Raw genomic sequence first — 72,089 nt, forward strand, 5'->3', positions numbered from 1 at the left:
CACGTGAATGTGCACAGAGTAAAAAAATGTATACTCAACAATGTGTGGCTTCTTCTTTCACCGCTCCATTTTTTTTGCTTAAGTTGTTGTTTACAGTGACAATGGGGGTTATTTACTAAAGGCAAATCCACTTTGCACTTTCAGTGCAATTTCAGTGCACTTGTAGTGCAAAGTGGATTTTTCTTTAGTTAATAACAGCCACAGTGCTTTATAATTTGCATCAATCAGGCGATTTTCGTAACACCAAAAAATAAATTAATGGTGCGGAAAATGATGAATATTTTTAGAATTAATGCATTACATACATTAACAACAAAAACGAGATGTGTGTGTAGCCGACCCACAATATAATAGTAAGCTGAAGAAGAGATTGTCACCTCATGTACCAAAGAAATTATGTTTGCACCATTGCAAAAAATGGGCTAAAAAAAGCACATTGGATAACCTAGGAGACAGCTAAAAGAAACACAAGCAGCAAATCAAAGGAAATTTTAAAATATACATTTGTTTACAAAAGGTTTGTTAAACATTTTCTGGCATATCAATGGCCCCCCTACCTGCAAAGTACTCCATATGTTTTTGATGGGCCCCGTGGCTGCTTTGGGGCGGCAAGCCAGGATGGCCAGCTTCAAGCGCCACCAGGGTTTGGTCTTGAAATCCGGCCTCAGGCCCAACTGAGGCCACATAGTTCATAGAATGTCTCCTTAGAAATATGTGGAGAATGCAGCATGAAAGGATTATATGGTTAAGTATATATTCTGCCATGTTTATTGGTGTAAGGAATAGATGTAATCGGCCGGCCATTATCCCAAAAGCATTCTCCACCACTCTTCTGGCTCTGGCCAGCCGGTAATTAAAAACCCTCTGGTCCGGGGTGAGAGTTCTCATCAGGAATGGCCGCATCAGGTGATCACCCAGCCCAAACGCTTCATCAGCGTCAAAGACGAAGGCAGATCAGCCACGTTGTCACCACTCTGGAGCCATCCATAGAACTCGGTCTGGGCGATGAGTTCACCATCCGACATCCGACCATACTTCCCCACGTCCACATAAAGAAAATCATATGTCGCCGACACCACCACCAACATCACAATACTATTAAACCCCATGTAGTCGTAATAGTATGACCCCGAGTTGGGGGGTGGGACTATGTTGACATGTTTCCCATATATTGCCCCTCTGCAGTTGGGAAAGTCCCACTGCTGGGCAAATTGGGAAGCCACAGTCTGCCATTCCTGTGGCATTGAAGGAAACTGTGGAGCGAAAACAAGAAAAAAAAAATAGGACTTTTTCACATCAACATTACAAGCAGATTAGACACAAACAATCTTAGCCAACATAAGTATAACATTTATGTGAAGGAGTATTTAAAGAAAAAAAATCTAAAGTCCACTTATCAGATTCCTCACCCCCTCTGATTGCCCATTGTAAACCTTTTAGGGGGGGGGAGATGTTTTGGACAGGTAACCCTCTCTACTTCATTGAGAGCTGAATGCATAAATAATGTGTGTTTCTTTGGCCAGCCCCTCCTTTACTTACATTATTGGCAGCCCACTGGACAGGAAAGAAGTGCCATAATCCAAAAATATGAATACACACTGTACAAATAGAATCACATTTTTACATTCTGCAATTACCTATCAAGATAATAGGAGAACAAAACTTTAAGCAGTACCATTTGAAAGTATTCAGGCGGGCCCTTTCACTACATGCTTTGGTGAATTCATCCATAAATATGAACACAAAAGAGGTAGGTATAGTGTATATGGGTTTGGCAAAGTCAGTAGATAGCGGATTGGTATCAGTTGGGAGGAGGGAGGGTTCCAAATGATTTTGTGACCCCATAAAAAGCCTCTTGCACTCTGCCTGAATTTAAGTACACAAATAACATTTAAACAAATTTTAGGGGGTGTTTAGGGTAAAACACTACTTTGGAGCTGACAAAATACATTGTTTTTTTTTGCATTAAGCGTTTATTGAAAGAGAATCACAAGATATAGTTACAAAACAACAGTGTATAACGGTCTTAAAGTGGTTGTATAGCCAAATTGGGGACTTTTACCTACAGGAAAGCCTATAATAAGGCTTACCCGTAGGTAAAAAAAAATATCTCCTAGGGGGCGCATGCGCGAGATAGGACGCACAGGCTGAGAGCTCCGTGAAGCGCGGAGACTACAAGCACTTCCCCGGGGCTTCCAGCACAGATTTTTGGCCCGATTTCACTCCGCAACCCCGGCGGAACACTCAGCGCATGCCGGGACCTAAACATCGCCGTAGCACACCGGCTCAGAAATCCCTGATGACCTATCTGCTACGAGCGCGGGAACAGAGCGGGATGGCTCAAGATGGCGCCCATGCGAAGCAGGCACAGACTCCTCCACGGGCTGCGGCGAACTCCCCAGCACACTCCCTGGTGGAAAGTGAGTACTCTTTACACTTGACTAAAGCTGATCTTAATGAGAGCCTTACAATGATGTATGACAAGCTGGCGCAGAAATTTCAGTCGGAGCTGCACAAGTCTACCAATACTCTCTCTGGAGATTGCGGCCCTGGGCTCCCGAACGGATTTGCTGGAGACTAAGCACGACGAACTTTCTTTGGCCTGCTCAGACCTTCGTAAAGACCACGAAGTCCTATCAGAAACGGTTTCCCAGCTCCAAGCGCACATTGAAGATTTGGACAATAGGAACAGACGCAACAATCTTAGGGTGCGAGGGGTCCCCGAGTCAGTGACGGACCTTTTGTCTACGGTCCAAAAGCTGTTCCACACGTTGCTCCCTGAGGCTCCGCTTACGGCCTTCGCCTGTGACAGGATCCACAGGGCCCTGCGCCCCCCCACCCCCGAGAAACCCCCAAGAGACATAGTTCTGTGCCTAAAGGACTTCCTGGTAAAAGAGGATGTGCTGCGGGCTTCGAGGAATACCCCGAATTTGCGTCTAGAGAATGCACCCATACAAATCTACCCAGATATCTCTCCAACCACGTTGGATAAACGTAGAAGAATGAAAGAGGTCACTACAGTACTACAGTCTGCAAGGATCCGCTACAGATGGGGATTCCCATTTAAGTTGCAAGTCCCGCATAACGGCACGACTTACACTGTGCTTACTCCCGCCGAGGGAAAGGAGCTTCTAGTCAAGCTGGGCCTTTTAGACGCCGCCGCTTTACCACGACTGCCATCAACTCCACGCCACTCCGCCATCTGGGCCACCCCTCCCCCCAGAAGGGACCGCCGAACCTGACAACTTGTCCGACCCTTGGTGGCTCTCTACATGGTCTCTCCCGACATGCTAGACGTCGCAGAAAGTCTCCGGCTTGGAAGTCGCTTCTCTGCTCCGCACACTGGCCTGCCCCCCTGTCTCCATTCCCGCTGAGCCCGGCGGGCTCCCCCAGGACTCTATGCTGCCCAGGATGCTAGAATGTTGGCGGGTATTATCGCCTGGATCCTTCATTGCAAGGATACGCTGCTGGACTCGTGGGATTGGAGGTTTGGACCATTTGGGCCAGGTTATTTTTTTTCTTTGGGTAGAGGGGAGCCTTTCTCCCCCCACCCCCCATGACTGTATAGTGTCGCATTTAGGCACGTTTTTCAGGTTTCTAAAGTACTTTCACTTACTGTTCTTTCTGAGTTTCAGTTTTTGTTTTATTTTTTTCTCTACTGCCTTGATGCCATTTTTCTTTTATTTTTCTACTCATGCTGCTAATTTTGCACTCTTAATGATTGTTAGCGATGGTGTTGCTGCTCTCCGCTCTATTACTGATGCTGTCTTCTCTGGTGTTATATTGTTGATGTTGTATATGGGCGCCCCTCTTAGACTGAGCTCCCCTCATCCTGTAAACTTTTTTCAATGGATGTCTCATGGGTCTTAAAATTATAACTCACAATGTCAAGGGATTTAATTCCCCACAAAAGAGGAGGAAGGCCTTTAGGTCTTACAAGTCCTTAGGGGCGGAGATCCTCCTCTTACAGGAGACTCACTTCTCCACTAATAACCATCCCTCCTATTTTGACAAATCCTACAAACAATGTTTTTACTCGAATTATGAGTCCAGGACCAGAGGGGCGGCCATATTTATAAAAAACACAGTATTGTTCCAGGTTCAACAGTCTTATATCGACCCACTTAGTAGGTTTGTTATAGTTCAGGGCTCTATACAGGGCAAGTCCCTGACCCTGGCCTCTGTGTATGCCCCTAACTCTGCACAGGCTACCTTTTTTAAGAGCTTTTTCCAAGTTCTGGAAAAATTTCACTCCTCTCACCTGTTCATAGGGGGGGATTTCAACCTGGAGGCTCATTCAAAGCTAGATAGGTCGAGTGATAGCCAGGCCAGTAACGCATTTCCCAGATCTCTTCTGACTGCACTAACAGACCAACAGCTCTCTGACGTATGGAGGGCGCATAATATAGGCTCCCGGGAATATACGTTTTTCTCCCACCCCCACGACACCTACTCGCGTTTGGACTACCTATTCTGCACCCCCATTTTGCTTGCGAACTCTACCTCCTGTAACATACATATTTGCCCCTGGTCGGACCATAACATTGTTTCTTGCGATCTTTCCAGTATAGGCCTTCCATATGCTGACCGATCCTGGCGCATTAATGACTCTCTCCTTACGGACCCTGTCGTACATGAGCAATTGGCCGAACGCCTTGCGGAATACTTTAGACTAAACGACATTGAGGACATTGCCCCTACTACCCTCTGGACAGCCCATAAGGCGGTTATGAGGGGACACCTGATAGAGATCTCCACGACCAGAAAAAGACAGAAAGCGCTTGAAGCCCGACAGCTCACCTTAGACCTCCATAAACTTTACCATCAACATAGCCATTCCCCATCCCAGGATGTGTTAATCCAGATTAATGACAAGCGGAGGACCCTGGACACTATTTTGTCAGAACACGCTGAAAAATCCCTTAGATGGGCCAAAGCTCGGTTCCTTTTAAACAACAATGCTGCCTCTACGTCCTTTGCTAGGAAGCTCAAGCAGCACTCCCAGCCCACCCATGTATACAAATTAAGGAACAGGGATGGTAACCTTACCTCCCACCCCAGGGAGGTATTGCAAATTTTCACCTCCTTCTACCAACAGGTGTATGCGGCTCCTGATTCCCCTCCCCGAGTCCCCCCACAGTCCTGGTTAGACCCCCTACGGCTCCCTTGCCTATCCCCTGAACAACTACTGACCCTTAATGCCCCTTGCACGACGGAAGAGGTGGCCTCGGTCATCTCTTCCCTCAAGCCTGCTAAAACCCCTGGTCCCGACGGTTTTTCGGCGACCTACTATAAGAAATTTGCGGATTCCCTACTCCCTAAACTGACCAAGCTCTATAACTTTATCTTAAGGGGGCAGCATTTTCCAGAGGAGATGCTCCTAGCTAGCCTGTCACTCATCCCGAAGCCAGGGAAGGACCTCACCCAACCTCAAAATTTTAGACCTATCTCTGTTATCAACAATGATTAAAAAATTTTTGGGAGAATTTTAGCAGATCGCCTAGCCTCGATCATCACCTCCCTTGTCTCTCCGGAACAAACGGGCTTTATACCCTCGAGACAAATTACGGACAATATCCGTTTGGCCTCCAATATCATCCAAGATGCGGATGCTGGCTCCCGCGGGGTCTGGATGCTGAGTCTGGATATAAATAAGGCCTTTGACAGCGTTCTCTGGTCATACTTGGAGGATGTCTTGACTAAGTTTGGCTTCCAGGGGGAGTTTGTTCATGACTTTCGGGCCCTGTACCATCACCCCCACACGAGCATTAGGATCCCGGGTGCTAGTTCTTCGTATTTCCCCCTGGGCCGGGGCACGAGGCAGGGGTGTCCCCTCTCTCCACTTTTATTTGCCCTGGCCATGGAGCCCCCGACGAGATCTATTTTAGATAACCCTAACATACGGGGATATATAAAAGGGGACCAGGAGTTTAAGGTCAGTATACCATCATGATGTTCTTTTGTTCTTATCCGACCCCCTTATCTCCCTACCCAATCTATTCGCCTCCCTATCCTCTTTTGACAGCGCCTCTGGATTAGGGGTCAATCCGGCTAAATGCTCGGCCATGCCTATTCACCTCCCCTCTCCCCTTTTAGAATCCCTTAAGGACTCCTACAAATTTTCATGGAACCACAACTCTCTCCAATATTTAGGAATTAAGCTTACTCCGACACTCAAGCAGCTGTACTCCCTTAATTACCCACAGGCATTCTCTTCCATTAAATCCCTCCTTAACCAATGGTCCACCTATCATATTTCATTTTTAGGGCGCATCCAAGCGCATCCAAGCGGTAAAAATGTCCATTCTCCCGAAACTTCTATTTTTGTTTCGTTCCCTACCGATATATGTCCCCCGCTCCACCCTACAGGAAGTCCAGGCACACTTACTTTCTTTTATCTGGCAAAAGAAAAAGCCCCGACTGAATCGCTCGCTATTATATAGACCCAGGCACTTGGGTGGTCTGGGGTGTCCGGACCTATGGAAATATTTCTTGGCCTCGCGACTGATACAGACTGCACAATGGCATATGGATCCAGCCCCAATACCGTGGTTGCGCTTCGAGGGTGCCTCAATTGCCCCATATTATCTCCCAGGGATACTATGGTCCAAAACTATATCCCATAAGGAAATCTCCCCTCTGAACGGCATAGTGGGTCAGGCTCTCTACCTTTGGGCCCTTTATGGGCAGAAATTTCAACTTGGTTCCGGGGTCCCCCTCTTGTCTTCGTTTATAGGGGAGCCTGGGTTCCCCCCGGCCTTCCGTTCTGAAACATCCTTTAGTAGATGGACCGCACGAGGCCTTATGCGACTAGACTCCTTACTACTGCACTCCAACTTCTGCTCCTTTGCATATTTGCAACAAACTCATGATCTAGATAGGTCAGCCCACTATCAGTTTCTCCAGATAAGACACTTTTACTCCACTTTGTTCCAGGACCTGAGAGGGGCTGGGAAGACGACGTTTGAGGGACTCTGTGGGGAGGAAGCCAGGGATAGGGGCACCATCTCAGCTCTATACAGACACCTTAATAAGTTCAAAGTGGCCCCTAAGTCCGTGGCAATGTTGGGCTGGGAGGCGGAGGTGGCTCAAGAATTTTCTGTAGAGGACTGGGAGGTTATGGTTGACAATATGCACAAATGTACTCGCTCCGTTTCCATTAAGGAATCGGCCCTTAAGCTTCACACCAGGTGGTATTACTCCCCTGTCCGTCTGCATAGGATGTTTCCTCTGGTATCGGCCTCCTGCTTTAGGGGATGTCAGAGTAGAGGCATGCTCCTTCACACTTTTTGGGAGTGTAAAGCCTTGGAACATATCTGGGCCAAATCCTCAGTATTGGTTGAGAGGATCACTGGCACCTCTATTTCGCTTTCGTACCAGATGTGTGTTCTCTATGCTGATATCCCAGGAGCCCCCCGTCCACAGCAGAGGCTGATCCATACTCTTTTTAGCGCCATTCAGTGGGCAATAGCGCTGAACTGGAAGAGCCCCTTGGTACCATGGTCACAGGTTATTCACCGCATGGAGTCCATTAGACTAATGGAGCGCATTCACCATACTCTCTTAGACTCCATGCCAGTATTTTCTTCCGGGGGGCGTGGCTAAGCGGATGGCGGCGTGACGTGTACGCTAGCTCTCCCCCTCCCGCTCGTGAGATCGATGGCAGCTGATCCGTGATCCGTGACCCCCTGCTCCCGCTATACTGCTACACTGCTATACCGCTGTACCGCTGCACCGCTGTGACTCGATGTGACTCTCCTGAGTCCCGCTGACTTCCGCTGACTCCCGCTGACTCCCGCTGTGTCTGCCGAACAGTACTGCTGATTTCGCCGGGCTGCTGCAATACTGCTGCTGCTGCAATACTTTCTGCAACACTTTCGCTACTGGTTGGGTCCCTGCTGAGACAGTACCACTGGGCATCCGAGGCATCTGCTGTGTCCTGCTGTGGTCTTGCTGTGTTGATATCTGTATTGCACTGGGACACGGTGTGTCGTGACTCATTGGAAAAAAACAACTGGTCTGGTGACGAGGTGGAGGAGCGAGTAAAGGAGACAAGGGAGACGGAAACGGAGGAGGTAATCATGAGAGAGAGTGGAGGTAAAGGTGGACGTAAGTGCTAATTAAATGTAAGAAACTAGCCTTGGGAGTAATAGGACTTGCTGTGCAGCTATTACGCAATCATCAGGTCACCTCTCTGCCTAGATCCATCCGTCCATCCATCCATCCCCTCCTCCCATCCCTCCCTCCCTATTTACCTACTCCTAATGGAAAAGACTTAAAAAAAAAAAAAGAGAGATCCCTGAATCTTGAGATCTTTGAGAAATTAAGTGGACAGTTAGCACTTATAATTCCTCTGTATGAAAGTATACGGCGAGGTGTGCCTTTGGTGCTCATGGTAATGCTAAACTGCTAAACTGCTGGGGAACTGTTGAATCTACATTACTTTATACATTGAATTAAATTGAATTAAGATTGAGTGAAATTTACGGTGAGCTTCTGTTAAGAAACAATTGGAAAGTGAGAGGGGCCCTCTTTTCTTTTTCCTTTTATTGATTTCTAAAAACCTGGAAGTTACCTCTTCATTGGGATGCACTGCACTAGGAAAAGGAGAGAGGAAAAATCTATGCAAAAGGAGTCAGTCCAACAGGAGATTAAAAGTTTTTTCCCACACACAAGAGCAGCTACAGCCCGGGCATCTACATTAGAGACCAGGGAGACAGCTGGTATCGAGATCCCAATGGCAGCACCACGGATGAGCCTCCCATTATCGCCAAACGCAGTGATGGATATAGGTCAGGTGCAGGCCGGGCCTGTATCTGGGCTAGAGGTGGGACCCCGGGAAATATTGGAAGAACCCATAGGAGATATGGATTTAAGATCAGTAATGCAAGCCCTCCCAACCCATCAAGAAATAGAAACCCTGAAAACAATTATGCAGGCTCTCCCAACACGCCAAGAAATGGAGGCCCTGGTGTCTCGGCTTGAGGAGGGACACAGAAAGGAGATGCAATCAATACGGTCAGAGGTACAAGCTTTAACAGCAAAGGTCAATGTGGAAACATCAGCCCTTAGTAGTATAGAGGAGAGGGTCTCTAATTTAGAAAGAGAGCAGATAGCTCAAACATCAAGTGTTCAATTAAAATTTGAAGCAGCAGAGGACCGAAGTAGAAGAAATAATCTCAGATTTAGAGGCATTCCGGAAAGTATTGAGGCTGAACATTTATACAGTGCCGTAAATACTATATGTCATAACCTTGGGGTCAATATAGCCTCTGGAGAAATCGAATTTGACAGACTTCACAGAGCCCCAGGACCACGTGCGACAGATTTGTCCAGACCGAGGGATGTAATTGGGTGTTTACACAGATACGCTCACAGGGAGATGATTAGTCGGAAAGCATGGGATGCAGGCCAGATAGTGTATGAAGGAGCGAAGATTAGCATTCTACCGGACTTATCAAAAGCTACTCTACAGCGGAGAGCTCAACTGCGGCCAATTTTGGAGAAAATAAAGTCTGCAGGATGTACCTATCGTTGGGGATACCCAATTTCTCTAATGGTTAAAAGGGGATCAGTATCTTTTGTGATCTCGTCCCCACAGGACCTACCGGCATTATTTGCCTTTTTGAAAACCGATCACTGTGAAGTGCAAGATTGGCTTCAACCTATAAAGAAAAAACGATTAAAAGAAGGGGTCTTAAAAACTAGCGGTGAAAAAGTTTTGATGGGTAGTAAAGAGGGTACTGCACAGCAAATAGCTGATGCAGGCTCCATACCCTAGATTAAAAGGTTATAAGAGAATAAGGGTCACGTATATATATTGGAGGATTCCCCCCCCTAATTAATGGGCCAGGGTTCAATATGGTCCCTGGATATTTTAATTTAGTTTACTTTACATAGTATATATACAAGATGATACAAATTAACATGTATAGGATTTATATGTTATTTTCCACCACCCCAATTTTTTCTCCCCCCCCCCCTTTTTTTTTTTTCTCTCACAAATAGTAGTTAATAAAATATATTTTGGTGTTATTATATCACATAATTAAAATAAGGAGACTGGATGTTATGGATTTGGGGTTCACACAGAGTTGAATTGCTATAAGATGGAGGGGTAATGAGGTGGGGGGGTGGGGATACACGAGGGTAGAAAGATGGATGAGGGGTTGATGTAAAAGTTGTAATTATTATCACGGTTTTAGGGTTCATATGAACCTGGTTTGTTATTGCTCCGGGGGGTAAAATGGCAGCTAAACGAGGGGAGGGATAAGATGGGGATTTTGGAGGGTGGGTGGAAAGGGGGTGAAATAGAGAATGTAATTATAATATTCACTATAAAGTACACGTTTAAAATATACACTTATTTCTGGGTTGAGGGTGGGTGGAAAGGGGGGGAAATAAAGATTGTAATTATAATATTCACCATAAAAGTACACGTTTAAAATATACACTTATTTTTGGGTTAAAGGAGGGAGGGTGGAAAGGGGGTGGAATAAAGACTGTAATTATAATATTTATTATAAAGCACACGTTTAAAAATATACCCTTTTTTTTTATTTTATTTTTATTTATTTATTTTTTTTTTTATTTTTTTTTTTTTTATGGGGTCTATAGACGGAATTCAATTAAAATACATGGAGAGGGTATGGGAGAGTTATATATACTGTGTAATGTATAATAATGAATAGGAGAGGGAACCGAGGAAGAAAAGTTAGGACTAAATTATTACAGTTGCTGGAATAGATGTGAATATTAAGGGATTTTTTTTTTTTGGAGGGGGAGTAGCGTTATACGCGCCCCGTATTTGTTAGCTACCCGCCCATACCTTACACCTACGGGAAGCTAAGAACCCATAGGTAGGTGTAGGGGAAATTTTGATAGCTATTCCCCGTAGGGGGTCCCCCCCCTTTTTTTTTTTGTCCCCATGGACAAGATGGAGGGATTGCGCATAACATCACTTAATACCAAGGGACTTAATGTCCCCGAGAAACGTAAAATGTTATTAAATGACTTAAAACGCTCTAAAACTGATATTGGCATGGTACAGGAAACACATCTGAAGGAGGGAAAATTTCCTTACCTTCAAAATAGAAACTTTACAAATGTCTATCATGCCATAAATCAAGAGGCTAAAACCAAGGGTGTGGCTATTTTAATATCCAATCGAATACCGTGGTTCCTATTGGATAAATGTCAAGAGCCAGGGGGGAGATATTTGTTCCTTAAGGGACTTATAGGACAGGTTAAAGTAACTCTTGCTACAGTTTATGCCCCAAATACATATCAAGATGGATTTTTGAATAAAGCTCTATCAAAATTAATGGAATTTAAGGAGGGGACTCTCATTATTGGGGGGGACTTTAATGTCCCTCTAGACCCAAAATTAGATACCTCTAATAGGACATCATCCGTTTCTGAAAAAATTAGGAAAAATATTCTTCGTAAATTAAATGAACTTCAATTGGTTGATGTATGGAGGGCCTTCCATGCTGATGAGAGGGATTATACATTCTTTTCAAACCCCCATCAACGGTATTCACGCATCGATTTCTTTTTGCTATCTCAGCGAACATTATCATTAGTACAGGACATACGTATAGGAAATATAACATGGTCTGACCATGCGCCAGTAACGATTAATATCCTCTTGAAGGATGCTCTATATAAAACGGACTGGAACTGGAAAATGAATGAAAGCCTTTTACAACGTCCTGAAATCCAAGAAGAGATAGTTAAAGAAATCGATTCGTATTTTAAAATTAATGATAATGGAGAGACTGAAATGGGGATAGTGTGGGAAGCCCATAAAGTAGTAATTAGAGGAATTCTAATAAAACATGGGTCCCGAATAAAGAGAGCTCGAGAAAAGGAAACAGGCAGATTATTGGAAATGATAAGGAAGATAGAGATACAACATAAGAGGACAATGGAGAAGGATATGGGGACAGAATTAGCACATTTAAGAAGACAGTTATCAGATCTCCTCCGATATAAGGTAAGGGCTATTTTACAACAAGAAAGGGGAGTAATATATGAATCAGGTGATAAATGTGGCAAAGTGCTAGCAAGGAAATTAAAAAAGCAACGACTCCGCTCATATATACCCTATATCAGGACAAAAGGAAATTTTAAATCCCTAGTACCAAAAGATATTGCAGAGGAATTCAGACAATATTATACTTCATTGTATAATCTTCCAGTTCCCCCCCATTCCTCTTCATCACTAGAGGAATATCTTGAATCCTCACACTTAGCGAAACTGTCATCTTCAGCACGAAGAAAACTTGAATTACCAATAACAACAGAAGAAGTAACCTCGGCAATAAAGATGTTGAGGCAAGGAAGGGCTCCTGGTCCAGATGGATTTTCTCTGCAATATTTTAAAAGTTTTCATTTGCAACTTGTCCCTCATATGGTTAAAACATTTAACATACAAGGGAAAATCAGGCCTCCACCTGTAGAAGCATTAAGGGCACATATCGTACTTATTCCAAAAGAAGGAAAGGATCAATCAATATGCAGTAGCTACCGTCCAATATCATTATTAAATACGGATTACAAAATATTTACAAAGATACTCGCAGCTCGCCTAGAACCGTTTATGACGCAGCTGGTTCATATGGACCAAGTGGGGTTCGTCCCCACACGTGAAGCTAGGGATAGCACAATTAAGTTCCTGAATTGAATTCAATATGTAAATCAGAGGAAGTTGCCGAGTATCTTTGTTAATACAGACGCAGAAAAGGCCTTTGATAGGGTCAGTTGGTCCTTTATGTTAGGAGTTTTAAAGCAGATGGGCCTTGGGGATCGAATGTTGGACTGGATAGCAGGAATATATTCAAAGCCACAGGCACTGGTAAAGGTTAATGGGATAAACTCTGAAAATTTCCCAATATCTAATGGGACACGTCAGGGATGCCCCCTGTCGCCTCTTTTATTTGCACTATCATTAGAACCTCTGTTAAATAGAATAAGACGGAACCCCGATATTAAAGGTATCTCTATAGCGGATCAGGAATATAAACTCTCAGCATATGCAGATGATTTATTATTTTCACTTTCTAATCCACAAATATCATTACCCAATTTATTGGGGGAAATTGAGCACTATGGTGTTCTATCTAATTTTAAAATAAATTATGGTAAGTCAGAGGCGATGGGGATATCACTGGGGAATCCCACTCAAAAAAATTTAGAGGATAACTTCAAGTTTAAATGGACAGCCACAGCGCTGAATTATTTAGGGATACAGATCCCACCTAACCTAATAGATGCATACGCATTGAACTTTCCACCCTTATTAAGGGAAATTATTACAAGGTTGAATGAGTGGAATAAATCCTCACATTCCTGGTTTGGAAGAAGTAATATCTTGAAAATGAATATAGTCCCTAAGTTTCTTTATCTGTTTCAGGCACTACCAATCCGGATTCCACTGGCCTTCTTTAGCAAAATTCGGACAATTTTTACAAAGTTTATATGGGCAAGTAAGCACCCTAGGATTAATAGGAAATTACTAACTATGCCTAAAGAAGCGGGTGGAATCGCAGCACCGGACTTATATAAATACTATCAAGCTACCCAGTTGGGTAGAATTGTGGATTGGTGCTGCCATAGAGACAGTAAAAGATGGGTTGCTATGGAACAACAAGTAAGTCCCATCCCCTTAGACAGAGCCTTGTGGTGCGGCACAGCTATACCTCTTATATTAAGAGCTCATCCCTTAGTAGGACCTACGCTCCAGATGGGAATAAAAGTAGTGCGGAATCCCAGAATCTCAACAGTTAAATCTCCTCTATTTCCTATTCTAGGGAACCCACTATTCCCGCCTGGCATGGAACCAGGTATATTTAGAAATTTAAGAGAGAAGGGTTGTTTCCAGGCATTACATTTCTTGAGATCTAAAAAATGGCTATCAATAGAAACGCTAATGCAACCAGGAGGACAATATGAATTACCCCTCTGGCAGGCGCTACAAGTTAAACATTTTTTGGACACCTTAGGACCGGCTAAGGATTTTGATCGGCCACTTACTAAGTTTGAAAAGTACTGCGAGAATAAGGAGTCCCTTTCCCATATTATCTCCAAAATATATGCATTGCCAATTTCTCCTTTGGAGGATAATGACATAGTGAGTTTGGATAAATGGGAAAGAGATCTCGGACAAACTTTCACTCCGACTCAACGTCAGAAAATAATACACCTGACTTTGAAATCATCTAGGTGTGTTAAGATGCAGGAACTAAATTATAAAGTACTAATGCGTTGGTATTATACTCCATCACGAATGCATACCTTTTTTCCAGAGACATCAGATAAATGTTGGAGATGTGGTAAGGAGAGAGGCACTATTGCCCATATTTTTTGGCATTGTCCAATGATTAGACAGTTTTGGGAAGAAGTTCGGAAAATCTCTCAATTGTTTACTGAGTATCATCTCGAGGAAGATCCGGCTTTCTTCCTATTACAATGTACACATATCCCATTAGAGAGATATAAGAATTCAATGTTATGCCATCTGGTGAATGCAGCTAAAAGCTGCATAACCATCTGCTGGAAAGAAAAGGGAGCACCGCGAATCTCGCAATGGTTAAACAAAGTAAGGAAAATTGGGATCATGGAGAATTTGATCCCTATGCCCTCTGAGGAAAGGGAAGCCATAGCGCAAATTTGGGCTCCATGGGACATTTTTTTACAGTCAGAGGAGGGGAAGAGGTTGATTGGAGAAGAAATTGAAGATTAGGTGAGCTGGTTGAGTAATGTAAACTAAACCCGCTGGTGGGTGGGATTGATCCCCTCCCCCTCTTCCCTTTTTTTTTTTTTTTTGTTTTGTTGGACCACTATGAGGAATAGATACTATATACCGTATTGGATATTGTACTGATACTGTCTTGTTTTTGTTTTGTTCATAAAAAGGGCAGGAATGCATTATGTTGTACTTCATTGATTAATGATGTTGTTTCGTATTCTTGCAAAGAAATAAAGAATTATAAAGGAAGTGGAGTGGATGGACGGCCCTCCTCCTTACGTCCAGGCTGGAGGACCCATGACCCGCACGGGTGGTGGGTCTCAGGGCTGTGTTATATGCAGAGAGGGTCCCCTCCCGCATTGGAGGAAGGGCTGGCAGGACGCTGGTTTTGGAGCCTACGGAACACAGCTGACATCATGACCTGTTTGAACTGCTGCACTAGAGCATCGAAGGCATTCTATTATTCTTATTCTCCTTCGGTTTTTTTTTTTCTATCTTTTTGTTGGGTTTTCTTTTTCTTTGTTTCTTTTCATGTTGGTTGTTTTATGACCCTATTTGCTCCCAGAGATGCCTCATGGAGGTCTTTTTGATGATGCCTCTGCACTCCACCTGGCCTGTAGTATTCTTCTTGAAATAACATTTTTCTGCCTGTTGGATGGGTAAACTTGGGTGTTCCTCTGTTAGGTCACCAACTACAGTATATCTATTGACCTTGTATCCATTAATGCTATGTTTGTATCTGGTATTCTCTGTGACAAATTGCCTGTACTCTTATAATAAAATCGTTTGAAAACAAAAAAAAAATATCTCCTAAACCTGTACGGTTTAGGAGATATTCCCCTCGCAATGCGCCGCTGACTGCAGCGGCGCATGCGCACAGGGGATTCCCGGCTGGAAGCCCGGCAGATGCCGGACCCTGCCGGAGAGAAATCTCCCGCGCTCATGCCCGCGCATGCGCGTGGGAGATTTCTCTCCGGCAGAGTCCGGCGTCTGCCGGGCTTCCAGCCGGGAATCCCCTGTGCGCATGTGCCGCTGCAGTCAGCGGCGCATTGCGAGGGGAATATCGATATCGCGGCTCCGGCCACTCACAGCGCCGGAGCCGCGATACCCGGAAAGAAACGCAGAGGGAACATGTCAGCTCTCTCGGTGTGGATCGGGACAGATGTCGGGCCTCGTTCTAAGGTAAGTATTTCATAATGAGCTAGTATGCGGTGCATACTAGCTCATTATGCCTTTTGTTTTGCAGGTGAGGAAAAAAAATAATTCAGCGGGTATACAACCGCTTTAATTCCAGATTTCAATTGTCATATGTAATAGATTACGGGATTCACAAATGGACATATCAACTCGTTGCAAAACATTATTCACCGTCTGTGTGCTCCAAAGTTGCTATAATCCTTTCTAATTGCTGTAACATACAGATACATTTGGAATAAAGCAAAAATATCACCAATTATGAATAACTGATTTTTAACTCAAATTCTTTGAGTTTAGCATTAGTAGAGATTGAGGGATAAGTTATAACAGAGCATAGTAAGAGAGAAGGAAAGAGACCAGAGAGATCTGAAGGGAAGGGGGGGGGGGGGGAGAGATTAGGTCCAGCTCTGCAAACACCCCAGTTTTAGTTTCTTGTAGTCTTCTGAGTAGCGGAACTCGATCCAAGGGGACCAGGTCTTGTGGAACCTGTCCACCCTTTCTGACACCTGAGCTAATGTGTCTTCCATTTCGCATATTTCAGCTACTTTTGCTAGCCAGTCTGTTATAGGGGGAACCCTGGTGGTTTTCCATAGGGCCGGGATCAGTGTCTTAGCAGCGTTTAGTAGGTGTTTTGTTAAGGACTTTTTGTACCTCTTTAGTGTGAAGTTGGAGATGTGGAGTAAGCAACAAGCCAAATTGAGCTCCAGTGAAGTGCCTGTGATTTGGATTATTAGGTCTTTGATTTCATCCCAGTAGGGGATCAGGGAGGGGCATGACCACCAAATATGAATTAGGCTACCGTCCTCACCGCCACATCTCCAACATGTGTTTGGGGTCTGTGGGTTCCAAGTATGGATTTTTTTTTGGGTGATGCTTGGTGCTGATTGAGCATTTATGTGCTAGTATGCAGGCCTTTTCCCACTGTTTGTCAGTTATGTCTGTCTCAAGGGCCGCAGACCAAAGGTTTCTAAATCTGTCCCCAGTCTGTGTCTCCCTTTTTTGTAACCAAGTGTAGGCCAGGGAAGTAGTCTTAGTGATTGGGCTGCCGGGGGTGCAGGTTTGCTCAAGATCCGTCAGCTGTCTTGTGTACTCCCCCTGTTTTCTAGTACTGTTTAAGTAGCTACGGAGTTGGAAGTAGGTCCACAACTGGAGTGTTTGGAGCCCGTTATCTGTCTTGAGTGTACTGTAGTCTTTGAGAGATCCCGCATGGAAGCACTCGCTTGCCAACTCCCGGGAGGAAATCTGGGTTGTCAGCCAGGGGTGTCAATGGGCTAAGTAAGGAGGTGGCTTTGGAAATTGTTGCTACCTCCCTACAAACTTCTATAGTCGCCTTCGTGATGGGGTGGGGAAGTAGTAGTTGTTTGTGTCTGATGCCCGGGTTCCATGGTGAGATGTGAATAGCTTGGGGGTTCAAATCTTTTTCTAGAGTCACCCAGTCTTTAGAGTCTTTGTGGCAGTACCAATCTATTAACCTTGTTAAGTGTGCTGCTTGGTAATATTTTTTAAAGTCGGGAAGCCCCATTCCCCCAGCTTCTTTGGCCCTTGTGAGGAGCTGGAATTTTGATTCTAGGCTTTCTATGTGACCAAGGAAATTGTATAAGGATGGGTTGTAGTTTTTTTTTTAAAAATTTGGGGACAGAGGTCGGTATTGCTTGAAGTAGGTATAGCAACCTTGGCAGGATGACCATCTTCAGGATGGCCGCTCAGCCAAACCAGGAGAAATAGCCTGCATTCCAGAGTCTCAGATCTTTTTCTATCATCTGAAGGGGGGGGGGGAATTTGCTTCAAAATGTTGTGGGAGTTTCGGTGTGAGCCTAATACCAAGGTACCTTAGAGCTGTCTCTTCCCATTTAAAAGGGCAATTTTCTCGAGTACTGGAAAGTGTTTGAGTTGACAGATTGATGTTCATCGCTTCCGATTTGGATAGATTAACCCTTAAGTTAGAAATATAGCCATAGTTCGTGAAATTCTTCAACAGGTTGAGTAAGATTACATGGGGGTCTGTTATAAAAAACAGGAGGTCACCCGCGTATGCCGCTGTTTTATACATTTTATCCTTGATGGGAATACCTTTTATTGAGTTATCTTCTTTAATCGTCCTGATGAAGGGTTCCAGGATCAGTATGAAAAGTGAAGGTGAGAGTGGACACCCCTGCCGTGTGCCGTTCCGGATGATAATTTTATCGGAGAAAGTGCCATTGATCCTGATTCTGGCTGAGGGATTCTGGTAAATCGCTCCAATCCAGGCCATCATGTGGGAATCTAAACCAATGTACTTGCAAGTTGCCATCATGAAATCCCATGCAACCCTGTCGAAGGCCTTCTCCGTGTCCGTGGACTGGAGAAAGCCCTCGACGCCCAGAGATCTGGTGGCATGTGTGAGGAGGAGAGCTTTGATAACATTATCTCTGGCCTCCTGGCCTGGCATAAATCCTACTTGTTCAGGACCAATGACACTCTCTAGGTGTGGTCTAAGTCTATTTGCTAAGATTTTCGTCAGAATTTTTAAATCTAAATTTAAGAGTGAGATGGGCCTATAACTAGCGCAGTCTGTGTGGTACTTGTTGTGTGGTCCTTGCAGACAGTGAATTAAAGGCCTTTCTTTGTGGGTTAGTTAGGGTCTCCGAAAAATGTTTGTAATAAATAGCCGAGTACCCATCAGGACCTGGGCTTTTCCCTGATTTCAGTGGGGAAATCACCTATCGGCCGGTGTTATCTGCTCATCCAGAATGGCAACATTTATGTCCGATAACTTTGGTAGTTTACTGTGTTCTAGGTACTCCTGTATTGCCCTATTCCTATCTTTTTACATATAAACACTGTGGTGGCAAATTGTAAAATTTTGAGTAGAAATTAGAAAATGTGAAGCTATTGCCTCCATTTCAATGTCGAGTTTCCCATCATGGCGTTTAATTCCCAGGATGTGTCTGGAGGTGTTGGGTTCGCGCAATGCCATGGCAAGCAGCCTACCCGATTTATCCCCCGCCTCGTAATATATATTTTTCTTAAAAAAGAGGAAGCGCTTTGTTTTGATGTTTAGGGACTGTTGTAGGGCTTTCCAAGCTTCCAGGAGTGCCGTGGCTGTCTGTTCGAATAGCGTTTGTTTGTGCTTCCTTTCCAGGTGGGAAATTTTGGCAATTAACTTTTGGGTTACCTCCTCTTGCTGTCTTTTTCTCTGGGCATCTAGTTTTATCAATTCACCTCTCATAGTGCATTTATGGGCTTCCCACACTATCATGGGGTCCACCCCTGGGATATCATTCCGGATGAAGAATTCTTTAAGTGTATGTGTGATTTTTGGTAGGACGACACTGTCTGTGAGTAGTGACGCATTAAGCGTCCAAGAAGGAGTCTTGGGAGCATGGGCGATTTGATTTATCGTCAGTGATATGGGAGCATGGTCTGAGATTGTCTGTATGCCTATGTGAGCATTAGTCACCCTAGATAAGTCTCTTTGTGAGATGAATAGATAGTGGATAAGGGAGTATCGGTTGTGGGGTACTGAGTGGAACGTGTAATCTCTGCCTTCTGGTTGTAAAAATCTCCATGTGTCGAATATCTAAATTGAGTGAAGGAGAGTTTTTAAACTTTTCAAGGTTTTGTAGGTTAAGTAGATTTTCCCTGAGGATGTCTCTGTCAGTGGGTTGAGGGGGATATGGAAATCTTCACCCATTATGAGACATCCCCTGGTGAATCCCTGAAGGATTTTTATAACTTACTGACAGAAGGTCACGTGTGAAGTGTTGGGGAAGTATAAATTAGCTAGTGTGATAGGAGCGCCCCCATATGTGCCCCTGAGAAAGAAATATGTGCCCTCTGGGTCAGTTAAGCGGTCAGGCAGCACAAAGGGGGCCTCCTTACTTATCAAGATTGTCACCCCTTTCGATTTGGCAAGATTATTAGTTGCATGGTGTGCTTCCGTGAAGAATGAGTTTGTCAGTTTTGGAATCTGGTTGGTCTTAAAATGCGTTTCCTGTAAGAAGGCAAAGTGGGGCCTACCTTTTTTAAGCTCTCTCAAAAGAATGGTCCTTTTCTCTGGGATATTCAAACCTCGCACGTTGGGCAATATGACCGTCGGGGCTCTTCCCAGTGAGGAGTAAGCCATGGTGAGTTCGCCTGGATATATGTCGTCGAGCTGAACCTATGAGGTATGTGATCGTTGCCTCCTGTGAGACTCCCCTGCCAGGAGGGATACAGAGAGGATGGAACAAGAAGGTAAGTATAAGTAGAATTTAGTGAAAAGAAATTAGAGATCAGAGAATTCAGTGAACACTTTAGTATAAACTTAACACCAAAGTATATAGTGGAGTGGATCTGGGAAGATATTCCCTGCCCAGGTCCACTCTGTGGTAACATGGCTTGACCACAACAGATCTTGGGAAGGGTATGACCATGACACACTGGGTACGGAGTATTCATGTCCCGAGGTACCCTGTGGTTAGTCGTGGGTTAAACAGGAATAAAGCAAGTGTTTGATTTTGTAATATGAGTTGTAACCAAACATATAGAGTAGGAGACCCAGCCTGCAAATATCAAATGGACCCAATCAACATTAACGCTAAGAGAGCGTCAACTGGGGTACAAAACTTTAACTGTTTCTGAATGCATGAGCATAATAAAGATCATGTCACACCATGGTGCAACATTAAAAACCATCAACCTGTGGAATGAGTCATATCGAGACCCCATAAGTCCACATCCCACCTCCCACGGGGGGGAGAGGGGGTTCGAGGGTGAAAAAAGGAAGAAAATAACAGCCAAAAACAAAAACAGAACAGCAAGGCCCTATCGCAGTTCTGAACGTTGGGCATCACCTGCCTACGTGTACTAATCGCTGTGAGAAAAAAAAGTCCATACAGTGAGATTTGGAAGCTTAGTGGCTTCCTTGGCAAAGCTCTCATCAGGATGAGTTGCCTCCCATGTCAAAACAATGGGGTATGCCGGGATCCAGCCAGCATGCTCATGTGAGCCCCTGAGTTCCTACTCTTCGTGTAGTGATAGGCTAGGTTTCCATGTCTTGTCCCAGGATGCTCAGCAAATGGTCCTTGACTAACGGTCCTTGACCGTTGACTAACGGTTAACGGTCCTTGACTAAGCGTCTCTTACGAAGTAAGCAGGAGCGAGCAGTAGAAGGGTGTGTTTATCATGTTTATTTGACCATAGGAAGTATCTTAAGTGAATAGTTCTACTTGTGTAGTCAAGATAGGAGTTATGCCATGACTATTGTCTAGTGTAGGAGTGACTGACCATGGTGGCAAGTGATCAATCCGAGTCACTGATGTAGGACAGGTCAAAAAGGGCGTCATTGCAAGTATGGCTTTATAAACAATAGGTTGACCTGAGGTCTTACCATATAGTTCTAAGTGAAGTAATGTCTTTTACACTGCAGAGGTGCAACAAGTCACAAATAATGAGCAGTGTGGTGACCCCTTGTTAGGTGTGGGTGTGTATTCAGAGGCTATACAACCCTCCTCCCGGGGGAAGCTGGGGCCTTAAGTTACCAAGCAGAAGCTTCTGGCTTGTCATCCTCCAGGACCCTGGAAGTTGCCATTTTTGAGTTAGGAGTGCCGCCATGGGTGCTATTACCTCTACTGTGCTTCGATCTTTTACTGGCCCTCTTGTCAGGAGAGGGGGGGTCGGGGATCTGGGCAGGGGTCCCTCAGGCCGAGGCAGCATAAATTCCTGATACCGTTTGGGGAGCACTACTGTCAGGCTAGGTGCAGATAACAAGTAACAGTTCAGGTGTGCTGATATACAAAGAGTTCAAAGCACATACCATGAGCAGGTCTAAGCAGAGCAGGTCAGCTGGGACTTGTAGTACACCGCTGCAGACGAAGGTAGGTGATTGCTGGACCTTGTAGTTCACTGCTGTAGATGAGGGTAGATGAGTGCTGGACCTTGTAGTTCACTGTTGTAGATGAGGATAGATGATTGCTGGACCTTGTGGTTCACTGCTGCAGATGTGGGTACTAGTAGAATCAGGCAAAGCGTAGTCTAGGCAAGCTGGGTCATACACAGGTAGATCAGAATCCAAACGGTACAGAATCAGAAGCAAGCAAGGAAGGTCAAACAAGCCGGGTCAAACAAGAAAGTCACAGAGCAAATATCAGCTGGATCAAACACAAGTGAACTCTAACACGAGCGCTGACTGAATGCTGATACAGGTGATTTAAACGTGAGCTGGCCAATCACTGTTGTTTCCCAGACACAGGCTGTGTCAGGTGAGTTGTGCTGGGTCCTAAAGGGATTCTAGTACTGACAACTACTGGATCTAGATTTAGGGACTCACAGAAATCCAGTACATCCATGGGGTGCGAAGGATGTGTTGTTTTCCGGCATGTGTGACCACCAGAGCAAAAGGGAATCTCCAAGTATATTTTAAATCCTTCTCTCTCAGTTTCTCCAGAAGAGGGTGCAGAGCCCTCCTGTTCTTCAGAGTTATCTGAGAGAGGTCTTGGAACAGCATGATAGTCTCTCCATTGAATACTATACTGTTATTCCTCCTGGCTTTTGACATTATAGCTTCTTTAAGTTGGAAACTCTGTAGACAGCAAATAATGTCTCTTGGTGGGGCTGCGTCAGGTCCTCTTGCCCTGAGGGCCCTGTGTGCCCTAACAAAATCAATGGCCATATCCTCCTGCTGTTCTAACAGGCTATTGAACACTTTTTGGAGGGCTGAGACTATTTGGGCTGTGTCCACAGTTTCAGAGATACCCCTCACCCTAATATTGTTCCTCCTTCCCCTGTTGTCCAAATTTTCGAGGTGTCTGTTGACTTCTATCAGGTGTGAGGAATGGGAGTCTGCTATGTGTTCAAGCCTGTGCAGCCTCTTGTCCCTGTGTTTGCCAGTGGTCTCTACTGCCACCAGTTTCTCTGTGAGGACTAGGAGGTTTGATTTGAGGTCAGTTATGGCGGCTGAAAACGTGGATTTTATATCCGCCACGAAGCCTGACATATTTGCATAAGTCAGGGGGAGATTGTTCTGTTTATAGGTCCTACCTCTGTCCTCTGGAGCAGATTGCGAGTCCTCACTGTAGGCATCCTCTTCCTCCTGTGTCTGTGCCATCTTGGATCCCGCTGGATTCCCTCGTGCTGCCGTCTGCCCTTGAAACATATCAGCTATGTTCCTGGCTGATTGACCTGCTGTGTTGCACTGGGAATGGGTCTGCGGAGTATATGCTGTCTGCCTGATCTGTGCAATTTGGGAGCTTCAGACCAAGTCTCTCCTCGGAGCTCCGTTAGAATGCGACCATCTCTGCCATGCGCCAAGCCACGCCCCAAAATACATTGTTAAGTGACTAGGCTAGGTGTGTATGGGCCCAAGATAGCATTCTGGGGAGGTTAGTGCAGGCAAATATGCATGAAGGACAAAAAAGGAGCATTAAAAACGTCCAGCATGCATGAGGACAAGGAGGACATTCACAGCATATTACAATCATGGTAATTAGGGAATGATGAAATAAATACAATATATTAGCAAATATTAAATACATAGAATGTGATGTTAAAGGATAAATCTTACCTTAATATAGTACTTCTGTAGGACCTGAATGATGGCAGAAGAGGTCTCTAGAATAATGATCCCCAGACCCTGGGGGGAGATGCCTGTCGAGAACCTGCAGACTTCTCCCTGTCGCTAAGTACCGTAACGTGGCGAATAGCCTCTGTTCAGGAGTCATGGCTTGCCACATTCAGGTGTCCTGCTTTGTAATATAAGGGGACAGCAAAGCCAACAAACAGGGTCCGTCATCCGGAGATAAATCCTGAAATCATCAGGATTATTCTCCCGTATCTCCCGCAACAAAGGCATGTGTGAGAATTGGTCACGCTAGAGCAACCAATTCTTCGTCCATGAACTCTTCCTCACCCTGTTCGTGGACTGGGCTTTGGTCAAAGTATGAACCCCAACATTAAGCCCCCACACAGTACCGGCAACATGGCTTCAAAATGGTTGGCTGGTCAGAACACATGGAAAATCAGAAATGCCTGAGAAGAAACAAGCGGACAAGAACGCACTGAAAATCAAATACATACTATAAATAGCACGCACTGAAACCCAGATGCAAACTGACTACATGCACTGAAAACTAGATACAAACCCACAAGCACAAACTGAAGAGCAGTAACGATCTGAAAAGCACAAAGCTGAAAATCGCAAATCGTCTCTCACCAAACTTCTACTAACACGAGATTAGCAGAAAGAGCCCAAAGGGTGGTGCACTAGCTATTGATCTTCCTCTTTATAGTGTCGTCGTACTTGTTGTACATGAGCATGTTCCTGACGATTGTAATTTCCGACATTTGTGCGTCCGTGTGTATGCTATGCAAGACAAGCTTGAGCCAACATTCGTCTGGAAAAAAAATCCCAGGATTTAGTTGTCAGGATGTCCGATCGTGTGTACGCAGCATAATGTCCTGTACACACTGTCGGACTTTCTGATGGAAAATGTGCGATCGAATTGTGTTGTCGGAAATTCCGATTGTGTGTGGGCTCCAACTGACTTTTTCTGTCGGAATTTCCGACACACAGTTTTAGACCTGGATCTAAAATTTCACGAAAACTAAATCTGATCATTTAAATTCAGATCGTGTTTAGACAATTCCGATGCACAAAGTGCCTCACATGCTCAGAATAAATTACGAGATGAAAGCTATTGGCTACTGGCCTCCTTATTGTCCCATCATACGTGTTGTACGTCACTTCGTTCTAAACAATTGGATTTTCTGACAACTTTGTGCGACCGTGTGTATGCAAGACAAGTTTAGGCAGGGCCGGCGCTAGCAATAAGCGGGCCAGGCGGCTGCCTAGGGTGCCAGGGTAAGGGGGCAGCAAAATCTGGATCTCCAGCCACTCCATTAAAGACTGGCTGACTGACATTTTTTTAAAAAACATGCTGCCTTATGGCCCCAGGCTAGGGGGCAGTTGCGCCTGTGAAGACATCCCAGACCACTGTCCCCAGCCTGCAGTGCCACACTAGCAGTGAGAGGATGAGGGGAGAGAGCCGGGACAAGGAGCAGCCGACTGGAAGTGCTGCATGACCGATGGAACCTGCATATGGGCTTGCCGCGATATCCGCTCCCCCTCCTCCTGGTCGCTCAGGGATCTGTTGTGGGAGGATAGGCAGGCAGCAGCGCCACTCACATGGAGTAAAGCCATCACCCACTACTGGCTCAGGTATAGAAAAAGCACAGACAGCACGCTCAGTTCTGCAGCCTGCAGTCATAAAAAATTTACTCTGCTGTCAAGTTTATAGTGCATTTCACTGTGTACACAGGGGGAACAGTCTGATATATGTGTGTGTGTGTGTGGGGAGGGGGTGGCGACAGACATGCAGGGGGGTATAGAGGGGGAACAGATGTGCAGGGGGTACAGATATATGTGTGTGGGGGGTGGACAGACGTGTAGGGGGGTACAGAGGGGGATAGATATGTGTGTGTGTGTAGGGGGAACAGATGTGCAGGGGGTACAAAGGGGAACAAATGTACGGGGGGTACAGAGAGTGAACAGGCGTGTAGGGGGGTACAGACGGGGGGCAGATATATGTGCAGGGGGTACAGAGGGGGAACAGATATATGTGCAGGGGGGTACAGAGGGGGAACAGATGTGTGTGTGTGTGTGTGTGTCTGGGGGGAGGGGATGTGCAGGGGGGTACAGATGGGGAACAGATGTGCAGGGGGGTACAGAAGGGGAACAGATATGTGTGTGTGTGTGTGTGTGTTGCGGAAGGGGGGAACAGATGTGTGTGGGGACTGGGGGGGGGGGCAGATGTTCAGGGGGGAACAGATGTGTGTGTGTGTGGGGGGAGTGAGGGGCAGATGTGCAGGGGGAACAGAGGGGGAACAGATGTGTGTGTGTGTCTGGCGGGGGGGGGGGGGGATTTGCAGGGGGGTACAGATGGGGAACAGATGTGCAGGGGGGTACAGAGGGGGAACAGATATGTGTGTGTGGCAGAAGGGCAGGGACAGATGTGCAGGGGGAACAGAGGGGGAACAGATGTGTGCGTGTGTGGGGGGGCAGATGTGCAGGGGGGCAGAGAGGGAACAGATGTGTGTGGGGAGGGGGGCAGATGTGCAGGGGGGAAAAGATGTGTGTGTGTGGGGGGAGCGGGGACAGATGTGCAGGGGGAACAGTGGGGTGGCAGACGTGAAGAGGGTACATAGGGGGAACAGAAGTTGCGGGGGAGTACAGAGGGGGGGAGACAGATGCACAGGGGGTACAGTGGGGGAATAGATATGTGTGTGTGTGTGGGGGGAGGGGGTTACAGAGGGGGAACAGATGTGTGTGGGGGGGTGCAGAGGGGGAATAGATATGAGTGTGTGTGTGTGTGTGTAATCTGGGGACAGATGTGCAGGGGTACAGAGGGGGAAAAGATATGTGTGTGGGGGTGCAGAGGGGGAATAGATATGAGTGTGTGGGGAGGGGGGTACAGAGGTGTGAAGGTGGAAGAATTGTGGTGATCTAAGACCTGAAAATACAGGAATTGGGGTGATCTGAGGTGTGAAGGTTCAAGTTCACCTTTGTAAAAAATAAATAAATGCAGATCTTTTTGCAGGTACAAAAATGTGGATTTATTATTATTTTTAGTAAAAGCCTGTCATTGTATCTGTATGCTCGTACAGACAGGCAGTTACACAGTTAGCCTGTCTGTATACTGCCCTAGCCTGTGGACCATGGCTGGCGCGAGGAAGCGAGCTGGTGCCATCCACTATTCAGGCCAGGTCCTGAGGCACAGGTGCAGGCCTGTGGACCACATCTGAAAAAATAGGTGAAGAAGCGCAGCAAAAATCTCAGTGAGGGGCGGAGTCAATCGGGGGGGGGGGATGGGCGGCAAAATGAGGTTTCGCCTACGAAGTCAAAAATCCTTGCACCAGCCCTGAGTTTAGACCAAAATCCATTGGAAAAAATCAGACGGATTTTGTCGTCGGAATGTCTGACCGTGTGTACAGGGCATTAGAGTGGCAAGGATGTGGAATTCCCTTCCACAGCCGGTGGATTCAGCAAGTCGTATCAATAGTTTCAAAAAACTATTAGATAAGCACCTGAACGACCACAACCTACAGAGATATACAATGTAATACTGACATATAATCACACACATAGGTTGGACTTGATGGACTTGTGCCTTTTTTCAACCTCGCCTATTATGAGTACGCTTCTCACTCCTTTCGTATTGGGGTGGCCACCGAGGTGTTCCAGTGGGGATTGGACGAGAATACTGTTAGTCACATTGACAGATTGGAGTCCAAGCGATTTGGCTCATATGTTAGGCCACACTTACTCTAGAATGTCATATGAGTTTTTTTTTTCCTTTTACTGTGCTACTATTTTGTGTTGCTCGTGCCTGGTTCATGTCGTGGTGCACTGTGATTTTGTTTACTTTTCAGGTGTCCGGAGATGCCTCGTCTGGATCCTGGGACATTCTTTTGTGTTTTGGCGGGCTAGGCGGGCAGAGGTTAGACCCAATAGCAGGCAGTTAAGGCTACCTCGTGAACTGGGTGGTTTTCTTTGGATGGGGGTCCCAGGTATGCTGGGGGCCTGGTAGTTCCAGAGGTAACACATTTTTCCAGGTAAGACTTGGCTCCTGATTTTCTGATTCTTCATGTGGGGGGCAATGATTTGGGCCTCCGCTCCAGCAGGGAGCTTATCAGGAACGTTAAGTTGATTTTCTTTTGAACTTTCTCTTTGAAATGCATTCCCTGACATGCTCATACTATAGGCAGACGTCGTGGCACGTACGTCTTGGTGGATGGCCAGGTCGCTTGAAAAAAATAATAAGGCACATATCAAAGTGAACAAGGAGGTGGGGAAGTTTATTGTCAGGAATGGTGGTTTCGTTATTCAACATTTGGATTTGGAGACTTGGCAGTTCCTTAGGGGTGATGGGGTTCACCTTAATGCAGTTGGTACAGATCTGTGGTTTTTGGGATTGGAGTAGGGATGAGCTTCGAGTTCGAGTCAAACTCATGTTCGACTCGAACATTGCCTGTTCGCCTGTTCAGCGAACAGTGAACAATTTGGGCTGTTCGCTGCAAATTCGAAAAGCCGGAACACCCTATACAAGTCTATGGGAGAAATCTAAAGTGCTAATTTTAAAGGGTAATATGCAGGTTACTGTCCTAAAAAGTGTTTGGGGACCCAGGTCCTGCCCCAGGGGACATGGATCAATGCAAAAAAAAGTTTTAAAAAGGGCAGTTTCTTCAGGAGCAGTGATTTTAATAATGATTAAAGTGAAACAATAAAAGTGTAATATTCCTTTAAATTTCGTAGCTGGGGGGTATCTATAGTATTCCTGTGAAGGGGCGCATGTTTCTGGTGCTTAGAACTGTCCCTGCACAAAGCGTCATTTGTGCAGGAAAAAAAGTCTTTTAAAATCACTTGCGGCTATATTGTCGGCTCCCCGTAATACAGAGAACACTCAATGAGTGTTCTCTGTATTAGCCGCCAATTCATTCATTCATTGATAAAAAAAAAAAAAAAAAGCGTGGGGGTGCCCCTAAATTCAATTACCAGGCCCTTCAGGTCTGACATGGATATTAAGGGGAACCCCGTGTCAAATTTTTAAAAAAAATTACGTGGGGGTCCCCCTAAATATCCATACCAGACCCTTCAGGTCTGATATGGATATTAAGGGGAACCCCGCATCAAATTAAAAAAAAAATTGACGTGGGGTCCCCCTAAAAATCCATAACAGACCCTTTATCCGAGCACGCAACCTGGCAGGCCGCAGGAAAAGAGGGGGGGACGAGAGAGCGGCCCCCCCTCCCTCCTGAACCGTACCAGGCCACATACCCTCAACATTGGGAGGATGCTTTGGGGGTGTGTGACCCCTCAAAGCACCTTGTCCCCATGTTGATGAGGACAAGGGCCTCATCCTCACAACCCTGGCCGGTGGTTGTGAGGGTCTGCGGGCGGGGGGCTTATCAGAATCTGGAAGCCCCCTTTAACAAGGAGACCCCCCAGATCCCGCCCCCCTGTTTGAAATGGTAAGGGGGTACAAAAGTACCCCTACCATTTCACAAAGAAAGTGTAAAAATGGTTAAATAAGACAAACTCACTTTTGAAAAATTCCTTTATTAAAAATAAAAAAAATAAAAAAAGATTCCAGCGGTGCTAATCCACTCTTGCTATCCAGCGACAAATCTCCGGGGTCCAGCGATGGATGATCATATCCAGCGACAGGGGATCTCTCAGTCCAGCGCTGTCCATACATCCGTCTTCTGTCTCCACTGCGGAAACACTGCGGAGATCCCAGTGCTGACGTTTCTTATATTAGTAGGGCTGGGCCACCCGTCACCTGACCCCACCCCCTCTGATGCAGGTGAGGGGAGCCAGGGGTTCCCCAGTGACGTATGGGTGACCCCGCCCCCTCTGATGTAACGGAAACCTACGTTACATCAGAGGGGGCGGGGTCACCCATACGTCACTGGGGAACCCCTGGCTTTCCTCACCAGCGTCAGAGGGGCGGAGTCAGGTGACGGGTGGCCCCGCCCTCCTAATATAAGAAACGTCAGCACTGTGATCTCCGCAGTGTCTCCGCAGTGGAGACAGAAGACGGATGTATGGACAGCGCTGAACTGAGAGATCCCCCGTCGCTGGATATGATCATCCATCGCTGGACCCCGGAGATTCGTCGCTGGATAGCAAGAGTGGATTAGCACTGCTGGAATATTTTTTTATTTTTTTTATTTTTAATAAAGGAATTTTTCAAAAGTGTGTTTGTCTTATTTAACCATTTTTACACTTTCTTTATGAAATGGTAGGGGTACTTTTGTACCCCCTTACCATTCAAACAGGGGGGGGGCGGAATCTGGGGGTCCCCTTGTTAAAGGGGGCTTCCAGATTCTGATAAGCCCCCCGCCCGCAGACCCTCACAACCACCGGCCAGGGTTGTGAGGATGAGGCCCTTGTCCTCATCAACATGGGGACAAGGTGCTTTGAGGGGGTCACACACCCCCAAAGCATCCTCCCAATGTTGAGGGCATGTGGCCTGGTACGGTTCAGGAGGGAGGGGGGCCGCTCTCTCATCCCCCCTCTTTTTCTGCGGCCTGCCAGGTTGCGTGCTCGGATAAAGGGTCTGGTATGGATTTTTATTGGGACCCCAACGTCAACTTTTTTTTAAATTTGATGCGGGGTTCCCCTTAATATCCATATCAGACCTGAAGGGGGACCCCCACGTCAATTTTTTTTTTTTATTTGACACGGGGTTCCCCTTCAGACCTGAAGGGCCTGGTAATTGAATTTAGGGGAACCCCCACGCTTTTTTCTTTTTTTTTATCAATGAATGAATGAATTGTCGGCTAATACAGAGAACACTCATTGAGTGTTCTCTGTATTACGGGGAGCCGACAATATAGCCGCAAGTGATTTTAAAAGACTTTTTTTCCTGCACAAATGACACTTTGTGCAGGGACAGTTCTAAGCACGGGAAACATGCGCCCCTTCATAGGCATACTATAGATACCCCCCAGGTACCACATTTAAAGGAATATTACACTTTTATTGTTTCACTTCAATCATTATTAAAATCAGTGCTCCTGAAAAAACTGCAGTTTTTAAAACTTTTTTTTTTTTTGATCCATGTCCCCTGGGGCAGGACCCAGGTCCCCAAACACTTTTTAGGACAGTAACTTGCATATTACCCTTTAAAATGAGCACTTTAGATTGGGAACGTTCGAGTCCCATAGACTTTAATAGGGTTCTAAAATTCACACGAAGTTTAGGTCTGTTCGCAGGTTCTGGTGCGAACCGAACAGGGGGGTGTTCGGCTCATCCCTAGTTTGGAGGATGGAATACAGCATACTTTTCATGTGTGGAGGGTCGCACAAGGGTAAGGCTTTACACTTCTGTCGCTGAGACGGTTGGGGTCCTTGACGGAGGTCTGTTTATGGTATTTGGGAGAATGGGGCTGTAGAGGTGCTCACACTGTCCTTGTCCTGCAGCTGTAAGTAAAACTGCTTTCAGGCCTTTCGCTGGGCGAGTTTCATTCCTGAACAGGCTGTCCTTTCCCGGTGGAATTTAGGGCAGTGGAGATCCCTCTTTCACCTTCTTTCCTCCAGCTTCAAGCCTAAAGACCACCTTCTCCGGTTTCCCCTCCCAGGCCACACACAGCAGTACTTTAACACTTCATCTTCCACCCGACTCTCCTACTGGCCAGGCTCTGCAATATTTATTCACCCTGTCAAGCCTGCAGCCTGGGGATTAGTGTCAGAAACCATGAATTAGACTGAGACAGAAGTACAACTAAATCACTCTCTGCCTGCACAGAGACTGGCGCAGCAGCAGGGACGGCATGTGACTCTAGTTTCTGAAGCACACGACAGACATCTGGGTGGTGGCTCTCCAGGGACTTGGAAAATATGAGGATATCATCCACATAAAACACCAGACACAACTGCAACAAATCTCGGAGGACATCGTTAATAAATTCCTGGAAAACTGCCGGGGCGTTACAAAGGCCAAAAGGCATTACCAGGTATTCATAATTGGCCTGTTCTGGCACAAGATTGTATGCCCCTCTCAAGTCAAGCTTTGTGAAAACCGTTGCTCCCTTGAGGCAGTCAAATAACTCTGTAATCAATGGAATCGAGTAGGCATTCCAGCACCAGCAGGAGATGAGGATTTGCGGATGAAACCTCAAGAAAGTATGTCAGCAACATACTCCTCCATTGCCTTATTCTCCAAGACCGACAAAGGGTAAGGAGTTATGGCACCAGGTTGAAGGTCAATTGCGCAATCATAAGACCGATGTGGAGACTAACTACCGGCTTGACCTTTATCAAAGACATCGCTAAAATCACGGTACTCCTCCGGCAGGGAGGGGAGTGAAGAGGTGCACAGGACCTTAGATACCTTCAGAAAGCATGTCTCACTGCATTGTGGTGACCAGTAGTGATGGATGAACTTCCGACGGGACGTTTCGTGAACGCGGACCGCAAACGCGGCCGATAGTTCACGAACCGTAACGTTCGTGGCGGGCCCCATTGATTTCAATGGGAGGCAAACTTTGCAAACCTACAGGTCAAATTTGCAGCCACAAAATAATTACTAGCTGTGCAAACATAGTACCACCACATGGCCAATGACATAACACATGTATGAGGTGAATCTGGGATCGACAACTACAAGCATTCTTTTTTTATATGTGAAATTGTTGTGACAATTCAGGACTGTGGAGCGCATGAAGGCAATGGAGGAGAGGGAAGGTCAGGGTAGGCAAAGAAGAGGGTGCAGGAGATGATCACCAGCAGCGTGACATACAGCAATGACACCTGCACCGTGATAGAGTGATCTGACACCAGCACCGTGATAGAGAGCACTGACATCAGCAGCATGACATACAGCAATGACACCTTCACCATGATAGAGTGATCTGACACCAGCACCGTGATAGAGAGCACTGACATCAGCAGCGTGACATAAAGCACTGACACTAGCACCATGATATACAGCACTGACACCAGCACCGTGATATACAGCACTGACATTAGCAGCGTGACATACAGCAATGACACCTGCACCGTGATAGAGTGATCTGACACCAGCACCGTGATAGAGAGCACTGACATCAGCAGTGTGACATAAAGCACTGACACCAGCACCGTGATATACAGCACTGACACCAGCACCGTGATATACAGCTCTGACATCAGCAGCGTGGCATACAGCAATGACACCTGCACCGTGATAGAGTGATCTGACACCAGCACCGTGATAGAGAGCACTGACATCAGCAGCGTGACATAAAGCACTGACACCAGCACCATGATATACAGCACTGACACCAGCACCGTGATGGGGAGCACTGACATCAGCAGCGTGACATACAGCAATGACACCTGCACCGTGATAGAATGATCTGACACCAGCACCGTGATAGAGAGCACTGACATCAGCAGCGTGACATAAAGCACTGACACAGCACCGTGATATACAGCACTGACATCAGCAGCGTGACATACAGCAATGACACCTGCACCGTGATAGAGTGATCTGACACCAGCACCGTGATAGAGAGCACTGACATCAGCAGCGTGACATAAAGCACTCACACCAGCACCGTGATATACAGCACTGACACCAGCACTGTGATATACAGCACTGACACCTTCACCGTAAGCAGCCCCAGGAGGAAGTCAGCATAGCACAGGGATGGTGGGAGCACCTCATAATGAGCATAGCACAGGGATGGTGGGAGCCCCTCATAATATGCACAGCAGAGGTACAGCCCCAGGAGGAAGTCAGCACAGCACAGGGATAGTGGGAGCCCCTCATAATAAGCAGCCCCAGGAGGAAGTCAGCACAGCACAGGGATGGTGGGAGCCCCTCATAATGAGCATAGCACAGGGATGGTGGGAGCCCCTCATAATATGCACAGCAGAGGTACAGCCCCAGGAGGAAGTCAGCACAGGGATGGTGGGAGCCCCTCATAATAAGCAGCCCCAGGAGGATGTCAGCATAGCACAGGGATAGTGGGAGCCCCTCATAATAAGCAGCCCCAGGAGGAAGTCAGCACAGCACAGGGATGGTGGAAGCCCCTCATAATGAGCATAGCACAGGGATGGTGGGAGCCCCTCATAATATGTACAGCAGAGGTACAGCCCCAGGAGGAAGTCAGCACAGCACAGGGATGGTGGGAGCCCCTCATAATAAGCAGCCCCAGTAGAAATATGACACTGCTCAATCTCTTCAAACAGGAGGGTAGGGGCATATAGTACGGTGTGCTTTTTTTGAACAAGGAAGTGAGCCAAATGAATAAAGAAGGTCTCTGTGCTCGATTAAAAAAAAAAATTTATAGACATATACATGGTCTACTGGTCACATGTGTTGAATTTCTCCGAGATCCATGCCTCATTCATTTTTAGAAATGTGAGGTAGTTAACACTGTCGTGAGCTAGGCGAGTACGCTTATCGGTCACGATCCCCCCTGCTGCGCTGAACGACCTTTCGGACAGGACACTGGACGAGGGGCAAGCCAACAGTTCGATTGCAAATTGGGCAAGCTCTGGCCAGAGGTCAAGCCTGCCCACCCAGTAGTCCAGGGGTTCATCACTCCTCAGAGCGTCCACATCGGCCGTTAACCCGATGCAGTCGGACACCTGACGGTCTAGGCGTTCCCTGATACTGGGGCCGGATGACACCTGTCGATGGGTCGGCTGAAAGAATGACCTCATATCAGAAGTCACCAACACATATTCAAACCGACCTCTTCTTGCAGGCGCTGTTGGATTGGTACCCGCAACTCCTTCTCTGGGAGTGGGAATTGCTCCTCTGCCAGCGCATGCAAAAGCAGAATGCAGCATTTCACGAAGCAAGGCCTGGAAGTGCTCCATTCTGACAGCCCTCTGTGACATTTCCGCCATTTTGTGTTTGTACCGGGGGTCTAAGTACGTTGCCACCCAGTACTGGTCCTTGACCCTTATGCTTTTTATACGGGGTCCCTGTTAAAACACTGGAGCATGAAGGCCCCCATTTGCACTAAACTGGAAGCGGTGTGGTGGCCTGGCTCCTGCTCATCATCCAGGATAATGTCGTCCTCTTCATTCTCCTCTCCCCATCCACGCACAACAACAGGGATCCCAGAAAGGTTTAAAGCATGCTCTTCTTGCTCCTCCTCATCTGCCCCAGCACCATCCTCCTCTGACTCCTCTTCAGACTCCTGTTGTTGACTTGTCTCAGATAGAGTAGCCCCCCCTGGGAATTCATCCAGCATTGCGACTTCCTCATCTTCCCGCTCCTGCTCCTCCACAGCTTGAACAATGACACGACACAATGCACGCTCCATAAAGAAGGCATAAGGTACCATGTCACTGATGGCGCCATGGCTACGACTGACCAGTTTGGTGATCTCCTCAAATGGCCGCAGAAGTCTGCATGCGTCGTGCATGAGCAGCCCCTGGCGCGGTGAAAAAAAACCCAGCTCCCCAGAACCTGTTCTGCCGCAGAATTTCATAGGTAGACGTTAACTGCACGTTTCTGCTGGAGCAGCCTATCAAGCATATAGAAGGTTGAGTTCCATCGCGTCGGGCAATCGCAAATAAGACGTCTGACCGGCAGATTGTGTCGCCGCTGAATGTCAGCAAGGCGAGCCATGGCCGTGTAAGATCTTCTGAAATGGGCCGAGATTTTCCTTGCCTGCCGCAAGATGTCCTGGACCCCAGGGTATTTGACAACGAATCGCTGCACGACCAAGTTTAAGACGTGTTCCATACATAGCACGTGCGTCATTTTGCCCTGTTTCAATGCGCTAAGCAGATTGGCACCGTTGTCACACACCACTTTACCAACTGTCAAATTGAGCGGTGTTAGCCACTGATCTGCCTGTGAACGCAAAGCTGAAAGGAGTGCCGGGCCAGTGTGGCTCTTGGCTTCCAGGCACAACAGACGCAGCACGGCATGGCAATATCTCACCTGGCATGTCGAATAGGCTCTGGGGAGCTTGGGCGGCGCAGCGGAAGAGACGCTAGCAGCGGAAAAGGAGGAGTCAACCGAGGAGGAGAGGGAGGAGGATGGAGTAGGAGGAGGAGGAGAAGAAGAGCCAGGTCTGCATGCAATCCCTGGCGGTAAAACCAAATCTACACGGGTGCCACGGGTTACATGCTTGACGGCCGTCAGAAGTTTCACCCAGTGGGCAGTAAAAGTGATATACCTTTCCTGCCCGTGTTTGCTAGACCACGTGTCTGTGGTCAGATGTATCTTAGCACCGACACTGTGTGCCAGAGATACATTCACTTGCCGCTGAACATGGCCATATAGCTCTGGGATGCCCTTCTGTGAGAAATACTTCCTTCCTGAGACCTTCCTTCATTTTTTTTACGCTCGAACATTAGGCCCATGGAAGCCTGCCTTTTTGCAGAAAAACGTGAGCTTGGCGTGATGGAAGATGGGGTGGAGGACAATTGTCAGGAGAAGGAGAAGTAGAAGACGAGGCTGGACGGTGAGAGCCTGGAGTGTGGCTTTGTGTGTTCCGTTGCTCCCACTGGGCTTGGTGATGGCTGCTCATGTGCCTTCTTAAGGCGGTCGTCCCTAGGTGAGTCTTGGGCTTACCGCGACTAATGCGTTGACTGCAAAGATTGCAGATGGCAACGCTATTGTCAGCAGCACACGTTAAAAAAAGCCCACACTGCGGAGCCATGTGCCGGTGTCCTGGGAGCGCCAGATGTGACCGTACATGGTCGATGACTCGCTCCTGATACATTTGCAGTCTGCTTTGTCCCTCCTGTGCAATGTAAGTTATTCCTGCTTCTCCTCCCTATCTGCTGGTCCATATCTTCCTCTGAACTCCCCTCCTCTTCCTCTCTTGTGGGCACCCACGTGACATCAATAGACACGTCATCATCGACGTCACCTTCCCCACCTCTATAAGTAGAGATCTCGGAGTAGGCAGCAACACCGGGGACCAACCTCCTCCTTGGGCTGATCTGGGTACTGTCGTCAGACTGCTGAGTGGCGGTTGTTGCTACCTCCTCTTCCTGATCCAATACCAAGAGTGGCTGCGCATAACAAATGTCTTGATATGGATCGGAAAATAATTCCTGTGACTCAAGCGGAAGGTATGTGGTGGTGGTGGTGTTGTTGGTGGTAGTGTCTTTGGGGGTACACATAGCAGAGAATGAAGAAGAGGGTGCAGATCGAGAGGATGAGGAGGGTGCAGAAGAGTAAGCCTGAGTGAGCCACTCAACCAAGTCTGGGGCGTCCTTTAAATGAATTGAACGCACCTTCTGCAACTTCCCACTTTGGCTCAAGCCTGTTGCTCCTGCCCTACCCCTACCACCCTTGCAGAAGGGCCTGCCTCTTCCTCTGCCTGTCATTTTTTTAATGACCCTGTGACAAAACTCTCAGTCCCTATACTGATAAAGGACTGCTGCAGTATAGGGCAGCAGTCAGCAGTAGTTCACCTCAACCCTATGTATTGTGGACCTATACCAGTCCTTAAGGAATAGCAGACTGTACCTCACTCAACCCTATGTACTGTAGTGCCCTATACCTTACCAGTCCTTATAAGGACCTTTGTGGAACAAGTAGGTTGTGAATGATTAGCAGACTGTACCTCAGTCCCTATACTGATAAAGGACTACTGCAGCAGAAGGGCAGCAGCCAACAGTAGTGCACCTCAACCCTATGTATTGTGGACCTATACCAGTCCTTACGGAATAGCAGACTGTACCTCACTCAACCCTATGTACTGTAGTACCCTATACCTCACCAGTCCTTATAAGGACCTTTGTGGAACAAGTAGGTTGTGAATGATTAGCAGACTGTACCTCAGTCCCTATACTAATAAAGGACTACTGCAGCAGAAGGGCAGCAGTCAAGTATAATATTCTTTATATATTTGGAAGAAAGAATATTATACGTGTACAAGCCTATTACCATACCAGTCCTGAAAAGAACCTTTGTGGACCTAATAGTAACAGCTACTGATTAAACTGACTGTCCCTCACTGCCTCACACACAGCTTCCTGCCTGTCCCTATTTAAACTGACAAAACAGAGGCTGCTGGAACAATAACTTGAATAGCACTTTTGTGGACCTAATAGTAACAGCTAATGATTAAACTGACTGTCCCTGCAGCACACAGCGTCCTGTCCCTCGCTCTTGATAGGATCAGAGTTCTAGCTTAAGTTATGACTTGTAATTATTTGTGCAAAACAACTGTGTTAAGAGATAGGTATTGTGAAAAGTGTAAAGTCACTTAGACTACGCCCGCCTGCTAACCACAAGATGGAGAAAGGCTGTTTTCTCCTTTTATGGTATTTTCTTTTCCTGTTGAAGTGTATGACTCGTCATTTTTGAGAAACCCTCTGCATTGAACTGGATCACCCCCAAATCGCTGGGGTAGCAGAGCAGAACCAGACATACCTCTTATTGAGGTAATACTCGAGGTGGGTGCCTGCACAGAGACTGGCGCAGCAGCAGGGACAGTCTGCGACTCAGGTTGTACCGGAGCAGCCACCGTTGGAGCGACAGGAACGTTTGTAACGCTATGGCAAACTGATCCATGCCGTGATCTTGCTCATGCCTACTGACAGAAACCAGAATGAGACAGAAGTGCAATTAAATCACACTTGTTTATTAATAAAAAATAAAAAGGTAAATAGAAAAAGCGTAGTCAAGCATAGCCAGAGTCCAGTAACCAGATCGGTTAGTCAGCCAGGCCAGAAGTCAGGGATGCAAGTAGAGCAACAGCAAGCAGGATGTCAGCAAGCCAGTCTTTAAACAAACTGCAGGAGATGGTTTCTAGTGATGTGACCAAGGCGAAGGCAGAGGTGAAGTGAGCTGGAAGGCTTTAAGTAGGCAGGTCAGATAAGCATCATCAGGAACAGCTGGTAACTGTGGAGAGAGAAGAGAGCTGGCAATTAGCCGACAGCTGAGCAGCTAGCCCAGAGAAGGAAGGGCTAAGCCAGCCCCGACAATTAGTCAGACTCCCATAAATATTATGATCCTTGCCCCTATGCCCCCACCCACTAGCTTCTAGAAGTTTCCATGCAAAAGAAAAAAATGGCGTGGGGGTCCTCCTCAAAATCCATACCAGACCCTTACCGGGGGCCACGCGGTTATGTAAACGGGTGGCCTTGCCCTCTCTGACGCCATGGGGAAGTCCCCATACGTCAGAGGAGGCGGGATCACCTGGGAACGTCACTGCGTGGCCCCGCTCTCAGTTACATAAGAACTGTCAAAGCGAAGACGCGTCATACAGAGGGCGCCTCCTATGAAGGCAGGTCGGTTGCAGGTTTTTCTTTGGTCCTTTGGTGGAGTTAGAGAAGATGAATGAGCTTCGTGGGACGTTTTTATTTTTTACATTTTTAATAAAGGACTTGTCCCAAGCTGTGTCTTGTCTTTTGTGCCATTTTGACACTTTTTTGTGAAATGGTAGGGGTACATTGCTACCTCGTTACCATTTCACACAGGGGGGAGGCCGGGATCTGGGGGTCCCCTTGTTAAAAGGGTGTTTCCAGATTCCGATAAGCCCCCTGCCCGCAGTCCCCCACAACAACCGGGCAAGGTGGTTGTGGGGATGAGGCCCTTGTCCCCATCAACATGGGGACAAGGTGCTTTGGGGGGCTACCCCAAAGCACCATCCCTGCTAGAGGCCTGGTCTGTAAAGACTTCCAGCCTGGCCTGAATCTGAACCCTGTCCCAATTTATCAGACTCATGCAACTACCATGAGTCAAGTCAATTTTCCTATACCTATTCTAGCACTAGGGGTTGCTACATTCACCTCCTCCTAAAAAAACAGCCATGTCCTAACTGGCCAAAAAATAGCAAGGGCATACCATAAGAAAAAATGGAGGGGAAAAGGGTACAAACTTGGACAAGGGGATATGTACAAAATATACACAATAATAAATAGCTGTATAAAAATAAAGAAATTATTGGCAAATCTATACAGATATTCACAAAGAAATGTACAGGCTAGCTAACAGATCCCTGTCACTAGCTGACTGGATAAACATTGCAACTATGTACATGACACGATAAATCTGCAGAAGTGTTGCCTCCACAGAGGGGAGGCAATATCAAAAAGGTTACAGTACAATCCACTTGAAGCCGAAGGACCATCTAGAGGTCAGGAGTAGCCAGGCAGTCTTCTTCAGGGCCCTGAAAAATAGGAAGATAGCCCCCCTGCTGGCATGACCCATGCATCCGGGAGTTCAACCCTTCTCTGTAAACCCCCTTTTACTTATTCCTTCCCCCTTTTGACCTTTAACCTTTGCACTCAACCCTCCCTAAAATAAATAGAACAGACCGGAGTTTGGAGTGTAAATGGCCATAGCAGCCTTTATTTAACAAATCTTCAAACCAAAACCTAAATAAATAATTTTATTACTATATATAACGGCAATTTAAAACTCTCAGTCAGTTGGTCTTTGACGGTACCTTGGTTTCCTCCTTTTAACTTTCCACTTTCCACCAATACACTGCGGGACCAAATTTTACCATACCAGGCCTCCGGCCGTTTATCAGCCCAGTGACAACCCCCTTTACCGCAGTACCACCAATCCCGTATCCAAGCCTACCCTTCCGCTGGGATACACCAAAAGGGGGCACATACCACCTATGAGCCCCCCACACTTCCATCACATCAGTTTCTTTACCCCGTCAAGGACACCGTTACAGCCCGCAAGGATGACCACCTTAGCTTTAAGGGCCCCTCCACACCCGCAGGGCCCGTTCAATCCCATCCTGCCCAAAGATCGGTCCCCACAGCCGTTAGATGTACGCCACCCCCCCCCCCCCCGCAGGTACATGCCCACATTAACCTCCAACTCTGTGTGCCTCACCACCAATCCTCCGTTCCTCTTTACAAATCTCCCTAAAGCCTTATTTACTTTAATTCGGGCTTTGTTGAGTCTGACTACTGATCGGGCCATACGCCACGTAGTACGTGCAACGATGTCGGACCAAACCAGCACCATTCCCGGAAAATCCCTGCGGAGCATCAAAAAAATAATGTTTGACGTCCGCAATGAGATCCCTGGTGGACCTGACCCCCAAGTCATTTCCCCCCACATGTATCACCAACACATCAGGGGGCCTATCCAGGTTGGCGTACCGTTGGATTTCCGGCACCACTCTGCTCCATTTCATCCCCGGGATCCCCAACCACCTGATGCACGATGCTACGTAAAATCCCCAGCTGTCTTCCTTCTGGCCTAACATCCGCTCTCCTGGCACCCCAAAAAACGTACCCTAATATCCAGACGAGGCGTTTGCGACCTCCATCTGAAATGACAGAACAAAATACTAAACAACCTCTAATTACACCCAACACCTGCCCCCTCTCGACCAGCTATTTTCCCACCTACTCTGGGCACAGTAAACAGTAACCCTCCTCCTTTCAAACTGTATTCCTAAACAAAGACACTTCCGAAACACCGGCACAAATTGAAACCTGGATAAAAAGGTCCCATCCTCGTGTACCAGCAAAGGGCCATCCCCTCAGGTCTAATCCCCAAAAACTCCGTCATCACCCGCACCGGGCATACCCCCGATCCCGGTAGAGCAAATAACCAGATATCCACCCCCTTACCCCTCTGGTCCGTCTTAGACTTGCGCAGCTTCAACATCACCCTATCGTCCTGCAACACCATATCCTGCCCCAACAGGCCCCCCCAACCCTTTTTGCCGGACTGACCAATTTCCCTACCCGAAAAGCTCCAAAAAACGCTAGCGAAAATGCTGTTTGGAACAACTGTTCCTCGTAACTCGAAGTACATTGTCCGCCCAATTGGTCAAACGTCACAGGTCTTCTCATATCCTTCCGTGGGTTGCCCTTACAGTACCCCTTCAATGCCTGCTTCACCCAAAACCCCTTTGTGAAATCCTCCTCACCCCGCAGTTTAAACCAAAAGGCTAAAGCTGCCAGCTTGCTCTCAATTGAAGCTTGACCTCAAACGTTCTAGGAGCCTAGAAATTTAATACAGTACCCGTTCTCCTGGAACTGTTCCAAACCTGAGGTGACATTAGCGTATCGCTCAGCCCGGGGTTGAGCGATACACTAACGTCACCTCGTGTTTGGAACAGTTCCAGGAGAACAGATCTGTCCGTATGCGTCCGGCCGGCGCAACGGACTTAAGGCTGATGATTTCTTTATACACTGTAAGTGCAATTTTACTTTTTGGTTTTTAGTAATAAAGGGTTTTACACTATTTGGAGTTCTATTTCTCTTCCATGGTTTTGGTATACCTATCCTGAGTCCCTCTGAATTTATGAGAAAGATTTTTTGGGAGCGTTTTTCTACAATCCTTATATTGGAGTGGTGGCGCAAGGAGAATATCGAGGACCCCTCTGGATTGGGAGACGCTTATATATTCATATGCCTTTTGTGACCCTCTATAGTGGGGGGGTCATGATTTTCTGGTAAGCGTCAAATTTTATTTTTTTGGTGGCGGATCAAGCACTACTTAATCGCACACAGCAGTGGATCGCTTATGGTTCATTTGTGGAGGACTTTATTCACATTCTTGAAAGAACTCTCTTTTGATTTACACATTCAGACTTGTAATCCATACACTGGGGGTATTTAGAGTTTGTATTACTATACATAGGGGCATGCGACTTGGTCCTATGCTGCAAGGAATAGGCGGTTCGCATGGTCTGAGTTTGTAATATTTATATGCATTTATTATTTATGGTTTGATTTCATATTAATTTATGTTTAGAGGCTGGGAACAGCCCATAATTCATTGTTACTTTATTTTATAGTTTTATCTTTAGTTTTTTTCTGTAGTTATGTGACACAGTTAAGCCGCAGCCAAATCTGATCTGTCTAGGATCAATCTATATAATTGTTTCTTGTGTCTCACCTTAGCACAGTTTTTTCCCTTTTTTTCTGACTCTGACTTAGCCAGGCCTTAGCAACCACCCTTTGCCCTTATGGTGCAGCAAGAAAATAACTTACTAGTGCTAGCTGTCCTACAGATGGACTACTGCTTCCAGTCCTCTTCAGGCCCTGCCAGCCCACATGGCTGCAGCTGCTCAACTCCATTCCCATGACACCATAGTCCACTCCACTGGCTCTGCACCCATTCCAGACTGCATGCTCCCAGTCCTCTCAGGTGTGCCTCACCAGTCCTCCCGACTGTCCATGTTACTCACCAGCCCTTCTGGCTGCGATCAGTTGTTCCTCTCCTTGAAGATTTGCCTGGCAATGCTAGCTCCTGCTTTCTTCTCTGCTCATCCTGTGTCTCCTGTTCAGAACCTTCACGCTTTCTTGAAGGGCTCTGTCCGCCCACAAGCCCCGGGCCCAAGGTCACCCCTCCCAGACTGGGAGAGCTCCCTCAAAGGCCTCAACAACCTAGTATTCCATCTTCAAGCTCTGAACAACTCCAACGACTCCTCCACAGCTGGGCTGACCCTGGGTTTTTAAGGAGGCCTGCCCCATGCCAATTCAGGTTGGGGATTGGTCAGAGCTCCTTACAGCACCCCAGGCAGCTTCCCTTCTCCTCTCCTGGTAGAATCCTCTAGAAGAAAGAGGGAGGTCTCAATGACGCTGCCTGTGAGTCACTAGCTGCTACTCTAAGCCACTCCCATCCCACTCAAACCAAAATAAACAGGCCTGGCTGCAAGCCAGGCCTGTCTAAATGTACCTTACCTATACACAAACACACTACCTAAGTAGACGGTGCTACATACAGATAGTCTAATCTCCATTCTAGTGCAGTCCTCTTTTGCACTTATTGCAGGAGTCATGAAAAATGGGGAGGTTCCCTTATCCTGCACTGTCCAGAGGAAACATAAGAGAGAAACATAGAGATCCAGTTCCGATATGCAACATTATGGACCTGGGTTCAGGCCCAAGTTGCAGACGGTCCTGACTGGAGTTGATACTGCATGTAAGGGAAGCTCAACTGTAGCCCTTCTCCACAGGAAGTTGGTCAACTTCAGTAGCGAACTCAGTCTGCACAGGGGATAAAACCTCACCAGAAAGTCTGGCTGCCAGCTCCCCTTCCTGTGTGTCTTCTCCCCAGGGCCACTCTGCATCAGACTCACTGGCTGGGGACCACTCATCTAGCTCTGACTCCAAGGGCCTGTTAAAGACTGTTGTCATAAGAGACAGCATTTCTGCAAATGCAGATTTGATGTCTTGCTGGATGCCTTTTCCTGCATGGCTGTCCTACTATTGAAGTCTCGGAGTCTGACAATTAATCTTGCAACTACCTAAGGGTCTCCTGGCCCTAACTCTCTCTCCCCCAAATAAACTTTCTTTTGCATTCAATAAGTGTCTAGTGCCCAATTACTTTAACTACTCTACACCCACCATACCTCACAACCCACTACATACAGAAAGATGTTGGCTATCCCTTGCCCTGGAGGTCCTCATTAGATCAAAGGGGGCCAACTCAGTCGTTTCAGTCATTGTAATGATTAAGCACAAGATGTATGTGTGAAACATGTCTACATGACCACAGTTTGGTGTCTTATTCCGCATACACACGAGCGGACTGTATGGCCTACTTAGTCTGTCATACAATCCGACGGACAGTCCGTCATACTTTCCACTGAACGGACTTGACCACACACGGATAGCCAAACAGTCCGACGAAAGCTTGCGCGATGACGTACCGCACGTACGACGGGACTAGAAATAGGAAGTCCAAGACACAGCAAAGCACCCTTTGGGCTCCTTCTGCTGACTTTGCGTTAGTAGAAGTTTGGTTAGAGACGATTCGCGCTTTTCAGACTTCAGCTTAATTTGTCCGTTTTCTGCGGCGCAGTCTACCTGTGAGGTTTGTATCTGTCTTTCGGTACGCGTGGATCAGTTGGTACCTGTTGTTAGGCGCTTCTGGTCCGCTCGTTTCTGGGTTTCAGGTCGTTCTTTATAGGTCTGGCTGTTCTTCAGTGCGTTCAGTTAAGCTTGTTTGTCCAGCCGACCGTTTCAAAGCCATGGAGAGTGGACGTACTCGGGAACGAGTTCGTGCTATATTGGGGCTTGGTGTTGGGGTTAATACTTTGACCCGAGCCCAGTCTGTGAACAGGGTGAGGAGGAGTTCATGGACAAAGAATTGGTTGCGCCAGCGTGACCAATTCTCGCATATGCCTTTACTCCGTGAGATCCGTGAGAATAATCCTGATGATTTCAGGAATTATCTCAGGATGACGGACATCCCGTTTTTCACCGTCTGCTGGCTTTGCTGACCCCTTATATCAGCAGGCAGGATACCTGCATGCGGCAAGCCATCACTCCGGAGCAGAGGCTCATCGAAACGTTGCGCTACTTGGCGACAGGGAGAAGCCTTCAGGACCTCAAGTTCTCTACAGGCATCTCCCCCCAGGCTCTGGGGATCATTATTCCAGAGACCTGTTCTGCCATTATTCGGGTCCTGCAGAAGGAATATATGAAGGTAAGTTTGTTCTTTTAATATTGCATTATATGCATTGTATGTTTGTATTAATTTCATCATGACTTTTAATATTCATGACAGGAATATGCTGTGAATGTCCCCTTTATATGAATGCATGCAATTTTTTTTTTTTTTATGTATTTTTTTTTGTGTCATTTTTTTTATAGCTTTTACCTTTTTGTGCCCCACGTGCATATTTGCTTTCACTAACGTCCCCAGCATGCAATCCTGGGCCCCTATACACCCACAGCCGAGACTGTTTTTCTCTAATTCATATTGTCAGCTCCATTGTACTGTTTTACTGCCCCCCACCCTTTGTATACTCTTTGTATACACCCTTTGTGTGTATGTGTATATATATATATATATATATATATATATATATATATATATATAGGGATTGTATACTCATTAATTAGTCCCCCACCCCACTCAAATTGGTTGCAGGGATTGTATACTCATTAATTAGTCCCCCACCCCACTCAAATTGGTTGCAGGGATTGTATACTCATTAATTAGTCCCCCACCCCACTCAAATTGGTTGCAGGGATTGTATACTCATTAATTAGGCCCCCACCCCACTCAAATTGGTTGCAGGGATTGTATACTCATTAATTAGTCCCCCACCCCACTCAAATTGGTTGCAGGGATTGTATACTCATTAATTAGGCCCCCACCCCACTCAAATTGGTTGCAGGGATTGTATACTCATTAATTAGGCCCCCACCCCACTCAAATTGGTTGCAGGGATTGTATACTCATTAATTAGTCCCCCACCCCACTCAAATTGGTTGCAGGGATTGTATACTCATTAATTAGTCCCCCACCCCACTCAAATTGGTTGCAGGGATTGTATACTCATTAATTAGGCCCCCACCCCACTCAAATGGGTTGCAGGGATTGTATACTCATTAATTAGTCCCCCACCCCACTCAAATTGGTTGCAGGGATTGTATACTCATTAATTAGGCCCCCACCCCACTCAAATTGGTTGCAGGGATTGTATACTCATTAATTAGGCCCCCACCCCACTCAAATTGGTTGCAGGGATTGTATACTCATTAATTAGGCCCCCACCCCACTCAAATTGGTTGCAGGGATTGTATACTCATTAATTAGTCCCGCACCCCACTCAAATTGGTTGCAGGGATTGTATACTCATTAATTAGGCCCCCACCCCACTCACCCACCTAACTTATGTCCCCTGGTCCATCAGAGGGCTGAGTAATCTGTGAATTGGGCCGTCTATTTTTTTTTTTTGCAGAATTTTTTTTTCAATATTTCTGTTTAACTGTTGTTCCAAAATAAATGTTTTTGAGTTTTATTTGTTATGAATTGTTTTGATTTAATGACAAATTTTTTTTTTTCCTGTGTTTGACTCCCCAGTTTCCTTCCACGTCACAGGAATGGCAGACTGTGGCTTCCCAATTCGCTGCCCGTTGGGACTTTCCCAACTGTGGAGGGGCGATCGACAGGAAACATGTGAGGATTGTGCCCCCACCCCATTCGGGGTCCTACTATTGGAATTATAAGGGGTTCCATAGTGTGGTGTTAATGGCGGTGGTGTCAGCACAATGTGACTTTCTGTATGTGGATGTGGGGAAGAACGGCCACCGTCTCATCACTGGTGGCCTGGGCTTGCCACCAGATGCCGATAATGTGGAGGGTCTACCTTTTGTTTTTATTGCTGATGAAGCGTTCGGTCTGAGTGACCATTTGATGAAACCCTTCCCCCAAAGGACCCTCACCCCGGAGAGGAGTGTTTTTAATTACCGGCTGGCCAGAGCAAGAAGGGTTGTGGAGAATGCCTTTGGTATTATGGCCAGCCGGTTCCGTCTGTTTATGACAGCAATAAACTTGGCAGAGTACAAACTGAACTATGTAATTCTTTGCTGCTGCATTTTGCACAATTTTTTACGCAAACTTTCTGGAAACCAGTACCTGCAACCAATTGGGCCTGAGGCCGGACTAATATTACCTGAACTCACAGGGCTGGATCATGCCCATCCTGGCTTAGCCCCCCAAACAGCACGTGAGGTGCGTGACCGGTATGTCACCTATTTTAATGGTAGGGGGGCTATTCCAATGCCAGCTGACCAATAAAAATTTCTTTTTGTTTAAATATGTATTGTCTGATCAAATTTTTAAGTTTGGTTCTTGTTTGCTTTTCACGGTGCTTGTCTCCTACATTCTACTAATTCAGGGATATGCAATTGGCCGACCTCCAGCTGGTGCAAAACTACAAGTCAATCATGCCTCTGGGTCTCATGCTTGTGGCTGTCAGTCTTGCTATGCTTCATGGGACTTGTAGTTCTGCAACAGCTGGATTTCCACTAATTGCATATTCCTGTCCTAGTGCATTTGTATTGCAAAGTGGTTTTTGCCAATAGGAAATAAGGCCCTTTGTGACAGACAACACAAAATGACTTCCCAAACTGGTATTGAGTATTGAAAGAAGTAGACACACACACACACATCTTTTTTTTTAATTTTTAATAGTGCACATTCCAACCAGTGCCTCTTTTTTAGATATTTTTCTTTTTGTTTTGTTTTGTTTTTGTAAACATTTTTTTTGTAAACATATAAATATATATATATCTATATATATAGATATATATAATAAAATAAAATAAAATACATAAAATCGAATTTTTAACTATTTACAGAAAACAAGGGGTAAAGCCAAATTTTGAAGATGCACACCAAAAATTGGTAATGTCAACATGTGCTATCTACCATCATGAGTGATCAATGGACGTGTTTGGTGGGTGCAATCCCTTCCTCTCACATACTAGAATGAGGAAGGGTTTGCAAACACAAAATGCGTACATTGCGATCCTCTGATGGCACATAGCACATGTTGACACACCGTGTGCATCTTCAAAATTTGGCCTCTAAAAACAATGTTATAAAAACATTAAAAACTTTTTTACAAGGAAATGAAGAACATGATCTTTCGTTTTAGGGAAAAGGGGCTTAGATTCTCCCTAAAACATCGATCATGTTCTTCATTTCCTGCCTCATAGTGTCCAGTTCTCGTTGCATGTTTTGCATCTTGTTCTGCATTTCATCAATCTTGCCATTCCAGGCCATGATCTGACCAATCAGTCTCTGGGCACTGTCAGAGGAAAATGGCTCCGCGGCTTGTCCCTCCACAACCAGATCATCACCTAAAAACATGTGTAGATAAAAAAATGTGTTAAAATATACAGCCATTAATTGTTTACCTTAAGCTGGGTTGTCAGACACTCACTTTGTGGGGTGCGTATCTCCACCACCTCTTCCTCCTCCACATCTTGCCCTGGGCTGGGCTGCTCCATCTCGGACACTGGGCTGGGCTGCTCCATCTCGGACACTGGGCTGGGCTGCTCCAGCTCGGACACTGGGCTGGGCTGCTCCAGCTCGGACACTGGGCTTGGGCTAACTGCCCAATCAGGCTTGTGAGGTCGGGGGGTCCTGGGCTGCTCCGCCTCTTGTCTAAATCTTTGTTCCCCTATGAGAATGAAAAAAACAAAAAAAAGGTATACTTTTAAGCATAGTGATATTTGAGTTCAGAAATTGGAATATGAAACATTGGTTTGAAGTGGTGTACAATTATTAGCTGGTTATTACAAGATCCTAGTTTAATACATCATTAAAATGACATTTTTTTAGTTAGGCTGTGTTCAGACTGCTGCGATGTGCGAACGCTGCAAATCTACTGTGGTTTCACGCATCGCATGCCTCCCAGAGGCAGTTTACACTGCCCTATGTGACCTGCTGGGAGTGTCAGTGTAAAGTTTTATTAACACCTCCAAATTAGTTCTCATATCACAGTGCAATCTTTAAACTCGGACAGGAATCGGACCACATGGTGTGAACACCCATGTGATCCGATTCTGCTGTGGACTAAAAAAAGGGCCATGTACAAGTTTGGGCCGGATGCGATGCGAATTCAGCCATACTATATGTATGGCTGAAATCGCATCAAACAGAGATCACATGTGATTTGCACTGCAGTGCGGTGCAAATCACATTTGATCTCGTACATTGCAGCAATGTGAACCTAGCCTTTAACCAAACTGCGATACTTTCACAGACGGACACACTCGAATCATCCCCTGGAGTACCTGTGTGTGATTATGTCAAAAAATGTTCTATGATGTCCCAAACTACACTAAATGATTCCCAGTCCAGATGTTGAACCAGCATTTTATCTACCTATCTATCTATCTATCTATCTATCTATCTATCTATCTATCTATCTATCTATCTATCTATCTCTTTTTTTTATTTAGACTACATTACACTGAATAAATTTATGAAACAGCTGCAGCTATAAAGACATGTACACAAAGATATCCTAAACTGAGTGTGACAATTCAGTTTATCATGAACAATACAAAAAAAATTAATAACTAATTAAGATCTAATCCAACACCAGATAAATTTACACCATATACAAATTCATGCTATTTACGTCCACATATACGAACGAGCATATTCGCTCATTACATGAACTATTAACCACACGAACGATCAAATTCGCCAGATTTACAAATATATCGTATACCTATACGAACGATTATGTCCGACCGTCACGATAAGCGCAGAGTACCCACTTTTTTTCAGGGCCTTTTTGATTCTCCTGTATTGGTCTGGCTCCCTGGATTTGATGTCGGACCATCGTTTCCGGAGCTGATCTTTGGCTCTTCGGACCCCAAATTTGCTTTCCAAAGTGCTCACAACTATATTCATGATGCCATTTTTTCTGATATTGGGTTTGGGATACGGGCCATTTTCCCCATCGTAATCCTCCCTTCTCAGTATATCCACCATCTCCACCATCTCTTCAAAGGTCATGTTTGTGGCCTTATACCTCTTCCTTGCTCCGGAAGCATGGGGTTCAGGGCTTTCCTCCGCGCTGCTCACTGAAATTCCGTCCGCCATTTTCATCTATCAATCTCCCACAGCGGAACGAGGGTAAAAGGGGCGGGGAAATACGGTCACACGGAACGTCAGGGGCGGGCAACGCAGGCGGAGCTTGAACGCATGCGCTGTATATAAAGCGTTACCGCGAGGCCGTACGTTTGTCCGAACGGAAGCAGCGAGTGATACACGCGACGGTAAGATGGTTATCTTTTTATTTCTAGGGTTTTAGGCCTGCATTAGGAATGTATATAGTGGGATTTCACCTTGTGGATGGTTAGTTGATTTTTATGTGGGTTGGTGGTTGAGTGGGGTTGGTGTTTTGTGTGGTAGTGTGGGGGTGGGGGTGGGTGTATGGGGGGGTAGTGTGTGTGGTAGTGTGTGTGGGGGTGGGGGTGGGTGTATGGGGGGGTAGTGTGTATGTGGGGGGGTAGTGTGTGTGTGGGGGGGTAGTGTGTGTGGTAGTGTGTGTGGGGGTGGGGGTGGCTGTGGGGGGGTAGTGTGTGTGTGGTAGTGTGTGTGGGGGTGGGTGTATGGGGGGTAGTGTGTGTGTGGGGGGGTAGTGTGTGTGTGGGGGGGTAGTGTGTGTGGTAGTGTGTGTGTGGGGGTAGTGTGGGTGTAGTGTGTGTCTCGCCTACATTGTCACAATATAAATAGTGTGCATTTGGTCTGACATTAGTATTTATGTTTTTTTTTTTTTTTCAGAAATCAAAATGCAAAACTACACTCCAGACCCCTTTAAGGAGGAGGCCTTCCTCTCCACATTTATAGATATGTTGGAGATGCACAGGAGCCTGTGGGATTCCAAGCACCCACTATATTCAAGCCGTCCTGGCCGGAGGAAGACACTGGGGACAATTTTGACGTTTGTGAAAACCCGACTCCCCCAGGCAGACCTTAACTTTGTGAGCTCCAAAATTCAGAACCTGCGTAACATGTATAGGCGGGAGCGCAAAAAGGTCCTAGACTCCCAAACATCAGGAGCAGCAGCAGATCAGATATATGTACCTAAGCTGTGGCATTACGACAGGCTGCATTTTCTGGATGACACGTCAGAAGCCAGGCAGTCACTTTCCACTCTTCCGTCTACCCTTCCCTCCACCCTTCCCTCCACCTCAGGTGAGTCACCCCAGGAAGATCCAGACCCTTCCTTGCTGGATGAAGTTGATGTGCCCAGCTGGAGCCAGGTATATTTTAGTTTCTAAAGTTAGGATTGCTCAAATATTAATGATGTAAAGTTCAATGTTTGAATTGCTTCCAAATCTAGGATTTCATCACAAATTAAATTAGATAGAAGGATACAGTAGTTTCCACAAATGTGGCTCAAATCTTGGTGAACTGATGGAAAAATGATGGTGTCAAAATGATAGCCTTTTGTATTTCAAGACAAATGTAATTGCAAGTGAGAACTGTAAAATTGTCAGTGATTGATGATTTCAAAATATAGACATATTTTATTTATTTATTTCTTTATTTTTTACACAGGATGAGCTCACCCAGGAGGAGGCCGGGACCAGTGGTATGGAGGAGGAGGCCGGGACCAGCCACACGCAGGAGCTAGCTGGGCCCAGCAGGAGTCGGATCGAAAGTCAGGTCCCTCCCCTCCGCCTAGCCAGCAAAAGGCCCAGGAGGATGACGCAGACAGAGGAGGAGTCATTGGCACTTATACGCCAAGCCACCCAAGTGCTGAGTAAACCCCCCAATCCTGAGGAGGCCTACACTACATATTTGGCAAGCAAGTTGCTTGAAATGGAGAAGGGACAGCGCAACTTGTGCGAAGCGATTTTTTTTTACACTATTCAACGGGGTCTGAAGGGTGAGCTAACACCAACCACCAGACTGTACAACACAGACCCTACTGCTCCTCCTCCTCCTCCTCCTCCTCCTCCTCCTACCACAAGTCCACCACCAGAGGCACAGCCTCCAGCGAAGCATGGAGGGAAGACTAGACGGAAGAGTCGGAAGTGACTGCCTGGCTTCAGTCTGCCCTGACAGAAGACGCAGGCTGTTGTAGTACCACAGTCTGGGGACATAGATGTCATCTGCTGCTGTTCCTGGTCTGTGGGATTCTAGGACCATGTTGTGCTCCCTATTTTCATGTTACACAGGATCTGAATTTTGGTGGCCACTGACTTGATGTGTGCCTGGGGGACAAAAGGCTTCACAAACTTCAAAATTGTCTCCAGTGTTGCCTCCCTCTTGATTTTGTTTTGTACAGACTAAAAATAAATATTTATTATTTCCAAAAATATTGTAATTTTTTGGCTTAAAAAAAAGAGTTTATTTGTGAGTAGGCAGGTACATGTCAAAAGACTATGGGGGTTATTTACAAAACACACGTTCATGTTAATATAAATATGCTAACTTCAAGTGCAATTTTTAAAGCACTGCAAGTGCACTTGGAAGTGCAGTCGCTGTAAATTTGAGGCTAACATTTGAAATGAGGGGAAGCTCTGCTGATTTTGAACATTCAATCATGTGTAAGCTAAAATGCTGGTTTGGGTATCTATCTATCTATCTATCTATCTATCTATCTATCTATCTATCTATCTATCTCTACTTACATAGTCTGCTTGGCCAAAAAAAACGCAAGTCCATCTTGTTTAAACCCCCCCCCCCCACAAAAAAAATAAATAAATAAATAAATAATTTTAAACTGACAATAGTAGTTCCAAAAATATATAGTAATAGATAAATTATAAAAATGTATATATATATATATATATATATATATATATATATATATATATATTTATTTTTATTTTTTTCTCAAATTGGAATATTAATCATAGGATGAGGATGAATAAAAACATTTGTGATAACTCTGTGTGAATATAAGCAGCAAAGCTACTTCACTTTTCTTGCATTATGAAGAAGAAAAGAATGGGCTATATTAAAAAAACACAAAATTAGCAGCATGACGAATATGCTAGCTTCAATACGAACACTAGTTTTACAAGACCGAGCGCTTCCGCCCTGTAAATCCTTTCTGGGCATGCGTCATTCTTAGTCCGTCCGACTAGCCTACTGACGAGCGAATTGTCCGCTGAAACCAAAGTATGACGGACAGAATTTCAAAAATACTTAGTACGCCAGACTGCACGCTGAAAAAGTCCGCTGAAGCCCACACACGAGCGGACTGTCCGCTAAATGTGTTTCGACGGACTAAGTAGGCCATACAGTCCGCCCGTGTGTACGCGGCTTTAGGTGCTATCTTTTGAAACAAATAAAAGGCAATTTCCGGGCCTTGGACCTTGCTACATAAGCACAGAGTCATTAATCCCAGCCGCTGTTGGGCAGCTTTGTACTTGTAATCCACAAAATAATAGGCCATCTCGGTTGCTAGAAGCAATGGCAAACAGGATAACACAGTTCACACTGACTTTAGCAAGATTTGAAGCAGGACGAACATAGATCCCATCCACTGTGGGAGCAACTGGGTGACAGTTGCGGGTCTCCAACACACGATAGCCCGCTATGGTTGCTTTGGGAAGCAGTATGCATAATAGCACGTTTGCCACTGAGGGGAACATGTAGAAACATAGCACAGTCTTATGTTGCAGCCAATAGGCTGCAGGAAGATATTTGAACATTCTCATTTATGAGGGCCCAGCGTGGTTGTTAAGGAAAGAAATTCCACATTCACAGAGAAACAAGTTTCAGTCACCAGATCCCAATTATAGAGCAAAAACAACCCCCAAAAAGGTGGGACTTTGAATAGTGACTAGAAACTCAAGAAACATATTAAAATAGATAAATAACTTTATTAATACACACATTAACCACTTGACCACTGGGCACTTAAACACCCTTAATAACCAGACCAATTTTCAGCTTTCGGTGCCCTCACATTTTTTATTTTTTTTTAACATTAATTTTTATTGAAAGTTTCAGAAAGACAAAAATCATAAAATAAACAGTTCCATTTTGAGGGAAAAACAGAGGATACAGTATACAAATAGACAAATCATAGAAAAATCTGTAGTTTCATAAGGAGATCACAGTTCCAGAGTCATACCGTTGTATTGCAATGCTTACAGTAACAACTCATTATGAGTACTCCGAATCTCTGTATTGGAATGGAACAAACAAAACAAAACAAGAAGGGAAAAAAAAAGGAAACAATACGCCCAAGCATGTATCTAAACAGATATATGTGGACGAGGAAGAAAGTAGGGATTGAGCGTAAGATGGGAAAAGGGTAGGGTTACTAAAGGGGGAACTAAAGGAGGAACTAAAGGAACAAAAGGATTGGGCTTCGGATGGGCCTTTAGATAATTATGCCGTAAAGCAAAGATACTTTCATCAAATACACTTATCTTAAGACGTGCAAAGTGTCATTTAGTTACAATTAGATAGTTATCATTAGTCCTTAAACCGGTAGAGAGAACTGGTCTGTCCAACTTTTCCATCTGTATTCAGCCTTCCCCCTAGATCCCCGCCTTCCAGCCAATAGAATTTCGTATATAGAATGAGTTTGTAAAATTGAGTATATTTCAGAAATATTAGGTGCCATATTACTTCTCCACTCTGGCAGCCAAAAGTATATGAGTAACCACTATGCGGAGATCCAGGGGGAAAGTTTCAATTACTAGGTTCAGAAGAGCTAGGCCTACATTCGAGGGGGTGATCATCCCAGTAACAGAGGAGATCAAGCAAAACACTGCATTCCAAAAAGTACTCAAGGCTTTACATGACCACAAAATATCCATAAGATTTCCTACTTCCCCACATCCCCTCCAACAGAGTTGAGAGTGAGCCTGAGAAAACTTATTCATACGATAAGGTGTTAGGTACCACCACAATGCTATTTTTTGAGCTAGCTCCCAATGATTTATACACTTAGTAGCTGTATATATTGTTTTAAAGGCGATCTGCCATTGTTGTATCGTATATGTGGTTTCTACGTCTGTTTCCCATTTTAAGAATGGCGTTGTTTTGACAAATATATTTTTGTTTTGGAAGAGTAAATAGAAGATAGATATTCCTCTTTTAGGAGCTTTTACTGAGTTAAATTATTTCCATGCGACCTCATGTATAGGTAAACGGTAGGTATCTATAGACCCCAGAAAATGGGAAATTTGATTGTGGGCATATCTATCTTTCTCCTGAAGCCCGTATTCCTTCTTTAAATCATCAAACGATCTAAGGGAGTTGTTATGAAACAAATCAGCCACAAACTCAACTCCCCTCGATCGCCAATGTCTAAATGAGATATTCGGGATGATTTCTGGTATTGGGATGTCGATCTGTTCGTCTACTGGTGACAAGATTTTACAGAGATCCCTCCAGGCTTGCAGAGAAGCCTGAAGAGTCAAAGGCAAAGTCTTGAGTGAGAATGGTTTCCACTTGTCTATTAGCAGTAGGGAAGGTAAATCTTTTGTAGGGCCTACAGATCGTTCTATAGCACTCCAACGGGAGCCCTGTGCACCGATAAACCAATTCCGAAGTTGAACAAGTATTGATGCTCAGTAGTAGTCTTTTAAAATCGGGTATCCCATACCTCCTGCTGTTCTGTGTTTCGCTAGTTGGGTTTTAGAGCATCTGGGTCTTTTGGACTGCCAAATATATTTAGTCACTATGGAGTCTAAGGATTTAAGGTAAGCGACCTTAAGGGGCACTGATAGGGTTCGAAAAATATACAGAATTTTTGGAAGGAGGTTTATTTTAAACGATGCTAGTCTCCCAGACCACGGAAGCTCAGTTTTGGCCAGTCAATTGGTTTCTTGTGTTAAGTGGTCTGAAAGTTTTTGATAGTTTACTGTGGCTAATTTAGTCGGGTCTGCGACCAACTGGAGGCCTAAGTATGTAATAGATCCGGTGCTCCATGAATAGGGAAACATATTTTTCAAATTATCTTGGAGGTCATTGGAAACATTGATAGGAAGGATTAGTGATTTTGAAAATTTTATTTTGTAGTATGAGATTTGGCTAAAGCTATCTAGAACTTCATGGGCACGAGACAGGGATTGTACGGGAGAATTTAAAAAAAGAATGACATCATCAGCAAATAAGTTTATTTTATGGGAACTGCCCTGGAAAGAAAAACCATCAATACTTGAATGGGATCTAATTTTTTCAGCTAAAGGTTCTATAAGTAAGTTAAAGATAGAAGGGGAGAGGGGGCATCCCTGTCTTGTGGCATTGGTAATCGAAAAAATTTGTGAGAGGGTATTGGACGTATATACTTGGGCAGAGGGTGACGAGTACAGGGCTAAAATGTCTGAAAGTATGGGCCCATCGAAACCAAACTTTTTGAGAACATGCACCATGTACCCCCAGTGTATCCTGTCGAACGCCTTCTCCGCATCCAAAGAGAGGAGCAGAGAAGGCGTCCGACAGGATTTCGCATGTTGAATTATATTAATAACTCTGCGAGTAGCATCAGAGGGTTGTCTCCCTGCCGTAAAGCCGGATTGATCCGGGTTAATCAAAGAGGGCAAAATATTTAAAAGTCTATGGGCTAGTATTTTAGCGTATAGTTTGATGTCAGTGTTTAAAAGGGAGATCGGACGGAAGTTAGGGGGAACATCAGGAGTTTTACCTGGCTTTGGGATGGTTACTACATAAGCTCTAAGCATTTCAGGGGGAATGAGGAGAGCAGGGTCGCTTTAGAGAAGACATCTCGCAATGTGGGTGACAGGATGGGGGCAAATGATCTGTAAAAATCATTTGGGAGACCGTCCGGGCCAGGGGATTTACCAATGGGTAGTGTATAAATGATTGTCTGAATTTCATTGATTGATATGGAAGCATTAAGGGTTAATAGTTGTGGTGGGGAGAGAGTCGGAAGGTCTAAATTGGATAAAAAAGACTGAATATCCTCGTCAGAGGGTTGGTATGTGGATGAGTCATTTTTAATATTATACAGGGAAGAATAATATGTGGCAAAGGTGTCTGCTTTACCTCTAGGGTCTCTTATTTTGGTGTCTGTAGATATGTCTTTAATATAAGGGATTCTAGTACGGGCCCTTTGTTCTCTCAACTTATAAGCTAGTAGTTTTCCGGCTCTGTTACCGTAGGCATAATGATTTAGCTTTAAAACTTTAATAAATTCATCATGACCATCCAAGAGTACACCTCTAATTTCAAAACGAAGTTTTGTCAATTTGTCTGCCAGGGCAACATCAGGTGCGACCTTGTTTTGGGCTTCAATAGTCCTGATCTCGTATAACAAGGAGTCTAATTTGGCATTTTGTTGTTTGTTTAGTTTCGAGTTAAGTTGTATCTATATACCTCTTATGTACGCCTTGTGGGTGCACCACAAGGTCATCGGGTCAGAGACCGAATTAGTGTTAAGGTCAAATAATTATTTTATAATTTTTGTTAAATAGGTCACATGACAGGGTGCCCTGAGCAGACTGGAGTTGGCTCTCCAAACAAAATCTCCAATGGGGGCATCCCTCTCCGCCACCACAACCGAAATTGGAGCATGGTCTGACCATGATATATCGTGACAAGCATGTCTTTTAGTGTGGTGTCTGACATCGGTTGGTTTGATGTGGGGAATGAAGTGAGCGTCTCAGCCAACTCCCTAGTGTCATCCAGCCCGTCCTGATCCCCGCTCACCTTGTCTACGTCGGGTTCCACCATCAGTCGCGGTTTAGATTTCGCCGGGCTGCGGGACAGCGGCGTGGAGATCTCCGGGTGCTGCTGATGTGGGAGCTTCTGGGAGCTCGAGCTGAGCGTGGATGTGCTGGAGTCGCTGGATGCCGCCGGCGAGGCGTCGCCATCTTTGGCTAGGCCGCGGTCCTTCTGCGGGAAGTGTTGTAGATTTTGTAGCTGGGAGGCTTCTTTCCTCTTCTGAGCCATGGCGGTGGAGTGAGGGGCTTCTCCCAAAGAGGTGGTGAAGAAATGGGTACGGTTGAACACCCTTGTTCTTTGTAATTCTCGTCTTCAGAACGGAGCTAACTGTCTAAACGTCCATGCAGTAGCTAGGTAGCCACGCCCCCGGTGCTCTCACATTTTGAATGACAATTACTCAGTCATGCAACATTGTACCCATATAAAATTTTTGTCCTTTTTTCACACAAACAGAGCTTTCTTTTGGTGGTATTTAATCACCGCTAAGTTTTTTATTTTTTGTGCTATAAAAGAAAAAAAAACGAAAATTCTGTAAAAAAATAAATTTTTCTTCGTTTCTGTTATACAATTTAGCAGATTAGTAATTTTTCTTCATAAATTTTGGCCAAAATGTATACCACTACATATCTTTGGTAAAAATAAGTACAAATTGGTGGATATTATTTGGTCTTTGTGAAAGTTATAGAGTCCACAAGCTATGGTGCCAATATCTGAAAATTGATTACACTTGAAGTACTGATGGCCTATTTCAATTCTTGAGACCCTAACATGCCATAAAAGTACAAATACCCCCCAAATGACCCCTTTTTGGAAAGAAGACATTCCAAGGTATTTAGTAAGAGGCATGAAGAGTTTTTTGAAGTTGTAATTTTTTCCCACAATTCTTTGCAAAATCAAGATTTTTGTTTTTTTTTAACAAAATTGTCATATTATCAGTTTATTTCTCACACACAGCATATGCATACCACAAATTACACCCCAAAACACATTCTGCTATTACTCCCGAGTATGGAAATACCACATGTGTGAGACTTTTACACAGCGTGGCCACATACAGTGGCCCAACATGCAGGGAGCGCCATTAGGCGTTCTGGAGCACCCAGGACAATTCTGACATTTCTCTCCTACATGTAAAAATCATCATTTGTTTGCTAGAACATTACATAGAACCCCAAAACATTATATTTTTTTTAGCAAATACCCTGGAGAATACAATCGTGGTTGTTGCAACTTTTTATCTTGCACGGTATTTGCGCAGCAATTTTTCTAACGTGTTTTCGAAAGTTTTGTGCTTAAAAAAAAAAACTGTAAAGTTAGCCCAATTTTTGCATAATGCCTGATCCCCGGCAGCGTCCAGTTCCTTTCACATCAAACTGAATGGGATTAGATGACTGGGTCAAATGGTTTTCGAGCGTGTCAAAGTTCTCTGCGTCTTCCCATGGGGAGGAGGCAGAGTTACAATCACAGTGATAAGAAAGAGTTGGGGGGTGGCAATACGTGGTAACAATACGCGTTGCAAGTTTTTAGTGCCAAACTTCTAGGTGTATCTTATGGGTCAGAGCTAGCCAACATGAAGGAAGGAAGGGAGAAAAAAAAAATTATATATATATATATATATATATATATATATATATATATATATATATACATATATATATATATATATATATATATATAAAAGCAAATTACAGTTAAAAGTGGATCAATCATCAAGAACAGTCCACTTATTGTTATGGTGATATATATTGCCAGAATAAAGAATAATCAAAGACACTTCAAAGTATGGAAGACGTAAATCATATACACACACACACACACACACACACACACACATACATGCGCGAGCAATAACTAGGCGTGCTGCGATTAATACATGATGTATAATTGGTAAGCTGGCAGTGGGCCAGTGTTGGGGGTCCAGACCAAAGAGAGCCATCCACAAAGTCAGTTGCTGGGAGGTATTAGTCAAGGACATAATAAATGCAGATAATTGGTTCCAAATAAATGGCTATAATTGGACAGTCCCACCAGATGTGAAATATGTCCCCTATTGCATTGCAGTTTCTCCAGCACTTTGGTGAGTGGGTTGGGAAGATGGTTGCCAATCTGGTGGGTGTGAAGTACCATTTATGAGAGATCTTCATAAGAGTTTCCCAGTGGGATACATTTTTGGAGATAGTGGGTGGGATGCGAAGAGCGTGGTGGCATTCCTCTATAGAGAAGGAGGATTGTAACTTCGATTTCCAGTAGGTTACGGTTGTTGATTTATGCAATACAGTTCATCTGGAGAAGAGTGCGTAGATGAAGGAAATTCCTTTGGTATTACTAGCCAGGCGGCCATAGTAATTAAGTAGGCCCCTGGAGGTGGTTTCCGCAGAGGTCGGTGTCTTTGAGAGAATATGTCTGATCCTGAGATATATGTAGAAGTCTTTATTTGATAGGTACGCCACTTGATTTTTATTCGCTGTTTTTCACGGAATATCTCTATAGAACTATTGTGGACCAAACTAATTTATATGTTGGTCAACACATCGCCGCTAATCTCCAGTTGCCTTCCCTTGCCAGAGATTGGAAACAAGTTACGGTTTCCGAATTTAAGACCTTTCTGGGCCTTTCCCTCAACATGGGCACACATAAATTCATGACGTTGCGGGCATATTGGTCCACGCATCCGACTGACCACATGCCCGTGTTCTCTAACTCCATGTCCAGGAAACGATATGAGTAGATCTTGCGGTTCATGCACTTCAGTGACAATGAACTTTGTCGTCATCGTGGAGACCCTGAATACGATCGGCTCTACAAAATTTGGCCCCTCATAAACCACTTCAACCAACGTTTTGCAGACTTGTTTACTCCCCATCAAGTTGTCTGCGTTGATGAGTCCCTGATTAAGTTTTATGGTCGCTTGTCATTCAAACAATACATTCCCAACAAGCGTACCAGATACGGGGTCAAGCTCTATAAGTTCTGTGACAGGGCCACAGGCTATACATGGAGCTTTATGGTTTATGAGGGTAAAGATAGTCAGGTAGAGCCGGAAAACTGCCCTGACTACATAGAGTCATAAGGCAAGATAGTGTGGAAATTGGTGTCACCCTTGTTCGGAAAGGGGTACCACTTGTACGTGGACAATTATTACACGAGCGTGCCACTGTTTAGTCATTTGTTTGATCATCAGATTGGAGCATGTGGCACCGTGCGACCTAATCACCGTATCTTTCCCCAGCGGCTTGTAGATTCCCATCTTAGGCTGGGGGATAGAGCCTGCTATCGGTGTAATAATTTGCTCGCTGTGAAGTGGAGGGATAATAAGAATGTTTTCGTTCTTACCTCCCTTCATGCAGACACGACGGTCCAAATTCATACGGCGACTGGTATTGTGGAGAAACCCCTCTGTGTCCACGAATATAACAAAAATATGGGAGGGGTGGACCTCAATGACCAGTTGTTGGCGCCGTATCTAGTTTCCCGTAAGGCCAGACGCTGGTACAAAAAAGTGTCTGTTTACTTATTTCAATTGGCTTTGCTGAATGCTTTTGTGCTATACAAAGCTTTAGGCGGGACTTTAACCTTTCTTTTTTTCCAGAGAGAGGTTGACACAGACCTTCTGTATTCAGATGGTTCTGCACCTCACCATTCCCAACCAAATGCAGTAAGCCAGCTGCATGAGAGGCATTATCCTTATGCCCTCCCGAGTACCCCTACCCAACGAGCCAACCAAAGAAGATGTCGTGTCTGTACCGAGAGCGGATATAGGCGTGACACCCGTTGTTATTGTCCACGCTGTCCTGGCAATCCTGGTCTTTGCCTTGGTGAATGTTTTGAACGCTACCATTCACTAGTGAAGTATTGGTCCACGCATCCGACTGACCATATGCCCGTGTTCTCTAACTCCCTGTCTGGGAAACGATACGAGCAGATCTTGCGGTTCATGCACTTCAACAACAATGAACTTTGTCATACTAGTGGAGACCCTGAATACGATCGGCTCTACAAAATTCGGCCCCTCATAAACCACTTCAACCAACGTTTTGCAGCCTTGTTTATCCCCCATCAAGTTGTCTGCGTTGATGAGTCCCTGATTAAATTTTCTGGCCGCTTATCATTCAAACAGTACATTCCCAACAAGCGTTCCAGATACGGGGTCAAGCTCTATAAGTTCTGTGACAGGGCAACAGGCTTTGCATGGAGCTTTATGGTTTATGAGGGAAAAGATAGTTACGTAGAGCCGGAGAACTGCCCAGATTTACATAGGGAGCGCTGGCAAGATAGTGTGGAACTTGGTGTCACCCTTATTCGGAAAGGGGTACCACTTGTACGTGGACAATTATTACACGAGCATGCCACTGTTTAGTCATTTGTTTGATCATCAGATTAGAGCATGTGGCACCGTGCGACCTAATCGCCGGGGCTTTCCCCAGGGGCTTGTAGATTCCTGTCTTAGGCTAGAGGAGAGAGCCTGCTTTCGGTGTAATAACTTGCTCACTATGAAGTGGAGGGATAATAGGAATGTTTTCGTTCTTACCTAGCTTCATGCAGACACGACAGTCCAAATTCATACAGCGACTGGTGTTGTGGAGAGACCCCTCTGTGTCCATGAATATAACAAAAATATGAGAGGGGTGGACCTCAATGACCAGTTGTTGGCACCGTATCTAGTTGCATGTAAGGCCAGACGCTGGTACAAAAAAGTGTCTTTTTACTTAATTCAATTGGCTTTGCTGAACGCTCATGTGCTATACATAGCTTCAGGAGGGACTTTATCCTTTCTTATATTCCAGAAAGAGATTGTCACAAATCTTCTGTATGCAGACGGTTCTGCACCTCACCATTCCCAATCAAATGCAGTAAGCCGGCTGCATGGGAGGCATTTTCCATATGTCCGAGAGTACCCCTACCCAACAAACCCCCCAAAGAAGATGTCATGTCTGTACCAAGTGCGGATATAGGCGTGACACCCATTGTTATTGTCCACGCTGTCCTGGCAATCCTGGTCTTTGCATTGGTAAATGTTTTGAACGCTACCACACACTAGTGAAGTTTTAAGGTAGGGTACAGCATTTCACAGGCTAGGATACACTTACACAGGGTCTCCCAAGATGCCCTCGCATTTTGAGAGACCAGAACCATTACAGTTGTTACAATTCCAAAAAAAAGTGTATATATATATATATATATATATATATAAATATAAATACCAAAAATAGTTGTCGTTTTATTGTTCTCTCTCTCTCTCTCTCTCTCTCTTGTTGCTCTTTTTTACTGTATTCTATTCTGCAGTATTTTATTATGTTTTATCATGCTTGCTTTTCAGGTATGTAATTTTTTTTTATACTTTACTGTGTTTTATTGTTAATCATTTTTTTGTTTTCAGGTGCGCCATTCAGCTGCAGCAGGGATTTATTTATCTTGACAGCAACAGCGTTTGCTCCCACGATACATAAAGCCGGGACTCCAGCACTGTAGGAGGAGATTTCACCACTACAGTTAAAAAAAAAAAAGTGCATATATGCCGAAGCATGGGAGCAGCAGGGGCGGAGGAGGGATTTTGCTCCTAATGCCGTGTACATACGGTCAAAATTCCGACGGAGGGTTTGCCCGTGGAAAAGTTTGACCGTGTGTACGTGGCATAACTTTTTTGCGGGAGGATGCACCCATGCTTCGGCATATATATATTTTAGGCACAGGTTGCGTTATATAAAAACAACAATACTGCGCAGTGATCGGTGAAAGAAAAATAAGGCTAAGCTGAAGGCTGCTAACACGCTAAAATTGGGATCTTTATAGCTGGGAAAAGTGTCAGAAATATAAAGTGTAAGCGCCCAACTTATGTGTATAACTCTTAAAGTGATACAACAATATACAAACGTATGTGCACACATGTGTAGCAAATGAGTGTAGTGTGACCCCAAAAAAGATGGGGATAATACTGGTATGTATACCAAAAAAAGAACAAATGATGAATCCAAAGTGATAATCTGAAAATATGTGTGTGAAATTGAACTGAAATCTATATAAATGTTTATCCCAGTGAAAAGAAAAACAAAAATCAATCAATACAAACACATAAAAGTATAACTAATAAGGGTGATAAAGTCCATAATTAAACGTGCAAGATATCAGTCCCAATGTGCTCCGGTGTCCACCGAGATCCTATGTTGTTGTGACCAAAAAGGTGTTCCACCCTGTGAAGCTCCCACCACCTTACGAAGCGCAGGCTTACCGGATGAATATGACCCAAGTAGACATACGCCTCAGGGGTCAACAAGAGCTTGTAATCCCGGCTAAAGTAGTCCCAGAATGGGTATTCCAATTGCACCACATACGGTTCATACAGACGGCTGGATGTAATCACTGTTTTTCATATACATGGACAACTCCGACAACAGCTCAGGCATGAAAGATGAAGAAACAGGGCCAACATGGCATAATAACGTTTTTTTAAAAAAAGACCTTTAATAAAAATAGTTCAAACTCACATTTCCAAAGTGATCAACAAAGCATATCAGAGGAAAATAGGCAGTGGCGGAGTCCTCCCGACGCGTTTCGACCTACAGGTCATCATCTGGGGTGGGCTCCAACCACTGACACACTGCCTTATATAAGTACTTACACAATAAAGTGATACCATTCCCCCATGTGTTGCAATCATGCCCACTTCCGGTACATACAAAATGGCGGACGGGCGTGCGTTCCACGCCTCAGTTTTTTATGCGTTCCACCTATATATCCAATGTATTAGGTAAGAAAGACATAATTGGGGATGGTAACGGCCCCACTTCCGGTTATGGTAAGATGGCGGCCTGGCGTGCGTTCCACGCCTCAATAATGATGCGTTCCACCCATTCTTAACAATCTACAGAGGAGAAAAAATGCCTGCTAGTGTGATGATACAAATGCTACCATAGGACCATGCACCAAATATGAACATTCGTCCACTAGACCTGCAGAAGGCGTGTAAAATACGCCCGTCCCACCATCCGGTCGCAACCCGAAACCGGAAGTGCGCATACGCGATGATGCCGAAACCGGAAGTAAACAAACGTCACTTCCGGTACGGGACAAAAATGGTAACGAGGCCTGGGCATAAGCTAGACATATTACTTCCTCACTAGTAATACAAAGAAGGGTGCAACAGCGACACATAATGGCCACAGATAGAATTGTCATAGTAGTAAAGAGACAATGCCCAAAATATATCACTTTGTAGATAATATTTATCACATAATTTCAAAATATCTTTAAATATAGATAAAATATCTTATTGAATGAAATAAAATAAATATAAAACCAAAGAGCTATAAAAGATGTGATAAAAAATATCGGGTAGATATTCACGGGTAGAGGCTTGTTCTTAACGAATGTTTCACGCGTCGAATTTGTGATATTTTTTATCACATCTTTTATAGCTCTTTGGTTTTATATTTATTTTATTTCATTCAATAAGATATTTTATCTATATTTAAAGATATTTTGAAATTATGTGATAAATATTATCTACAAAGTGATATATTTTGGGCATTGTCTCTTTACTACTATGACAATTCTATCTGTGGCCATTATGTGTCGCTGTTGCACCCTTCTTTGTATTACTAGTGAGGAAGTAATATGTCTAGCTTATGCCCAGGCCTCGTTCCCATTTTTGTCCCGTACCGGAAGTGACGTTTGTTTACTTCCGGTTTCGGCATCATCGCGTATGCGCACTTCCGGTTTCGGGTTGCGACCGGATGGTGGGACGGGCGTATTTTACACGCCTTCTGCAGGTCTAGTGGACGAATGTTCATATTTGGTGCATGGTCCTATGGTAGCATTTGTATCATCACACTAGCAGGCATTTTTTCTCCTCTGTAGATTGTTAAGAATGGGTGGAACGCATCATTATTGAGGCGTGGAACGCACGCCAGGCCGCCATCTTACCATAACCGGAAGTGGGGCCGTTACCATCCCCAATTATGTCTTTCTTACCTAATACATTGGATATATAGGTGGAACGCATAAAAAACTGAGGCGTGGAACGCACGCCCGTCCGCCATTTTGTATGTACCGGAAGTGGGCATGATTGCAACACATGGGGGAATGGTATCACTTTATTGTGTAAGTACTTATATAAGGCAGTGTGTCAGTGGTTGGAGCCCACCCCAGATGATGACCTGTAGGTCGAAACGCGTCGGGAGGACTCCGCCACTGCCTATTTTCCTCTGATATGCTTTGTTGATCACTTTGGAAATGTGAGTTTGAACTATTTTTATTAAAGGTCTTTTTTAAAAAAAACGTTATTATGCCATGTTGGCCCTGTTTCTTCATCTTTCATGCCTGAGCTGTTGTCGGAGTTGTCCATGTATATGAAAAACAGTGATTACATCCAGCCGTCTGTATGAACCGTATGTGGTGCGATTGGAATACCCATTCTGGGACTACTTTAGCCGGGATTACAAGCTCTTGTTGACCCCTGAGGCGTATGTCTACTTGGGTCATATTCATCCGGTAAGCCTGCGCTTCGTAAGGTGGTGGGAGCTTCACAGGGTGGAACACCTTTTTGGTCACAATAACATAGGATCTCGGTGGACACCGGAGCACATTGGGACTGATATCTTGCACGTTTAATTATGGACTTTATCACCCTTATTAGTTATACTTTTATGTGTTTGTATTGATTGATTTTTGTTTTTCTTTTCACTGGGATAAACATTTATATAGATTTCAGTTCAATTTCACACACATATTTTCAGATTATCACTTTGGATTCATCATTTGTTCTTTTTTTGGTATACATACCAGTATTATCCCCATCTTTTTTGGGGTCACACTACACTCATTTGCTACACATGTGTGCACATACGTTTGTATATTGTTGTATCACTTTAAGAGTTATACACATAAGTTGGGCGCTTACACTTTATATTTCTGACACAGGTTGCGTTATAAAATGTTTCATTTTTTACTATGTTTTTTTTGGTATTTGCTTTGCAGGTATGGTAAGGTTTTACTGTTATACTGTAAATGTTACTTTGTTTTAATGTTAACCATAATTTGCTTAGCAGGTACGTCATTCAGTTGCAGCGCAGATTTTTTTTATCTTGACAGCAACAGCGTTTGCTTCCACGATACATAAAGCAGTGACTCCAATACTGTAGGAGGTGATTTCACCACTACGGTTAAAAAAAAAAAAAAAAAAAAGCATATATGCTGAAGCCTGGGGGCAGCAGGGGTGGAGGACCGATTTTGCTCCTAATGTTGCGTACATAAGGTCGAAATTCTGACGGAGGGCTTGCCCGTGGAAAAGTTCGACCGTGTGTACGCGGCATAAGTTTTTTTGCGGGAGAAGATTAGAAGCGGGTGGATGAAGGGAGGTATTCTAATGGTGGGCATACCCACCAATCAATCTTTTTTTTGTTCAGCCAATAGGAATAGGAAAAAAAGATTACAATAAAAAAAAAAAAAAAAAATAGGAAAAAAAGATTACAATATATGTCCAACAAGGACCAGCAACGTACTGGTATGTTGCTGGACTTTGAATGGTTATACTAGAATGATGCCTGCGGGTTTAGGTATCATCTTGGTATCATTCTTTTCAGCCAGTGATCAGCTTTCATGTAAAAGCAATCCTAGTGGCTAATTAGCCTCTTGACTGCTTTTACAAGCAGTGGGGAGGGAATGTCCCCCCTCCCGGATATAAACAGCGCCATTGGGAAATTGGGAAAGCATTTTATCACACCGGACGGTGCGGTCAGATGCTTTGAGGGCAGAGGAAAGATCTAGGGTCTAATTAATAGACCCTGATTTAAAAAAAAAAAAAAAAAAAGAGTACCCGTCACTACCTATTGCTGCCATAGGGGATATTTACATTTGGGCAATATAGTGTGTTTTAGTGCATTAAAATAAAAAAATTAAAAATACTGTGTTGAAAAAAATGCAATACCCACAATTTTAATCTGTAGGGCCTTTGCTTAAAAAGAAATATATAATGTTTGGGGGTTCAACGTAATTTTCTTGCAAAAAAAAAAAAATGTTTTCATGTACATAGCATGTGTGAGCAATACATAATTTAGTGACAACTTTGTGCAAAAAAAAAATAAATAAATAAATAAAAAAAGTTTGTAATATTCCCACAACTTATGGCAAAATATAAAATATTCCATGGACTCAACATGCCTCTCAGCAAATCACTTGGGACAAAAAAAAAATTCAATGGGCTCAACATGCCTCTCAGCAAATAGCGTGGGGTGTCTACTATCCAAAATGGGATCATTGGGGGGGGGGGGGGGGTTTGTGCCATCTTGGCATTTTATGGCCTTCAAAACTGTGATAGGTAGTGAGGAGTGAAATAAAAAAATTAATGCCTTTACAAATCCTGAAGGCGGTGCTTGGTTTTCAGGGTCCAGTACGTGGCTAGGCTCCCAAAAAGTCCCACACATGTGGTATCCCCATACTCAGGAGAAGCAGCACAGAATGTATTTTGGGTTGTAATTTCACATATGCCCATAGCATGTGTGAGCAATATATCATTTAGTGACAACTTTGTGCAAAAAAAAAAAAGTTTGTAATATTCCTGTAACTTGTGGCAAAATATAAAATATTCCATGGACTCAACATGCCTCTCAGCAAATAGCTTGGGGTATCTACTTTCCAAAATGGGGTCATGGGGGGGGGGGGGTTGTGCTATTTTGGCATTTTATGACCTTCGAAACTGTGATAGGTAGTGAGGAGTGAAATCAAAAATTTGCACCCTTAGAAATCCTGAAGGCGGTGATTGGTTTTCGGGGTGCCGTACGCGGCTAGGCTTCCAAAAAGTCCCACACATGTGGTATCCCCATACTCAGGAGAAGCAGAAAAATGTATTTTGGGGTGCAATTCCACATATAACCATGGCATGTGTGAGCAATATATCATTTAGTGACAACTTTTTTTTTGTCATTATTCAATCACTTGGGACAAAAAAAATAAAAATATATTCAATGGGCTCAACATGCCTCTCAGCAATTTCCTTGGGGTGCCTTCCTTCCAAAATGGGGTCATTTGGGGGGGGGGGGTTGTACTGCCCTGCCATTTTCAGCACCTCAAGAAATGAGATAGGCAGTCATAAATGAAAAGCTGTGTAAATTCCAGAAAATTTACTCTAGTTTGTAGACGCTATAACTGTCGAAGGCTTTGTGTATATCCAAGCTCAACAACAAGACCTTCTTGTAGTTGGTATCGGCATCTTGAATAATGTTGCAGGCCAAGCGAATGTTGTCTGTAATTTGCCTAGAGGGTATAAAACCTGTTTGTTCAGGGGATATCAATGTGGTAATGACTGAGGCCAAACGATCAGCTAAGATGAGTCCAAAGATTTTTAGGTCATTGTTGATGATAGAGAGGAGCCGAAAGTTTTGTGGTAGAGTATGGTCTTTCCCGGGTTTAGGTATAAGGGATAAGTTAGCCATAAGCATCTAATCCGGAAAATGTTTCCCTTGTAGGATAAAGTTATAGAGTTTAGTCATTTTGGGGAGTAAGGGGTCAGCAAATTTCTTGTTATATGTAGCGGAGAATCCGTCCGGGCCAGGGGTCTTAGAAGGTTTAAGATAGGATATAATAGCGGTTATTTCTTCAGTTGTGCATGGGGCATTAAGGGTCTGTAACTGTTCCTCTGAGAGTTGGGGAAGCATCAGGAAGTCCAACCAAGACTGGGGAGAGGGTAAGCGTAGAACCGAATATAGTTTTTGGTAGAAAGAGGAGAAGATATGTAGAACGTCTTTAGGATGGGAAGAGAGGTTGCCATTTCTGTCTTTTAATTTGTATAGGTGTGTTAATTAGGCTTGCTGCTTTAGCTTGCGAGCAAACATAATGGAGGATGAGTTGCTGTGAAGGAGAAAGCGCGCTTTAGCCCACCTGAGGTATTTTTCTGCATGTTCCGAAAGTATAGTGTCCAAGGCTCTTTTTTGTAGTTGATTTGGGCTAACAGGTCTTGGGATGGGACTTGGCTATGTCTATGATAAAGCTTACCTAGGTCTGCGGTGAGTTTTTGAGCTTCCTGTACCTTCTGTCATTTTCTGGTGGTGGAAACTTCAATCAAATGACCTCTCATAACAGCCTTATGGGCTGTCCAGAGGGTCGTAGGGGAGATATCGTCTATGTCGTTGAGTCTGAAATATTCAGTAAGTCATTCAGCCAGTTGTGTGCGCACGAATGAATCTGTAAGGAGTGAGTCGTTAATGTGCCAAGTTCTGTTGGCGTAGAGAAGACCTATACAGGAGAGATGGCTGGACACCATATGGTGATCCAACCATGGTCAAATGTGTATGTTCGAAGAGATAGAGTTTGTTAGTAGGGCAGGTGTGCAAAGCAAGTAATCTAGGCGGGAGTAACTATCGTGAGGGTAGGAGTAAAAAGTGAACAGGAGCCCGGGTTGTGAGCCCTCAAAACATCCGCCAGTTGCTGAGTTTTTAGGAAATTGTGTAGGGATTTGGGAAATGCATTGGAGGTCAGGCCTGCTCATGATCTATCCAGCACTGAGTGAGCCACCAAATTAAAATCCCCACCTATTAATACATGCGGTGAGTGAAACCTTTCTAAAACCTGGAAGAAGCTTTTGAAGAATAAAGCCTGAGAGGCATTAGGGGCGTATACTGAGGCTAGAGTCAGGGTTTTGTTTTGTATGGAGCCTTGCACTATTACAAACCTACTATGTGGATTAGTATAAGTTTGCTGTACCTGAAACAATACAGAGTTTTTTTTATAAAAATAGCTGCCCCTCTGGACCTGGACTCAAAAGTAGTGAAAAAACATTGTTTGTACGACTTGTCAAAGTAGGAAGGGTGGTTATTAGTGGAGAAGTGTGTCTCCTGCAAAAGGAGGACATCCGCTCCCAAGGACTTGTATGTCCTAAAGGCTTTCCTTCTCTTTTGTGGGGAATTGAATCCCTTAACATTATGAGTTATAATTTTAAGGCCCATGGGGGAGTAAGAGAAGGAAGCCGTAGGGCGGGGGAGAGTCCAGGCCAAGACGGGCGACCACGTCACAGGCCAAGAAAGCCACAAGAAAATACACTTTGAGCATGTTATGTATAAGTAAGGGTGAACCCAAGTAAGCATACACATACGGTGTAATTACTGCATTAGTGCCTTCTCTAGGAAAAAACATCAAGATTAAAGACTTTAAAAAAAAAAGTGAGAGTAAGAGTAATAGAAAATACACAAACATTAACCACGTAACTAGGCCAAAAAATGGCTTTGCATAGTCCTGGGGGGCCAGGGGAGAGAAACTCCCAATGAACCAAAGAACAAAATTAGCGTGGACCATGAGGTCCATAACTCCTAACCTGCGAGTCCAGCAGTACCGCATCCCACCCAAGCCTTTATGTGATGTTACCTGCAAGAGGCTCAAAAGCCCTGACATGGAAGAGCTGCGGGGAGGGCTGCAGTCCTCAACCGATATGGAGCCAGGGGACAAACCAGTGGATGGACCTGAGATTCAGCTCAGAGGCGGGAGACGTTTGTGACTTGAAAGCATGGTGGGAGTGCTTTTAGTATAGTAAACAAGCGATAAAGTCAGTTGTTGTATCATCTTCAGGTCCGGCAGTCTCCTGGGAGGTGGGGTAGCCCAGATGGGGGAGTGGCGTGGGGTGGATGGCATTCTCGGTAGTGTTGCAGCGTCCAGGAGGCCCAGCTTTACCAAAAGCTCTTTTCCTCATTAAGCGTGGTAACGGTGTATATCGTGCCATTGCGCGGAACTTGGAGCTTAAAGGGGAACCCCCAGCGATAAATTCTGGCCGATTGGAGCACAGAGGTTACCTCCTTCATCTTCCTGTGTTTGTCCAGCGTAGTGGGGGAGATGTCAGGGTATATTTGGATAGGGGTGCCCACCAACCGTATATTTGGGGTATTTCTTGAGGCACGAAGGATATCTTATTTTACCAAGAAGTCCATAAGGCATAGTACAATGTCTCTCGGGGGCTTCTCAGCAGGGGGGGAGGGTGCAGCGCCCTATGGATCCTATCACAGGCAAAGGCCGAAAGCGGGGCCTCAGGTAGGAGAGATTGAAATAGCTTTTGGACAGTAGGAAGTAAGTCTGTCACAGATTCGGGGACCTCCGTACCCTAAGATTATTACGCCTGTTCCTGTTATCCAGGTCCTCGATATGCACTTGAAGTTGAGACACAATTTCAGATAAAGCCTCCTGGTCCTTTCTGAGGTCTGAGCAGACCAGACCTAGCTCGTCGTGCTTGGTCTCAAGCAAATCGGTTCTGCTGCCCAGAGCTGCAATCTCTAGAGAGAGGGTGTTGGTAGATTTGTGCAGCTCCGATTGGAATTTCTGGGCCAGCTTGTCATACATCAATGTGAGACTCTCATCAAGTCTGCTTTAGTCAGTTGTAAAGAGTACTCACAGTCTGCCAGGGAGTGTGCTGGAGAAGAGGCTGCAGCATGCGGAGGAGTCTATGCCTGTTTCTTCTGAGCGCCATTTTGGCCCATCCCACCCTTTTCCCTCACCCTTAGCAAATAGGTTGTTTGGAACTTCTGAGCCGGTGTGCTGCGGCGATTTTTGGGTCCCGTCATGCGCTGAGTGTTCCGCCAGGGGTGCGGAGTAAAATCGGGTGAAAAAGTACTCTTCAGGAGTGCTGGCGCTACATACATGTACAAGTAACAATAGTACATATATTTAAATATAGCATAGCAGCAGAAATCAATCATATGTCCATATAAAGACACATTTAAATTTAATAAAACAAATGGTAAACGTAGAAAATGGAATATATTTCTACACAACAATATATTATGAATATTATTCTTCCCAACCTCTAGGAAAGGTCGAAAACTGATTATA

This window comes from Lithobates pipiens, unplaced genomic scaffold, assembly GCF_037356315.1.
Source record: "Lithobates pipiens isolate NorthernLeopardFrog02 unplaced genomic scaffold, aLitPip1_a1.2 Scaffold_28, whole genome shotgun sequence".
NCBI lineage: Eukaryota > Metazoa > Chordata > Amphibia > Anura > Ranidae > Lithobates > Lithobates pipiens.